Below are 72,089 nucleotides of genomic sequence, written 5' to 3'. Positions count from 1 at the left end.
CCCCACTTCTGTAGGGATCATCGCATCGACCCCATAGGTAAGCCGGAAAGGCGTCTCCCCGATGAAGGATTGTGGCGTCGTCCTGTAGGACCATAGGACCGAAGCAAGTTCGTCTGCCCAGGACCCCTTCTTCTGGTAAAGTCGCTTCCTGAGGCCTTGGACGATGACCTTGTTTGTTGCTTCTACCTGATCGTTGGTCTGTGGATGTTCCACCGACGAGAACCTCTGCTTTATCACCAGGCCGGAAAGAAATTCACCAAATTTCTTATCGGTGAATTGCGTCCCGGTGTCCAATATCACGACCTCCGGGATTCCGAACTTGGAGATAACTTGTCTCCACATGAACTTTAGGCAGTTTGCCGATGAGATACTAGTCAGTAGTTCTGCTTCGACCCACTTGGTGTAATAATCGATGGCCACGATCAGGTGTTTAACATGTCCCAAACCTATTGGAAAGGGTCCCAATAGATCGACTCCCCATTGAGAGAAAGGTCGGGGGGCCATCAGCAGACTTAATTCCACTGCCGGGGACTTGTAAAAATTGGCATTTTCTTGGCATTTCTTGCATCTTTTAACGAATTCCTGGGCATCCGAAATGCGTGGGCTGGTGTTGGGTGGATCTCAAGGACTCCGGCTAAACGGCTGCTCCGGAATGACGGGTTAAGGATGTGGTGGGACCACCTGTAAGGACTCCAACGCCCAAGTCAGTGTCCGTACAAGAAGCGGCTAGTAAGGTTAGGGTAGGTGACGTACCTCTGGGAAGGGATAGGTCCCTCTCCCTTTAAAGTCTGTACTTGGTCGGTACTTCGGGTTAACCCTTGGTGGCCAGGCCCACACATCTGGAAGCTTCTACCAGCTGTCCATGTCCGCGTAGGAGGCGAGATAACGTTCGGGTTACCTCCCGGTTCGAGTTTGGTAAACCGTTGGGTCGACCTGATATTCGGATCTGGGTCTTTAGTTTCTGTTGGGTTGGGCCGGAACAAAATAATACTAATTATAATCGATTTTTATTGTTAGACCAATGTAGTTCGTTAAACTTAATTAACAAAAAGACTTGGATGTGTAGTATTATTCTATTTGTTATAATAAACCTGAAAACTAAGGTAATGTTCCTTCCAACTTCCACGAACATACTTAAAAGCATAAATGCATAAATAATATTAAATAAAGAAAAAAAAACATAAATGCATCTCCTGTGATTTGACATGAAGAATAAATAAAGACATCTGAGTCTCCGATATTTGATATGATACACAAATAATAATAATACTTTGTAATTCTGTGGTACAATTGGAGTAGCCAAGTCAACTTTGCAATTTGGGTCTAATTTCCTTGCGGAGAAAGCCAAATTATTCAAACGCTTCTTGAGCAAGCTAAGGCAACAGCAATTATAAATTATATATAAGAATCTCTTTCCCAAATTCCACTACCTAACTCGTTCACTTTCTTTCTTTTTCTGAAATTTCTCAAAGTCCAGAGCAGTAACAAGTTCCTCACTTGAAAACGATGAGTCTATTCTCAGCGTTACTCTCCTGCTTTAAGGCCAAGTCCAGGGAAGATAAAGGCTCCATGGTTGCTGTGGAAGCTGGTTCTTTATCAAGAAAACCCGAAAAAGATCCGAAGCCATCTTCAGCTCCTATTGTTGTTTCGTATTTTCCAGTGAACTCTCAACCTTCCCGCTTGTAATTGCAAAACTTTTGTTTCGCATGTATTTGTGACACCAATGGTGGATTTATACAATACAAGACCATTGATCATGGTACGGTGAGGCCAACTTTGAGGTACAGGGACAACAACCGGGAAAGACGCCTAAAGTTTTGTTTAGTTGAAATGTTAGATGGTTATCAGAATGAGTTATGCTATCTGTACACTAAAATCAGCTACCAAAGTTAGTTATTAGTATAAAATATATGCTAAAATATAAATACATTATGAAAATAAAATAAACTACACATGTATTTATACATAAATACATTGGTGGCTGATTTTAGTGGTTGATTTTAGTGTGCAAATAGTATTTCTCTATCAGAATTTATTATTTTAGTTCTTAATATGTTACTAACACTTTGTTTGGTCTAGAAGAATTTGGAAGGAAAGAAAATGAAGGAGAAGAAAATGAATGGAAAAATTAGTTTTTCATTGTTTGAATGAAGAAAGAAAATGAATGGAAAATGTAAAAGTACATGTGACACCCATATTAAAATTTTCTCTCCAAGATTGAGAAGGAAACTTAGATTGGAGCAGAAAAATGGGTAAAATTACAAATTTGTCATTATAACATTGGTATATTATAATTTATAAAGGGTATTAATGTAATTTCATTTAGGTATGATTTTCTCTCTTCTTATTTTTCCTTTCATTTAAACAAAAGAAAAATTTCTTTCCATTTTCTTTCTTTCTATTTTCTTTTCTTCTATTTTCTCTTCATCCAAACAACACAAAAAAAATTAACTTTTCCTTCTATTTTCTTTCTTCTCATTTTCTTTCCACTCATTTTCTTTCCATCTATTTTTCATTTTGCATCCAAATAAAGTGTAAGTATAAGATAAAGTATGTTGTTAAATTATTAGACTAAAAAAACTAAGCTAACAGAAGTGAGTTGACAGCTAAATGAAGGTAAAAAATAATAAATTATGACTATCTCTATATTTTTTTGATAATTCAAAATGGATCTTCTTATTTTTTTCAATTAAGAGAGTAAAATGTGATTTCTAATCTTTTAATATTTTTTTAAATATTTTTTTTTAGTTTTATTTTTATATTTTCTTTTAATTCTACTTATAAAATTAATAATGTAAAATCACATTTTATTCTCTCAAAAAAATAAAAATTAAGAAGATCTATTTCTTTTTATAGCCTCTATTCTCAATTTAAACAAGTGTACGAAATCTATAAAAATTTCTATAAAAATTTCTATACTTTGAACACATATATTATCAAGTTTTGTATTTATCTATGTAACTTTTGTCTTATTTTTCTAACTAAAAAGTCGTTTGGAGTTTAAACTCATGGAAAAATAAGGCAAACTTAACTTCAATTATTCCGTTAAGAATGGGATTATGATCTTCTTTCAATTTTTTGAATAATTAACCAATAAAAATTTAATATAATAGGTATTCACATCTACTTAATATATTAAAATTGGGTTTTCCCTCAACTAATGAAGGTGAGGTGTCGATTTCTCGTAAATCCATTTTTTCTCCAAAATGAATACATTTTTTTTATTCTAAATTATTTTATACAAAATATCTTTATTATAATTATATTATAATTAATATTTAATAAATAATAAATAATTATATTAATTTAAGAACATATATATCTTCATTATAATTATATCAAATTAATATTTAATGTATTATTAAACTACTTATCAATTGTCAATTAAAAATACTTTTAATAATTTTAATAATAATAATAATAATAATAATAATAATATATGATAATGATATGATAATGGCACCGGTCGTGGTAATCATGATAAGAATACTTGATTCTAATCATAAAATGATCAAATATTATGATATTAATAACGCACATTGATTTTAAATATTTTTAGTCATTTTAATTATATTAATTTTAAAAATATTGATATAATTTTAATTCTTATTCATTATCCAATAATAATAATAATAATAACTTAAAAAATCCGTATATAATCTATTTTAATTACCCGTGTATTATTATTAAAATTCTATCTACTTAATATACTAAAACTGGGTTTTCCTCCAACTAATGAAAGTGAGGTGTCACTTTCTCGTGAATCTATTTTCCCTCCAAAATGAATACATTTAATGAATAATGCATAATTATACTAATTTAGAAAAATATCTTTATTATAATTATATAAAATCAATATTTAATGCATTATTAAACTACTTATTAATTATTAATTGAAAATATTTTTAATTATTTTAATGAATAATGCATAATTATACTAATTTAGGAAAATATCTTTATTATAATTATATAAAATTAATATTTAATATATTATTAAACTAATTATCAATCAAAAATATTTTTAAACATTTTAATTATATTCATTTTAATTATATTGATACCCTTCTAATTCTTATTCATTATCCAATAATTTTATTAGTGGCAAGTTGTTAACCCATTTATATTGATAATAATAATAATTTTATTAGGATAAATATCAAATTCTATTCCTAATATAAAAATATAAAATTTAATTCCTTCCATTTTTATTTTACCACTATAAAAGACCATGTATATGCTAGAAGAAAATATCGTTAGTTTATCAATTACTCTTTCATTGGATAACTTTTACAACAATTCTTTTTCTTCCTATGAGGCGTCGTTGCAAGAAGGCAACTATCGTGGATACAAACTACCACACTCTCCAACTTCTGTGCTCATCATTCGGAGCTATATATGATATGTTATCCATAAAGTATTTATAGACCATAATGTTATCATGTATGCATAAATAAAAAATGTTTCGTATTTAAATTTAAGTCATTTACCTGTTTGTGGTATATTGTAGTGTGAAATTATTTTCAATTTGTGTTGTATAATGATATTATGCTCTAATTTAAGCTTTTACTTTAGAACTGTATTATGATTTTATCTCATCATTTTTTTCTTAGATATCAAGTTGACGTATTTTTATTTATTATTATTATTATTATTATTATTATTATTGAAACTTATGTGATATGAAATGTACCAAAAAAAAAAACTCTCACACTCAATTTATTTTATTGTAGTCTTCTATCTATTTTATTTCTTTTTATTTTCTTCTTATTTATTTATTTTCTTTTCAAATGTTATATAATTTATTATAATTTATACCAATTAATTAATTATAATTCATTATATCTGTTAGTTTAATTCATTAATTTATAATATGCATAATAAAATAGATTATTTATTACTTATAACATTAATTCTTCTAAAATCTAAATCTGAATGATTATATTTATACTTTTTATTATGAACAAAATATTATTAATAATAAATAATAATTAACATTATTGAAATAGTACCGTTTGATTTTCAAATAAACATAATAAAATCCAACCATCTACTTTTTAGATTGTGAATAGAAAAAAAGGAAAATATACCCTCCAATCTTTCTATTTTACAAAACAAACCTAAATTTGTGTAAAACACTAAAACACAAAAAACACCAATTATTATGTAATATATAGTTTTATACTTGCCCTCCTATATATACAAAGTTAAGCCACTTTTATAATTATATAAATTATTTTTAAAAAAGTTCCAAAAAAATATATCTAATTTATTGTCACTTAAAAAAAAGAAAGAAAATATCACATTTAATAATATCCGGATGAAATAGTTTAAGAGGTGAAGTAATTTTAGAGATTATTTAAAATTTTTATGATAAAATATTGTGTTTGGTATTTAAATGAAAGGATTTTTAGATTAAAAACTTCAATAAGATTTTTAATTACGTTATACAATATTATGTTTTGATTAGATATTTTTAAATTCAAATATTTTATACGCATGATAATTTAAAAAGAAAGTTTCAATTAGATTTTTTTCTATTACATATTTTTTTATTTTGATCAAGTAAATATATATTATTTTTATTTATAAAATTTTTGTATGGGTAAGATAATTATATTACAATAAAGTTATGTGGTCAAATAATTTTATCAATTAAGTCCTAACCAAATCAGATATGCGTGTTTCTTTTATATGTGGTCATTATCATCCTTTTTTTTAACATTGTCATTATTGTTTTTAACTTCTTCTTTTTCATCGTCTTCGAGATTCTTTTTCTGTACGTTTCTTCAATAATATCATCATCGCTATATATAGTGTTTTTTTGTAGTTTGTGAGCCTAGATATAAGAGTCAACTCATTTTTTTAATTTATTATTCTTCCTTGGCTATTTCATAGAATAAGAATGTATTTTTCATTTTTCATCGAAGTTGATCATTTTAAGGTACAATTTATAATTTTTTTATAGTATTTTTTATATATTCATTCTATTATATTATTCTTTTGATAATTTAATGATTGTTCTTACTCCAATTTATTCTTTTCATCTAATGTTCCAATGCGATTGTCTTTTGCCGCAATCGTTTACAATGCACCACATCTATCAAATACCATCTCAAGTTGTATTCACTGATTCGGGTTCTAATTACATGGATGTAAGTGTCCAACGAAAGAATAGTAAACTCTATTTTACCGAAGCATGGTTGAATCTACTCACATATTATGACCAACCTAATAGAATGTGGGTAAAGTTGGTTTTCTTGGGAGGAGCTCGATTTTTATTGAAGAATTGTTTCCACGGAGCTTTATTGTAGGCCAAGTTTAAGTTCCATCCCCTCCATGCTTTCTACGTCTATCTGGAAATCTTCAAAGTGGAGCATATAATGAGATTGAATTCCCTCAATTTAAGTTCATTTTTGGTAAATTCGTGTCAAACTCGGAGATGCAATTTCAATAATTGGTAATATATTCAAATTTTTTCATTTCAAACTTTTCATAATTAAAATAATTTTATAATATATTGTGAATTTTTTTCAGAAATTATCGCCTTCTTTTGCATCAATGCAATGCCATTGAAGGGAATAAATGTAAGTTTAATTTCTCAGTGTAACAATTCTATACCTTGTCGCATTACATGGATAGCGGACGATGAAGCTTATTTAACAAGTGGATGGTCTAAATTTGCAAGAATTCTAAATGTTTGAACTTATGATGTTGTTTCAATTGGTTGTTGTTACAAAAATGACTCTAATCTACACGTGTTTAAGGATTATAATAGATTAAATATTATTTAAGTAATTTAGTTATAATATTGGTATTTGATTAAATTAATTTTAGAAAAATTTAAATTGTTACCTCAATTTATATATTACGACTATTCTTCTTGGATATGTTATTTTTAAAATTTTTAATATACAATTTCTTTTTTTTCGACTTTTAAGTTTATTTTCTTTCTTGGATACATGTATCACTTTTTTTCTTTTTTTTTTTTATATTTCATATTAGTAATGCAATTATTAATAGAGGTGTAATTCATGAATAGATTAGAGTGATTAAAAATTTAATTATATTGTATGGACACAAGATTAATTAATTAATATTAAAGCGTAGTAAAAGAAAAAGAGTCACAATACGTGATTTTATTTTTTTGCTAACATATGAAGATACGTGAAAGAAAAAAAAATTAAACATCACTATTTAATTAAAAAATTGTTAATCTTGATTATTTTTCTATCATATGACATTTATTATTTTATTTTAAATTTAGAGTTTCTTTAATCTAACATTGCGTTGAAAGAATGGCAAGCAAAAAAAATGAAAAAAAGAATATGAAAACATTCCAAACATAATTACAGCTAATCTTTTTTATTTTTAGTTTTCAAATATGTTATTTATTTTATTTATTTAGAGTAATAACTAAATTTATTACAACTGTAGTACAATTATCTTTAAACTATTAGTATTATTAGTATATTTTTAAAACTATTGACATATTATAAATAGAATTTAATTTAGATATACTGGCGTTTTATACAGTTGTGCAAAATTCATCCGTTCTTTTAGATGACTATTCACGTGGTCAATGTAAAAGATATTTATTTTTATTAATATGTCATTACGTAATTGGATGCACGTGTAAAACTACTTTACACTATCAATACATCAAAATTAAATTCTTATAAATATTTGTAGTTCATATTTTAAGTTAATTTTATAAGTACACCATTTCACAAGTCAAAGATAATTCTTTTTAATAACTTTGTAAATGCTAATAGTTTTTATATTTAATTTATTTTGCAATACGATAAAATTCATTGTTCAATCAAGAATTATTTGACAAAAATATTTGAGAATGAATTAGTAGAAAGTAAGGTCTATGTCTTCTCAAATTTTGAAATTGAGAAATCAAGCGGAATATATCTTCTGACTGTACACATGTGCAAAATAACTTTTAAAAAAGAGTCACGTATAATACATACGGTCGACGATCATAAAATTTCGGATAATCATTTTGATTTGCTTGCCCAGGATGATATATTGAAACAAACAAATGAACTATTATACTTATTTGGTACGTAGTTAATTTATATTAACCCACACAAAATTATTTTCGTTTTAATTTTAAGTTTTGCCAAAAAATTGTATAATACCATTATTTTATCGATAACAAAAATTTTAACAGTTTATTTATGAACATATTTAAAATTGTATTGGGACTTTTTTTTAAAGGTATATCCTTTTATTAATATACTATTGTTAGTTTTATCGTTTAACATAAAATAAATCAGTAAATTCTCTTTATTTTATACACGTACAAAGTTATAATTCCTTATGTTATTCACTCATTTGTTCTTAATTTGATACTTTTAATTCATTTTTTTTTGTTCAATTAAATGTTATTGGACTTTTGGCTGACAACGAAAAACTTATATCATAGTTAAAAATAGAGAAAAATGACCAGTATATTGTGATTGATCTTCATGATTTGTAGTATATAAAATTTTAATATTTTAATATGAATATTTTTTTTGGTAATAATTATGTATTGTGGTGCAAATTTTTTTGATGTATTACTACTTACTTCTCTTAATTCTTGCTTTCATTCAGAAATGAGAAAAAAATAAGATACACACTATGAGATCAATTTACAATCCAATTACTTGATCATCTATGTGATTACCAAGCAATCAAATGTATTCTCTAATTTATAAAAGGGTAAAGTATATTTTTTGTCCCTGAAATTTGGTAAAAGTTTTAAAAATACCCCTAAGTTTGATTTTGTTTCAATTTTGTCCTAGAAGATTTTGATTTGCATCAAATATACTCTCGACAGCTAAATTTTCATAAAATTTAAAACCAATCTAACAATAATGCATAAAAATTATGCTTGATTTGCTTGTGTTTGAGGGTTGTTTTTATGAAATTGTTGTTGAATTGGTCTTAAATTTTTGAAAAATTAGTCGTCAGGGGTACATTTGATACAAATTGAAAACTTTTGAGAAAAAATTGAAACAAAATAAAACTTAGGGGTATTTTTGAAACTTTTGTCAAACTTTAGGGACAAAAAGTATACTTTACCCTTTATAAAATTTAACAAAGACATTGGTAAGCATATTGGTTTCGTATTTATTTATATATTTTATTTATTTAAGTTATATTTGTAATTATATTATATCTATTTTTATCAATATATTTTTTTTTAAAAATATCGTTAGTGTTAGCACATGGTATATTAAATAAATTAAATGATAGAAATATATAACTATTTTCTTTTTTAGTCAAGATTCAGTAAAATATTATAATTTAGACTTGCAATATCAATATATTAATAGTAAAGTGAAAAAAAATGTAATACATATCAAAGAAATTTTTTAAAATCATAATTATAATTTATGATTGAAATCATAATTTAAATATTTTAAACAGGATAATTTTATTTGGAGAATTCTTAATTCAAACATAATTCTTATATACTTAATACCTACATTCGAGTTAATACATTTAATATCATATTTAAAAAAATACGAATAATGCACATTATTTATTAATTAAATTATTACAATTCAAATTAATTTTAATAAAATAATTTAAAATTATAATTTTAATCTTATCACGTGCATGGCACGAGTTATTACACTTGTATGTTCCTAAATATAAGTCTTGAAAAACACGACATGGCACGGACTATTAGTGTAGAGTTGTTTAGATTTGTTTAGGAAGATATATATAATAGAATTTATATTTCTAAATCTACTTAATATACTAAAACTGGATTTTCTCCCAACTAATGAAAGTGAGGTGTCGATTTCTCATGAATCTATTTTCCCGCCAAAATGAATGCACTATTTTCGCTTCTAAGTTTATTTTATAAAAATATATTTATTATAGTTATATAAAATTAATATTTAATGTATTATTAAACTACTTATCAATTATCAATCGAAAATATTTTTAATAATAATAATAATAATAATAATAATAATAATAATAATAATAATAATAATAATGGCACCGGTTATTAATAACCAATTTATATTTCTCTAAATAAATTTATTTTAAAAAATATCTTTATTATAATTATATTACAATATTACAATTAATATTTAATGAATAATGTACAATTATACGAATTTAAGAAAATATCTTTATTAAGATTGTGTTTGTTTGTAGAGACTGGAATTAAGATTGAAGGACTTGGACTCAGTATCATATTTGATTATTATAGAAGAGAACTAAAATTTCAATCCCACCAGTACCTTCAGAAAGTGAAACACAGGAAACTGAATTCTAAGGATGGAGAAGGAGAAATTGAAAAGATAGAGGGATAATTGATGCTTACGAAAGAGGTAGAAGGCCTGCAATGAGGACTCCTTGATGTGGTTGGAGAGGAATTTGAAGTAGATAGAGGAGAATTCGGAGGAGGAAAAGATAGAGGAGCAGGTGGTGTCGGGAGTGATGTAGTAGAGAAGGATGATAAAGATGGAAGAATGGCAAAGAGGTACCTCTTTGGAACTTGAAAGAGAGGGTAATAGTGCTAAGGACAATGACAATAGTGCTGGTGACGGAGGAAAAATATCGGTAAAGATTTTCACAAAAATATCGCGTTGCAAGTATAGTCCTAAACCGACAATTAAACCTCAATCAATGTTTAAATTCTTTGTCACTTAAGCAAACCCAATAAAATTAACCGAAGTATTTAAACCTCGGGTCGTCTCTCAAAGAATTGCAGGAAAGTATGTTTATTATTGGCTATGAAAAAGTATATTTTGGGGGTTTTGTAAATAAGGAACAAGAAAGTAAAATGGCGAGAAAATAAACCAATAACTAAGAAAAGTCCTAGCAAGCGTTGAGAATCGAAATTCCTATCCTCATTATCATTGTCAATTGTGATGGTAATTGCAAATTGCTGTCACTTAGTTAACCTCTAACAATTGAAGAAAAGTTAAGTGAGCAAATCAACTTGAGTTCACAAGTCCTAGAAAAAGACTAGAGTTAGTGAAGCTCAAGCCAACTAGCAACATTCAATCACCAATCCACAAGAGACTTTGACAATTCAAGAGTCTCCAAATTACTCAATCCAAGCTAAGAATATAAAAATCTAATTAAAATCTAATCAAGCATTTTATCAAACACTTGGTAGGTATAAAATAAAAGCATGATAAAATTACAATAATAATAAAATCTAACTGTAGGATTACAAGTGTTCATAACACGCAGCGAAAGTAATAAAGTAATCCTATTGATCTATTTTGTGCTTAAAACTTTATTGAAATAAGATGGGTTAGATGCCAATACCTGAGTACCCTAGTGAATGAAAAACTTTCTCCTTCGATAGTACGAAGGTACTATGTGTATCCACACCGAGACTGATCCTTGTTGTCAACTCCTTGACCAATGGATTTAATTGAGAAATTTCTTGCAACTCCTTGCACCAGCAATTCTTCACTAAGAATTGGAATATTTGTGTATGTGGAGGTAAAAGAATAACTTGTTGGTTCTTTCTTTTATCATATACACATATATATATATAGTATGAGATTAGTGACTGATTTGTGAATCAAATTACAATTTAATTTGAAACAGAATCAGTTGGGATCTTATCCATAATTAAAACTCATCATAGAATAAATAATTAATTATTTAATATTCTCAATTATCATATTATTATATTCATGGTGCTAGCAAAGAATATAATAATATTCCATTTGAATTAATATAATTATTTATTTGATCTAATCAAAATAATAATTAAATGATTATTTACCAAGGATTAGAACACTCGTTAGTGTGTGACCCCGTAGGTTCAATACTAAGCGGGTAGTAAATTAGTCATACTAAATTTACTAATCAAGGTTGGCGTCTAGCAACGCTCCTTGACGACCCGATAGTATGAAGTAATAATATTTTTACTAAGAACCCAAGATGAACAAAAAATACAACTCCTTCCATCTTTTCAGCTCTTGGCTAACTTTTAGAGTACGATTTAATTGTCAAACTCTAACTTGTTACCATTATTATAATGAATTATGAATGACTTAAGAAACTCATTTCTTAATTCATTCAAACCCCTTGGCCAAGGCATTGTTTATTTCATTCATTATAATCGTAGAGCTCAAACTCATTACCATAGTTGATGGATTCCATTTTGACTAATCATTAATTCTACAAGTATTTAAATCATACCCAATGTCCATTCAACTAACACCGTAGGGTGTTAGGTGTCCGGAATCAAAGTATAACAAATACATTGTCAATTACTATGATAGTCGTAGGTCAAAGGAAAATTCTAATATTATGTTCATCATAAGAATATCCTATTGACAAATATACGGTAACTATAATCATTAGGAATTCTTAGAGTGAGTCAGTTCAATGGTTATATCTCTATATATACCATTTATATATATAATTTAATAAATGAGATCTATTAATCTTCATCCAATGAAAACTATTATATATATATATTAATCTATCCGAATCACTAATGTCCCATTTTTAGTGATTCTACGATTAAGAACAATTTAAATTAAAAGTACTCAAAAAACGTATATCTCATTATTACGATCCCTATCGTAATTATTCGTTTCTAATTTTAATTAAGGACACTATCATAAATTATAAAAGTTTATTCTTATAAAAAGAAATAATAATAATAATTCACAATAGTATTTTGTTGGACATACACACTTATCTCCAACAATCTCCCACTTGCACTAGAGCCAATGACAGATTGGGTCTAGGGCATACATGTATTTCCAACAAAATCTCCCACTTGCACTAGAGCCAATCAGTCATATATTTCAATCCCAATTCCCACATGTGCTTATCAAACTCTTTTGATCCAAGTGCCTTAGTGAATGGGTCTGCTGCATTATCCTTCCCAGCAACCTTTTGAATTTCAACGTCTCCACGTTCAACGATCTCTCTTATCAAATGATACCTTCTCAAGATATGCTTAGATTTGTGATGTGATCTTGGCTCTTTTGCTTGTGCAATGGCTCCATTATTGTCGCACAGTAATGGAAGTGGTTCTTTAATTGAAGGCACCACATCAAGCTCGTTTATGAACTTCATCCACACAGCTTCTTTAGCAGCCTCACTTGCTGCTATGTACTCAGCTTCAGTTGTTGAATCAGCTACAGTAGCTTGTTTGGAACTTTTCCAACTCACTGCACCACCGTTTAAGGTGAAAACATAACCTGAAGTAGATTTGCTATCATCTTTGTCTGAGGCAAAACTTGCGCCAGTGAACCCTTTTCGTATAAGTTCAGAATCTCCATAGATAAGGAATTGGTCTTTGGTTCTTCTTAAATATTTAAGAATGGATTTAACTACCTTCCAATGTTCCTCACCTGGATTTGCCTGATATCGACTGGCTACTCCTAGCGCATATGCGACATCAGGACGTGTACATGTCATGGTATACATGATAGCTCCCACTGCACTAGCATATGGTATTCTACTCATGCGTACTCTCTCTTCAGAAGTTTTAGGACAATCCTTTCTACTGAGAGTAATTCCAGTGCCTATTGGTAAATAGCCATTTTTGGAGTTTTTCATGTTATACCTTTTCAATATGGTATCAATGTACATAGATTGTGAGAGTCCGAGCAACCTTTTAGATCTATCTCTATAGATCTTTACTCCTAGAATATAGGCTGCTTCTCCCAAATCTTTCATGGAGAATTGTTGAGATAGCCAAGTTTTGGTATTTTGCAATGCTGGTACATCATTTCCTATTAGTAATATGTCATCAACATAGAGTACTAAGAAAATGACTGTACTCCCACTAAATTTTTTGTATATGCAAGGATCCTCTTCACACCGGATAAAATCAAACTTTTCGATTGTCTTATTAAAGCAAATGTTCCAACTTCTAGAAGCTTGCTTTAGCCCATAAATGGCGCGTTGCAGCTTACAAACTTTACTATGATCAGACTGAAGTGTGAAACCTTCAGGTTGTGTCATGTACACTTCCTCTTTGAGTTCTCCATTGAGAAAAGCTGTTTTCACATCCATTTGCCATATTTCATAATCATAGTAAGCTGCTATAGCAAGTAGAATCCGAATAGATTTGAGCATTGCCACAGGAGAAAATGTTTCTTCATAATCTATTCCCTCCTTTTGACGGTATCCCTTGGAAACTAGACGGGCTTTATAGGTCTCTACCTTACCATCTGCTCCAATCTTTTTCTTGTAAACTCATTTGCAACCAATAGGTTTTATGTCTTTTGAGGGTTCAACCAAAGTCCAAACATTGTTGATCCTCATAGATTCTATTTCGGATTCCATGGCACTCTGCCATTTTAGACTTTCGGAACTTTGCATTGCCTCTTCATAAGTCTAGGATCATTATCATCATAATAAGTAGAACAAATGCCATTTTTAATATTAAAATAAAAACCACGTTTGTCCAACATAGAAACAGAAATAACATTTGCAACAAAATTAGGAACATAATGACAATTCTCCAATATTAATGTCTTGTCCGTAGGCATTGCTAAAGAAATAGATCATATAGCTACAGCAGCAACATTTGCTCTGTTCCCGACTTGAAGGTAAGTTTCTCCCTTCTTCAGCCATCTACTTACTCGTAGTCCCTGCAACGAATTGCAAATATTATGAGCACTTCCGGTATCTAATACCCATATAGAAGAATTAATAGTAGCTAAAGAAATCATGAAAACTGTTTTCAAGCATGTCTTACCTTCCTCTTTGGTTTTCAAAGAAGCAAGGTACTCCTTGCAGTTTCTTTTCCAATGACCTTTGCCTTTACAATAAAAGCATTCAGCATCATTTTTGTCAGCCTTTTCTTGTTTGCCCTTGGGTTTGGTCACACCACCTTTAGGTGCCATTGGTTCTCTTTTAAAATTATTCTTTCCATTTTCTTTTGCTTTCCACTTTCCTTTTTTCTTAGAAGAGCTGCCAACTACCATAGCAACTCCTTTCTTTTTCTCAGATGCAATTTGATTCTCATAATCAATTAGCATGTTGAGCATTTCATGAAGATCACAGCTTACTTTAATCATATTAAAGCTAACAATGAATTGTGAAAAGGTTTCTGGAAGAGATTGCAAGATCAAATCTTGTGAAAGTTCTTTGCCCAATTTGCATCCCAACTTCTCAAGTTGTTCAATAAGATCAATCATCTTAAGAACATGGGGTCCAACAGGAGAGTCCACATCAAGTGTAGATCTAAACAAAGTTTTGGACAATTGATATCGGGCCGTCTTACTTTGTGCACCATACATCTTCTTAAGATGTTCAACAATAGTTGGTGGATCCATATCCTGATGTTGCCTTTGAAGATCAGAACCCATGGATGCCAGAATGATGCATTTGGCAGTAAGACAATTTTCCAAGTACTTCTCATAAGCCTTGGTTGCCTCATTATCAATACTTTCATCCTCTTTAGGAACTGGGGCCGTTACAGCAGGCTTATCGATTATATCAATTAGCCTTTCATGCATGAGAATAATTCTCAAATTGCGATACCAATCATCATAACTGGCTCCAGCCAATTTGTTATTTTCAAGTATGCCACGCAGTGATAGAGTAGACATATTATTCATGAATCTAAAAGGAAAAAAAACAAATATAAGTACGTATTCACACATACAAATAACACTTTCTACAATAATTATTATTATAGAAAATTAAGAAATCTTTATTTCTTAAATTAAGTGTTAAAAAAATATTTAAAATCATGAATGAGTATCTTGGTTGTCAAGTCATTACTCATACATTTTTAAACAGATGATTAAATGTATCACATACAATTTTAATCCCAAATAATTACCTGGTTGTCAGGTTATTATTTAATTGAATTATATTTTATACCCCTAGGTTGTCTAGGTTCAAGTAAAAATTAATTCATTCCATGTATCAAATACATATATATAAATTTTATCCTTGAGTACGAATCTCCTGGTTGTCAGGTAACTCCTCGTAAACAAAATATAAAATTTATTTATCTTTTTTTTCCTTTCAGTTTTATTTCATAAATAAATAAAAAAAAATAATAACAGTATGTTCCTAACATACATATAATTTTATCCCATATAAATTTATAATTTTAATAATAGCATCCCATGCCATTATTAGGAATCACATTCACTATAATAACAAAATTTAAATTAATTCTATTAATTCTGTAAATTTTTTTTTTGCAATAAAATTTTAAACACAAAAGGGCCATGGCTCTGATACCACTATAGAATTACAAGTGTTCATAACACGCAGCGAAAGTAATAAAGTAATCCTATTGATCTATTTTGTGCTTAAAATTTTATTGAAATAAGATGGGTTAGATGCCAATACCTGAGTACCCTAGTGAATGAAAAACTTTCTCCTTCGATAGTACGAAGGTACTATGTGTATCCACACCGAGACTGATCCTTGTTGTCAACTCCTTGACCAATGGATTTAATTGAGAAATTTCTTGCAACTCCTTGCACCAGCAATTCTTCACTAAGAATGGAATATTTGTGTATGTGGAGGTAAAAGAATAACTTGTTGGATCTTTCTTTTATCACACACACACACACACACACACACACACACATATATAGTATGAGATTGGTGATTGATTTGTGAATCAAATTACAATTTAATTTGAAACAGAATCAGTTGGGATCTTATCCATAATTAAAACTCATCATAGAATAAATAATTAATTATTTAATATTCTCAATTATCATATTATTATATTCATGGTGCTAGCAAAGAATATAATAATATTTCATTTGAATTAATATAATTATTTATTTGATCTAATCAAAATAATAATTAAATGATTATTTACCAAGGATTAGAACACTCGTTAGTGTGTGACCCTATAGGTTCAATACTAAGCGGGTAGTAAATTAGTCATACTAAATTTACTAATCAAGGTTGGCGTCTAGCAACGCTCCTTGACGACCCGATAGTATGAAGTAATAATATTTTTACTAAGAACCCAAGATGAACAAAAAATATAACTCATTCCATCTTTTCAGCTCTTGGCTAACTTTTAGAGTACGGTTTAATTGTCAAACTCTAACTTGTTACCATTATTATAATGAATTATGAATGACTTAAGAAACTCATTTCTTAATTCATTCAAACCCCTTGGCCAAGGCATTGTTTATTTCATTCATTATAATCGTAGAGCTCAAACTCATTACCATAGTTGATGGATTCCATTTTGACTAATCATTAATTCTACAAGTATTTAAATCATACCCAATATCCATTCAACTAACACCGTAGGGTGTTAGGTGTCCGGAATCAAAGTATAACAAATACATTGTCAATTACTATGATAGTCGCAGGTCAAAGAAAAATTCTAATATTATGTTCATCATAAGAATATCCTATTGACAAATATACGGTAACTATAACCATTAGGAATTCTTAGAGTGAGTCAGTTTAATGGTTATATCTCTATATATACCATTTATATATATAATTTAATAAATGAGATCTATTAATCTTCATCCAATGAAGAGTATTATATATATATATATTAATCTATCCGAATCACTAATGTCCCATTTTTAGTGATTCTACGATTAAGAACAATTTAAATTAAAAGTACTCAAAAAACGTATATCTCATTATTACGATCCCTATCGTAATTATTCGTTTTTAATTTTAATTAAGGACACTATCATAATTATAAAAGTTTATTCTTATAAAAAGAAATAATAATAATAATAATTCACAATAGTATTTTGTTGGACATACACACTTATCTCCAACACTAACAACTACCAATTGAAAGAAATTAACAATGACAACTGAAGAAAGCAATAACAACATGAACATATAAATTGCATTAACAAAGGTCCAAAGTATCAAGAGTGCATAAACATAAGGGTAACAAAGTGAAGGAAATAACATGTAGAATTGAAGAATAAAGGTGCTAGAACAATAAATTGCAAGAAATTGTAAATAAAAACAGAAATTAAATCTAAATCTAAGAAGAAATTGGAGTAGAAATCCTAAAACCTAGAGAGAGGAGAGAGCCTCTCTCTAGAATTTTACATCTAAAACCTAAAATTGTGTGAATGAAAGTTCGTCTCCCTTCAAGCTCCACTCTGCAGCCTCTGATCTGTATTTTCAGGCCTAAAATTGGGTCAAAAGCAGCCTAGAAATTGCCCCCAGCGAATTCTGTTTAATGCAATACGTGACGCTCGTCATGCGCACGCGTCAGCCACGCGTACGCGTCACTTGTCTGTTGCACCAGTCACGCGTACGCGTCGTCCATACGTGCGCGTTGCTTCCAGATTCTGAAATCCTTAATTTCTTGTGTTCCTTCCACTTTTGCATGCTTCCTTTCCATTCTCTAAGCCATTCTGCCCTAGAAAACCTGAAAACACTTAACAAATATATCACGATATCGATGGTAATAAAAGAGGATTAAAAATTTGCAAATTTAAGGCCAAAGAAGCATGTTTTCAATCATAACACAAAATTAGGAAGGATTTGTAAAACCATGCAATTTATATGAATAAGTGTATGAATAATTGATAAAATCCACTCAATTCAATACAAAATAAACCGTAAAATAGTGGTTTATCAATTTCTCCACACTTAAACATTAGCATGTCCTCATGCGAAGCTCAAGAGAAGCTATAAAGGAGGTGAAGAGGAATGGTAGAATTTATGAAATGCAACCTATCTATATGAATGCAACTAAACGCAAAATGCTTTTACCTACTTGGTTAAAAGTAAATCAACCTTCCAAAACAAATATGAACTGAATTCCACTAATTCAAATTACAAAATAAAGTACAAGTAGACGTGCAAGAAGAAAGCTCGTGAAAGCCGGGAACAAAGAATCGAGCATCGAACCCTCACCGGAAGTGTATACACTCTAATCACTCTAGTGTTTAAGGTTCGATTCTCTCAACTCTCTACTAAGCTTGCTTTCTAAGGCTTGCTCTTCTCCTACCAATCAACAAAAATTTAATGTACGAATACACATATCAAGAGGTCTTTTAAGGGTTGTAATGGGGTTAGGGTCAAGGTAGGATTGTATTTGGTCAAGTGGACTAAAATCTGAATCCTTGATTAACCTAAACTTCCCACCTAACTTAAGACAATCCATGTAATCAGAATATAAAATCTAACTACCCATTAACTATGTTTACCTCATATTCATGCATCCAAATTTTGAGTACAGTACATATGCATTTACTTTGGGATATTTTGTCCCCTTTTATTATTTGCTCTTTTTCTTTGCTTTTTCTCTTTTTTTTTCTTTTTTTTTCTTTTTTTTTTTCCAATGCATATGATTAAGGTATTGAATGCAAGAATATGTGCTCAACTATTTTTTTTATATTTTCACCAAAAATATACAATACCCAATTTTCAAACCAAATGTTTCTAAACCCAATTTTTTCACACTTAAATCATGAACACTTTCACTAGTCTAAGCTAACCAAGGATTCAAATTAAGGACATTCATTGTTTTTCGCTTAGAGTTAATGATGTGCTAAAGTAAAGAACAAATGGGGTAAAATAGGCTCAACATTGGTTTGCAAAGGATAATGAAAGGGTAAGGCCATATGGGTATGTGAGCTATAGTGAAACAAAGGCTTCAATCACGTAGGTGCATGCATACATTAAACAATAGAAATATAGAATCAAGTAAGACAGAGATCGCAATTTTAGAGAGAACAACACACACCATAATAAAACATTGGTTGATAAGATGCAACAAATCAAATAGGTTCAAAATTTCACTGATTTTGTGTGTTCGAGCTCTAAACCATATTCCAAAATAAATTTCTTCAAGCAAGTTCAACAAAAATTTTAATCCAAATTAGTGAAATGTTATACAACAGTTTCTTGGAAGAGAATTCATCACTTCAACCAAGTAGTACATACATGCAAGCAACTAACTACACATGCAATCTATTATGCAATGCAACAACTAACTAAAAAAGAAAATTAAAAATTGGTGTTGGAAAAAAGAATTGTTACCCACGGATGTCGGTATCGACCTCCCCACACTTAAAGATTGCACCGTCCTCGGTGCATGCAAAGATGTGCAAGTGAACGGGTGGTGACAACTGATGCGCTTTCTCCCAAAGATTGTGCATAGAAACTTGTTTGTCCGCCCCATTTAGAAGTTTTCTGTTTTCCTTCTTGGTGGTCATCCTGAAAGAAGAGAAAAAGGAAGAAGAATAACTCACAAACAAAGATATGTAAGCAAATAAAATATGGGTGGGCTAATGCCATATAATAATGAGGTTCTCAACTACATGTCTACATGGTAGCTATGACATGCAAGTGAGAAAATAATATAGGCGAATGGCATATCAATATGCAAGAATTTCAATAATGAGGGAGAGAGAGTGGGCATGAAAGACAATATAAGTTCATATCAATGCACAAGGAATACAAGTGTCATAGAAGATTAGCATTGACCTATAAATAATATCGCCCAACAATATAATGGAAGAAATATTCGACAGATGAGTAAGAGAATTCAAAACCAATGAAAAAATATCAAACTTAGAAAAAGAAATAAAAACATGCACAAAGTTAAAATGCAATGAATGAAAGTATGCAAATGCAATAAGTAAAAGAGAATGAAAGAGAATAAGGATGAGAAAGGGGGAGAAGAAAGTGAGAAGGGAAGAGGAAAGAAGAAGAAAGGAGAGAAAAAAGAAGAAGAAAGGAAAAGAGGACGCGACGCGTAAGCGTCGTCCACGCGCACACGTGGATTGCAGAATAAGGAGGTGACGCGTACGCGTCAGTCATGCGTATGCATGAAAAGCAGAAAAGAGAAGGTGACGCGTACGCGTCATTCACGCGTACGCGTGGAGGGGAATTGTGCTTCTCGCACAACACTCGCATAGTTCTCGCACAACTCTCGGGTGTTTATACTGGAGGTGGTATCATTAACATACGACGCGTGTGCGTCGGCCACGCTCACGCGTGGGAAGCTAAAATTGCAAATGACGCGTACGCGTCAGCGACGTGCACGCGTGGGTTGGGTTGTGCACTGATAAACCCCAATTTTGTGGTTTATCTTGTGCTTAATTTAGGGGATTTTATCAACTTATCTCACATTTATTCAATGAAATAGCATGGTTTTGTAATTCTCCCTAAATTTGTGCTTAAGTGTGAAAATATGCTTTTTAGGCCTTAAAATAGCTAAATTTAATTCACTTTAATTCCATTCGATACCTTGATGTGTTTGTTGAGTGATTTCAGGTTCATAAGGCAAGTATTGGATAGAAGAAGTGAAGAGAAAAGCATGCAAAGTGGAGAATTCATGGAAAAACAAGGATTTGGAGTGTTTAGAGCGACGCGCACGCGTGACAGATGCACACGCGTGAAGAGGTGCATCGTCGAAGGCGACGCATACGCATGACAAGAAAAAGGTAGAAGACACGTACGCGTGACCCATGCGTACGTGTCACAGCCAGCACGTGACCTCATTAAAGTGAAAATGCTGGGGGCGATTTCTGAGCTTCCCAGGCCCAAATCCAACTCATTCCTGGGGCTATTTCCTACAGAATTCAAGATTTAACAAAGGGGGAGTACTTAGTTTTAGTATAGGAAGCATGCCTTAGTTAGTTTCTAGAGAGAGAAACTCCATCTTCTCTCTAGAATTAGGTTAGGATTAGGTTAATAATCTCTTAGATCTAGGTTAAATTCTTGTTTTCATCTTGTTTTCTTTACAATTTCTTGTTCTTATAGCTTTATTCTTCTTAGTTCTCTTTCTTAATTCTCCTTTTATGTCATTTTTATGTTGATGAACTCTTTGTTGGATTTGGTTTTTCTTTAATGCAATTTGATGTTTTATGTTCCTTTATTGTTTAATTGAGTTGTTGTTATTGTTTCCTTGCAATTGGTAGTTATAGAATTTATCTTTCCTTGTAATTTATTGTGCTTTCCTTTTATGCCTTCTAAGTGTTTGACAAAATGCTGGTTGGATGTTAGAGTAGCTTTTTGAGCATTCCTGGCTTGGAAAGAGAAATTAGGTAATCTTGAGTCATTAATACCCAACTTATGTTAGTGATCTAGAGTTGTTAGTTAATATTGCTTCCATTGACGCTAGTCTTTTACTAATTCAATTAGTAAGTTGACTAGGACTTTTGGTTTGAGATTAACTAGTCTTATTTGACTTTCTCTCATGTGAAGTTAACATTGTATCTTCTTCCAATATTGGAGTTGACTAAATAGGATAAGCTCTTGTTAATCATTGTATGACTAGGATAGAAAGCCTATAATCTCAATCCTTGTCATGAATGTCTCTCTTTATTAATTGCTTTCTTTAATTGTTTGCTTTATTTTCTTGCCATTTACTTTCTTGCCCTTTTATCAATCAAACCCCCTCCCGTGTTCCTTCATAGCCAATAATTGATCACTTCATTGCAATTTTTTGTTAGACGACCCGAGGTTTGAATACTTCGGTTAATTTTCATTGGGATTTGTACTTGTGACAACCAAAACATTAAAATTTGATTAAGAGTTATTAGTTGGTTTGGAACTATGCTTACAATGAAGTTCTTATTTCTATTGAGAAAATTCTAGACCGACAATAATTCTTACTATCAAATTTTTGGCGCCGTTGCCGGGGAATTACAATGGTGTTATGTTATTGGCTATTGTTCATATGTGAATATTGTGAATAGTTTGATTTTTGCTTTATTTGCTAGTTGTAGAATTTTGTTTCTCTTGTTTCCTATTAGTTTTTGTGTTATTTTCTTTTGCTATTATGAATTCTCATTACTTTGGCTATGAGTTTGATTACAATTATGTTGTAGGGAATAAAAGCTTTGGAACCACATTGTGGGAATGGATATCAAATTAGGGAGGAGCTAAATATTTATAGTCAACCTTCATGGCAACAACCTCCTCCAATCTCTCATGGCTACAATTCACCCCATAATGTACACAATTATGAACCAAACCCTCAAGATTGTTGTCAATCATACTCACAAGCCTCATACCACCATTCACCTCCATATGACCATAATCCATATCCACCATACCAACCACCATATGAACCATACCTAGAGCTACCACCATTCCAACACCAATACTCCTAAGAACCACAATTTCCCTATACAACACCTCAAGACTTTCACCAATATGAACTATCTTCCAACTACGATACCTTTCCCTTAAACAATGAACCCTCTCTTCCCACGCCGCCCCCAACGGATGAAGATCTCCATGCCCTCATGCTAGAAAAAAGAGATCTTAGCTCTTATATCCAAAGGCAACAAGAGGAGACGCAAAAGGAGTTCAAGAAGCTAGAAACCAAGTTCGCTATCATGGCGGAAGCCATTAGCAACATGGTCTCATCCCACCTAAGCTTACGCGATCAAGGCACTCCCATTGTTGAATGTGGAGAAGCAACCAAAAATCATAGTGAGGGAGTGAACTTGAAGCTTCAAGGTGAAGAGGAGGAGTTAAAGCAAGAAGTGCAACAAGAGGAGGAAGCCGATATTGTTGAACAAGAGGGAGGAGTGGTTGAGGATTTAGAAGATGTTTAGTGCAAAGAGGAATCTCAAGTTGAAGAGCCTTCTTCCATGGAGTATGAAATTGGTGTTGAGGAGGATAGTGCACAACCTCCAAGGCATAATGTGATTGAAGAAATGGAAGAAGTGGAGCAAGCAATAAATCCTCCTATCTATGATGATTCCGCATCAACATATGATCCTTTTGAGCTTGATAGATCCTTCCCCATTGAATTTGGAATTGATGATGAGGTAGATTTCACTCAACCTCCTATTTATGATTTGAGTGATGGGGAAGAGCTTGAAGAGATTGGTGAAGAAGAATGTGAACTTGAGGAAGATTGGCAAGAGGTAGAGGTTGAAGAACCTTGCCAAGTGGCGGAAGCCCCTAGAAGGGGATGGACGGGAGTGGAACGTGCTTTGTCAAGATCATTGGAAACTTCTCTACCTAAGTCACCATCCAATCCTTCATTTGAGTGGGTAAAACTCATAACTCTAAGCTTTATTATCCCACTTGAATATGGTATATATATGCTTGAAACGGATGGCCAACTTAGGGTACTTTGTGGAATGAAGCGTAAGAGAAGGATGTTTAGTGGTTGGCATTGTAAGTCTAAGCTCATTATGGTTGGAAGCTCAAGATTGAGGAGCAAGGGATGGACTAGTGCTCAATTGGATGGGTCTAGGAGGATCGTTTGGTGCCTAAATGAGAATTCGGCTTTCTTACCACCCAGAGGGAACAATCATGATCAATTAGAAGACGGGTGTGAAAACAAAGTGTGGGATCCCGGATTATAAGAGGAGGATCAACTTTGGGAGCTCATGACTTGTGAAGAACTTCACCAAGGTTTAGTGCACTTGGTTGGGAATTCTGACAACCAATGGAAGTCCAAGCAATGGTGGAAGTTCCAAGAAGAATTCAAGTACAAGCCACCTTGATGAGAACTCCCCATAAGTCCAACTTAAGGACAATAAAGAGAAGTGTTAGGTGGGAAACACCCCACCATGGTAACACCTTTTTATTTTTCTCTTTTGTAAATATTGGTAAAATTAGTTTAATTTCATGATTAGTTTAGTTTGTTGAGTTTATTTGGGAGTCTAGTAGGTTGAATAAGGTTTTATGGTGTTTTGGTAGCTGTTTGGAGGTTTGGAATGCTTGGTTTGGTGCAAGAACTTGGAAAAATTTTGAAAAATAGAGCACCATGCCACGCGTACGCATGACCCCAAGAAATTCAACCACCCACGCGTACGCCTCGCCTTCGCATACGCGTGGCCCCAAAATTTTCACCTCCCATACAAATTCCAGAGAGTTGTGGGAGTTTTGGGCTGGAGTTGTGCCTCTAGCACAAAATCCACCCACGCGCACGTGTCACCGCACTCTTAAGCGTCGCCTCTCTGATTTGTCCATCACGCATACACGTAACCCATGCGTACGCGTTGCACCCATTTCATCCCACCACGCTTACGCGTTACACCATGCGTACGCGTGGACTGCCCTGTTTCACCCACTTCTTTTCTTCTCTCTTTTTCATTTCTTTCATTCTTCTTCTCTCTTCTTTTCTTTCCCTTCTTTAACCATCATCCAACACTAATCACCATATATCACCATTTTTTTTAGTTAGTTGGTTATTTAGTTAGTTTGATTTATGTTTATTTTTCTATTTTTCATTATAAGTGTTGGATTATTAATATTGTTCACAGTTTTTGCTGCTGATTATTGATAGGATGTTAGTTTAACATCATTGTTGTTAATTTTCATTGTTGGACTTATTTTATTGAGGTTATAATTTGTTACTTGGTTTGGAATTTTTCATGCTTAACATTTGTGAATACCAAGTACATGTTACATTGCCTTCAAACTTTCTAATTCTTTTGAATTGCATGTTTTGGCCACCATGTGATTTGATTTCTTTATCTATTATGAGACAATTGTACACAATCAATGCATTTTTTTGTTAGGTGATACTTGTTTATGATTGTCCTTTATTCACATCACCTATTTCATGCATTGAGATTTTGGAATTGTGAATTGGATCGCAAGCTTACCTAGTGACATATTTTTGAGCTTTCTGAGCTTTGTGGACCATGCTTGCTATGTGATTGGTTTTCACTTCTATCTTCTTTTACCTAAGTTCCATAGCACCCATGTGTTCCACCTCTATGTCACTTAGGTGTTACAAATAAATTTCAATATGTGTCATTACTTGATGTGTGAGCTTTATATTTAAATTGATTCACTAAGTTCACTTACACATCAATCAATGTCCATCCATTATATAATTCACAATTGCTTGATTATTTTTTTGAGTGCTTCCATGCTTCTTTATCACTTGTTTGCTTATCTTAACTTACAAGTTACTTTGAAGTATTTCAAGCACACTAGAATAAGTGAAGTGCATAATTTCTTTTGTGTAATTGTGACATAACTTTCTATGCTAGTGCGTGTTCTTAACCGCATGCAACTTAGAACTCACACACCTATTTTTCATCAATGTTACACTAACTCGCTCACTTCATCTTAGTGATCATCACCTCATTCCAACAATATATGCTTCCTTACTTTTGCATTTACTTGTCTCACTATATCCTATTCCTTATTACTTAGGATAAGTTACCATAAGCAAAAAACGGAAGCGGGAGAAAGAACACGCAGCAGCCGATTGATCTACCAACTGAAGGTGGCAACTCGGAATGTCGCCGTACCCCCTTGCTCATCTTTGAATGCACTGAGGACGGTGCAAACTTTTAAGTGTGAGGAGGTCGTCCGACCACTTGGCATTTTTGGGTGACGATTTTCTAATCCCAACACTTTTGCATTTCATTTTTAGGTATTTTAGGATTTTTTGTTGCATTTTCTTATTTTGCATATATATATATATAATAAGCTTAGTCAAAATAATAAAATTTTCTAAGAAATTTATCTATAGGGCACCCCAATTGATTGAAAAAAAATTTTTAGAACTTGCTTGAATTATATATATTGTGGAACATATTTTTGAGCTAAGAACACAAGCATGTGAGATTTGAGCCTACTTGTGTGGTTACATCATATAACCACTTATTTTTATTCTCGTGTGTATTATTCTCTTTCTATGATTGTAATCTTTGACTTGTTTGATTCTTTATGTCCAATATTTTGTGTATGAATGCACTTATATGATTGAGGTCGTTGTTTCAATTAGCTCACTTACCCAAATAGCCTCACCTTTTATCTTCCATTGTTAGCCAATTTTGAGCCTATGCTAAACCCATTTGTTCTTAATTTTAGCACATTACAAGCCCTAAGTAAAAAAATAATAAATGTCTCTTGTTTGGATCTTTGATTAGTTTAGGCTAGTGAGAGTGTTTATCATTTGATTGTGGGAGAGTTGGGAACATTGGTAGGGATAAAAGGGTGTTTTTGTATTTTTATTGAAAATATTGAGAATTTGGTACATACTCATGCATTAAATGTTAAACCATATACATTGATACTTTTGTATATACTTTATTTCAAAAAAAAATATATACAAAATAAAGAAAAATAAAAGAAATATATATATATATATATATATATATATATATATATATATATAAAGAAAAAAATATAGAAAAAGAAAAGCAATAAAAAGGGACAAAATGCCCTAAAAGAAAAGTTCAATAAAAATCAATGCATATGTGTGGCGATCAAAAAAGAATGCACGAGTGTGTGAAAAGTGAAGAATGGGTAGTTAGGTTAGCTTTGAAATTGTATAGGTTGTCATAGGTCAGGTGAGAAGTTTAAGTTAATCAAATATTCAAATTCTAAGTCCACTTAACTAAATACAATCTTACCTTGACTCTAACCCCATTACAACCTATGAATAAGTCCTCATGATATTTGTATGCATTCATGAAATGATTGTTGATTGTTAGATGAAAAAAAATATTAGAAAGTATGATTAGAGGAGAATTGAGTGAATCAACCCTATACACTTGAGCGACTAGAGTGGATACACATCCGGTGAGGGTTCAATTGCTCAATTACATGCTTTCACCTATAATCATCGCTTTTCTTGCAAGTTTGTAAATTCTTTTTAATAACTCAATTCAATTGTGGATTTGACTTGGTTGTTAATACCTTGAGCCCACATGTTCATATATGCTTTCTTGGAAGTTGATTTATTTTGACAAAGTAATCGCATGCATTTAGCTAGAATCCATATAGATAGATTGCAAATAGATAGTTTGCATTGAATAAATGTTGATACCCTTTGTTTATTTCTTGAGTTTAGCATGAGGACATGCTTAGTTTAAGTGTCGAGAGGTTTGATAAACCCCAATTTTGTAGTTTATCTTATGCATAATTTAGGGGATTTTATCAACTTATCTCACATTTATTCATTGAAATAGCATGGTTTTGTAATTCTCCCTAAATTTGTGCTTAAGTGTGAAAACATGCTTTTTAGGCCTCAAAATAGCTAAATTTAATTCACTTTAATTCCATTCGATACCTTGATGTGTTTGTTGAGTGATTTCAGGTTCATAAGGCAAGTTTTGGATGGAAGACGTGAAGAGAAAAAAGCATGCAAAGTGGAGAATTCATGGAAAAACAAGGATTTGGAGTGTTTAGAGAGACGCGCACATGTGACAGACGCGCATGCGTGAAGAGGTGCATCGTCGAAGGCGACGCGTACGCGTGACATGACGCGTACGCGTGACAAGAAAAAGTTAGACGACGCGTACGCGTGACCCATGCGTACGCGTCACAGCCAGCACGTGATCTCATTAAAGTGAAAATACTGGGGGTGATTTTTTGAGCTTTCCAGTCCCAAATCCAACTCATTCCTGAGGCTATTTCATGCAGAATTCAAGCTTGGACAAAGGGGGAGCAATTAGTTTTAGTGTAGGAAGCATGCCTTAGTTAGTTTCTAGAGAGAGAAGCTCCCTCTTCTCTCTAGAATTAGGTTAGGATTAGGTTAATAATCTCTTAGATCTAGGTTAAATTCTTGTTTTCATATTATTTTCTTTACAATTTCTTGTTCTTATAGCTTTATTCTTCTTAGTTCTCTTGTTAATTCTCCTTTTATGTCATTTTTATGTTGATGAACTATTTATTGGATTTGGTTTTTCTTTAATGTAATTTGATGCTTTATGTTCCTTTATTGTTTAATTTAGTTGTTATTATTGTTTTCTTGCAATTGGTAGTTGTAGAATTTATCTTTTCTTGCAATTTATTGTGCTTTCCTTTTATGCCTTCCAAGTGTTTGACAAAATGCTTGGTTGAATGTTAGAGTAGCTTTTTGTGCATTCTTGGCTTGGAAAGAGAAATTAGGTAATCTTGAGTCATTAATACCCAACTTATGTTGGTGATCTAGAGTTGTTAGTTAATATTGCTTCCATTGACGCTAGTCTTTTACTAATTCAATTAGTAAATTGACTAAGACTTTTGGATTGAGATTAACTAGTCTTATTTGACTTTCTCTCGTGTGAAGTTAACATTGTACCTTCTTCCATTGTTGGAGTTGACTAAATAGGATAAGCTCTTGTTAATCATTGTATGACTAGGATAGAAAGCCTATAATCTCAATCTTTGCCATGAATGTCTTTTTTTATTAATTGTTTTCTTTAATTGTTTGCTTTATTTTCTTGCCATTTACTTTCTTGACCTTTTTATCAATCAAACCCCCCTCTCATGTTCCTTCATAGCCAATAATTGATCACTTCATTGCAATTCCTTGTGAGACGACCCGAGGTTTGAATACTTCGGTTAATTTTCATTGGGGTTTGTACTTGTGACAACCAAAACATTAAAATTTGATTAAGAGTTATTAATTGGTTTGAAACTATGCTTACAACGAAGTTCTTATTTCTATTGAGAAAATTCTAGACTGACAATAATTCTTACTATCATGTGCCTAGCACCCCAACCGCACAGTTCCAGCACAACTCTCTGGTTTCTAAACCAGAGAGCAACATTCAATATGACACAATGCGTGGAACACTTTTTTTTATTTCAAAAAACCAACAATCTATCAAATTAATGCCAAACATTAGTAAACAGGTGAAACCACAGCGTAAACTAAATAATCTTAACTAAAAATAAAAATTCAATTTATTACCAATATAAATAAAAGAGAAAATAGGAAGAATTTACCATGGTGGGGTGTCTCCCACCTAGCACTTTTAGTTAAAGTCCTTAAGTTGGACATTTGGTGAGCTCCTTGTCATGGTGGCTTGTGCTTGAACTCATCTTGAAACTTCCACCAATGCTTGAACTTCCAATAAGCTCCAACATTTCCAAGTGAATTCACCAAGACTTGATGAAGTTCTTCACAAGCTTTGAGCTCCCAAAGTTGATCCTGTTATATATCGAGATCCCAAATCTTATTTCTACACCCGTCTTTAAGTGGATCATCATTGTTCTAACCCGGCGGTAAGAAATCCGAATTCTCAATGAAGTACCAAACTCTTCTCTTAGATCCAACCAATTGATCACTAGTCCAACCCTTGCATCTAGATCTTGAAATCTCAACCTTGATGAGTATTGATTTACAATTCCAACCACTAAACATCCTTCTCTTACGCTTCATTCCACAAAGCCTCCTAAGTTGGCCATCTATTTCAAGTATACCATACTCAAATGGGATAATAAAGCTAATAGAGATGAGTTTTACCCACTCAAATGAAGGAGTAGACGGAAACCTAGGTAGAGAAGTCTCCAATGATCTTGACAAAGCATATTCAACTCCCGTCCATCCTTTTCGAAATACTTCCATCTCCACATCATTCTCCAACTCAATTGGGGAGGGTCCTTCAAACTCAAGGAATTCATTTGCGGATACAAATTCATCACTAGGAGGACTTGATTCATGATCATTATCACTAAGGGAACTTGCCTCTTCATCTATTCCGTCCAATTCTTCATAGGGAACATGCCTTGGAGGTTGTACACTATCCTCCTCAACATCAATTTCAAGCTTCTTGGAGGAATACTCTACAACTTTAGATTTCCATGGAGGTTCAGCATCTCCTAAGTCTTCAACCACTTCTTCCTCTTCAACAATTACGGCTTCCTCCAATTGTTCCAATACAAAGTCACATCATTTTTCACCGGAGTTTCTAGTTTCTCCTTCATGCTACGCTCCTCACTAGATTCTCCACATACGACCATGGGGGTACTTTGAGTGTTGAAGCACAGTGAAGCTAAATTATCTATTACTTCGGTCAAGGTAGCTATGAACTCTAGTGTCGTCCTTTGCATCTCTCTTTGCCCTTGAAGAAGAACGCCAAGGGTATCATCCATTGGAGATTAGAGTGGATATGAGGGTTCATTGCTTGGGAAGAAGGGTTCATGATAGGAAGGTGGTTCATCTTGATAAGGATGTGGCGGTTCAACATTCTCCATCTTTTCCACTTGTTGCACAACACATTCCAGTCCCTTGTTCTCAAGTTGAGATTCCAAGATCTTGTTCATGCTCCGCTCTTCGGTTGACTTTCCACATTCATTCGTAGAAATGCTTTTTTTGTTGCATGAGTCCCAGATGGTGGCTCTCGTTTTGGCAATGTTAGCCATGAGAGCTTCGTGTGCTTTTCGGCCTTCCTCTCGTTCCATTTGATTGATGATTGCTTGAAGTCGATCCATTGCCTCCTTAAAATGATCACATGGCTCTTGTTCTGCTTGGCTAACATAATTAAGACCATATTGCTCTTGAATTGATGGATATGGACATTCTCCTATGGAGGGTTGTGGTGGAAAGAAAAATTCATCTTGTAGTTGAAAGTTTGCATACATTGGAGGTGGTGTATATTAAAGTGGTGTATGTGAGAATGGTGGTTCTTGGGAGTAATTGTGTTAGAATTGGGTTGGCTCTATGTATGGTCCATTTGGCTCATAAAGTGGTTGGTATGGGGGATAAGAATTAGGGTCAAATGGAAGTGTTTGGTAGGATGAGTCTTGTGAGTATGGTTGAGGGCTATATTGAGGAGGGGATTCATAGGCATATGGTGGTAGTTGTTGGTAGTCACAAGGAGGTCCACCATAGCCATCGGATTGATATGCATCTTGGAATGGCTCTTGCTCGTAGTACATTGAAGAGGGTTGTTGCCACGGAGGTTGTCCGTAAGCTTGAGGCTCCTTGATGAGCGGATAATTTATACGCTTTTTGGCATTGTTTTTAGTATGTTTTTAGTAGAATCTAGTTACTTTTAGGGATGTTTTCATTAGTTTTTATGTTAAATTCACATTTCTGGACTTTACTATGAGTTTGTGTATTTTTCTGTGATTTCAGGTATTTTCTGGCTGAAATTGAGGGACTTGAGCAAAAATCAGATTCAGAGGTTGAAGAAGGACTGCTGATGCTGTTGGATTCTGACCTCTCTGCACTCAAAGTGGATTTTCTGGAGCTACAGAACTCAAAATGGCGCTCTTCCAATTGCGTTGGAAAGTAGACATCCAGGGCTTTCCAGCAATATATAATAGTTCATACTTTGGCCAAGTTTAGATGATGTAAAAGGGCGTTGAATGCCAGTTCTACGCTGCTGTCTGGAGTTAAATGCCAGAAACACGTTACAAACCAGAGTTGAACGCCAGAAATACGTTACAACCTGGCGTTCAACTCCAGAAAGAGCCTCTGCACGTGTAACACTCAAGCTCAGCCCAAGAACATACCAAGTGGGCCCCGGAAGTGGATTTATGCATCAATTACTTACTTTTGTAAACCCTAGTAGCTAGTTTATTATAAATAGGACTTTTTACTATTGTATTAGACATCCTGGATTGTAATTTTGGATCCTGTGATCACGTTTTGGGGGCTGGCCTCTCGGCCATGCCTGAACCTTTCACTTATGTATTTTCAACGGTAGAGTTTCTACACTCCATAGATTAAGGTGTGGAGCTCTGCTGTTCCTCATGAATTAATGCAAAGTACTACTATTTTTCTATTTAATTCAACTTATTCTGCTTCTAAGATATTCATTCGCACTTCAACATGAATGTGATGAACGTGACAATCTTCATCATTCCCCCACGAACGCGTGCCTGACAACCACTTCCATTCCACCTTAGATTGAATGATTATCTCTTGGATCTCTTAATCAGAATCTTCGTGGTATAAGCTAGATTGATGGCGGCATTCATGAGAGTCCGGAAAGTCTAAACCTTGTCTGTGGTATTCTGAGTAGGATTCACAGATTGAATGACTGTGATGAACTTCAAACTTGCGAGTGCTGGGCGTAGTGATAGCTGCAAAAGGATAGTAAATTCTATTCCAGTATGATCGGGAAGCAGCCATTGACAACGGTGATGCCTCCAGATGATTAGCCATGCAGTGACAGTGCATCGGACCATTTTCACAGAGAGGATGAAAAGTAGCCATTGACAACGGTGATGTCCTTACATAAAGCCAGCCATGAAAAGGAGTAAGACTGATTGGATGAAGACAGCAGAAAAGCAGAAGTTCAGAAGAACGAAGGCATCTCTATACGCTTATCTGAAATTCTTACCAATGACTTACATAAGTATTTCTATCCTTATTTTCTGTTTATTTATTATTAAATTTCGAAAACTCCATAATCATTTGATATCCGCCTGATTGAGATTAACAAGATGACCATAGCTTGCTTCATACCAACAATCTCCGTGGGATCGACCCTTACTCACGTAAGGTTTTATTACTTGGACGATCCAGTGCACTTGCTGGTTAGTTGTGCGAAGTTGTGAATTTATGCTTGGACCATGGTATTGTGCACCAGTTATTGGCACCATTGCCAGGGAGAGAACGAACAACAAATTTTACAACCTCAGAGTAACAATTTTGCATACCAAGTTTTTGGCGCCGTTGCCAGGGATTGTTTGAGTTTGGACAACTGACGGTTCATCGTGTTGCTCAGATTAGGTAATTTCCTTTTCAAAAATTTTTCAAAAAAAAAAAATTTTTTCCTTTATTTTCGAAAAAATAAAAATACTATTTTCAAAAATATATTCTTCTTCAGAATTTTTAAGAGTGAATTCTAGTGTTTCATGAAGCATGTTGAAGCCTGGCTGGCTGTAAAGCCATGTCTAAATTTATTTGGACTGGGGCTTCCAACCCAACATTATCAAGAGCAAGCTAGTTGTTGCTAATCCACCTGCTGTTGTTCCTGATCCACCTGATTTACATGCTAAAGCTTGACTGGCTATTAAGCCATGTCTAACCCTCATATTGGAGCTTTAGACTAAAGAGTACAAGATTCCTGGAATTCATATTAAAAATTTTAGAATCCTTATTTTCCTTTTTCAAATTAATTTTCGAAAAATACCAAAAAAAAATTTAGAAAATCATAAAAATCAAAAAAATATTTTGTGTTTCTTGTTTGAATCTTGAGTCAATTTTTAAGTTTGGTGTCAATTGCATGTTCATCTTGCATTTTTCGAAAATTCATGCATTCATAGTGTTCTTCATGATCTTCAAGTTGTTCTTGGCCAGTCTTCTTGTTTGATCTTGATATTTTCTTGTTTTGTGTCTTTTCTTGTTTTTCATGTGCATTTTTGCATTCATAGTGTCTGAACATGAAAGATTTCTAAGTTTGGTGTCTTGCATGTTTTCTTTGCATATAAAATTTTTCAAAAATATGTTCTTGATTTTCATCATGATCTTCAAAGTGTTCTTGGTGTTCATCTTGACATTCATAGCATTCTTGCATGCATTCATTGTTTTGATCCATAATTTCCATGAATTGAGTCTTTTTCATATTTTTCTCTCTCATCATAAAAATTTAAAAAAAAATAAAAAAAAATATCTTTCCCTTTTTTCTCTCATAAAATTCGAAAATTTGGATTGAATTTTTCAAAAAAATTTTAAAATTCAATTGTTTCTTATGAGTCAAATCAAATTTTCAATTTAAAAATCTTATCTTTTTCAAAATCTTTTTCAAAAATCAAATCTTTTTCATTTTTCTTATTTATTTTCAAAAATTATAAAAATATTTTTCAAAAATCTTTTTCTTTATTTTATATCATATTTTCGAAAATAACATCATCAATTAATGTTTTGATTCAAAAATTTCGAGTTTGTTACTTACTTGTTAAGAAAGATTCAAACTTTAAGTTCTAGAATCATATCTTGTGATTTCTTGTGAGTCAAGTCATTAATTATGATTTTAAAAATCAAATCTTTTTCAAAACTAATTCTAATCATATCTTCCTATCATATCTTTTTTTTTTTTAAATCTTATCTTTTTCAAAAATTTGATTTTCAAATATCTTTTCTAACTTCTTAACTTCTTATCTTTTCAAAATTGATTTTCAAATTTGTTTCAACTAACTAACTAACTTTTTGTTTGTTTCTTATCTTTTTCAAAACTACCTAACTAAATCTCTCTCTCTAATTTTCGAAAATATCTTCCCTCTTTTTTCAAAAATTCTTTTTAATTAACTAATTGTTTCAATTTTTAATTTTAATTTGATTTTATTCCTAATTTTCGAAAATCACTAACCCTTTTTCAAAAATAATTTTCGAAAATCTTTCTCTCTCATCTCCTTCTATTTATTTATTCATCTACTAACATCTCTCCCTCACTCACCAAAAATCCGAACCCCCTCTCTCTCTGAGTTCAGATTTTCTCTTCTTCTTTTCTTATACTCACATAAGGGAACCTCTATACTTGGACAAAAAGGATCTCTATTATTATTATTTTTCTGTTCCCTTCTTTTTCATATGAGCAGGAGCAAGAACATTCTTGTTGAAGCAGACCCTAAACCTGAAAGGACTCTAAAAAGGAAACTAAGAGAAGTTAAAATACAGCAATCCAGAGACAACCTTATAGAAATTTTTGAAAAAGAAGAAGACAATATGGCCGAAAATAATAATAATGCAAGGAGGATGCTTGGTGACTTTACTGTACCTAATTCCAATTTACATGGAAGAAGTATCTCCATCCCTACCATTGGAGCAAACAATTTTGAGCTGAAACCTCAATTGGTTTCTCTGATGCAACAAAACTGCAAGTTTTATGGACTTCCATCTGAAGATCCTTTTCAGTTCTTAACTGAATTCTTGCAGATCTGTGATACTGTTAAGACTAATGGAGTAGATCCTGAAGTCTACAGGCTCATGCTTTTCTCTTTTGCTGTAAGAGACAGAGCTAGAATATGGTTGGATTCTCAACCCAAAGATAGCCTGAACTCTTGGGATAAGCTGGTCACGGCTTTCTTAGCCAAGTTCTTTCCTCCTCAAAAGCTGAGCAAGCTTAGAGTGGATGTTCAAACCTTCAGACAGAAAGAAGGTGAATCCCTCTATGAAGCTTGGGAGAGATACAAGCAATTGACCAAAAAGTGTCCTTCTGACATGCTTTCAGAATGGACCATCCTGGATATATTCTATGATGGTCTGTCTGAATTAGCTAAGATGTCATTGGATACTTCTGCAGGTGGATCCATTCACCTAAATAAAACGCCTGTAGAAGCTCAAGAACTCATTGACATGGTTGCTAATAACCAGTTCATATACACTTCTGAGAGGAATCCTGTGAGTAATGGGACGCCTCAAAAGAAGAGAGTTCTTGAAATTGATGCTCTGAATGCCATATTAGCTCAGAATAAAATATTGACTCAGCAAGTCAATATGATTTCTCAGAGTCTGAATGGAATGCAAGCTACATCCAATAGTACTCAAGAAGCATCTTCTGAAGAAGAAGCTTATGATCCTGAAAACCCTGCAAATGCAGAGGTAAATTACATGGGTGAACCTTATGGAAACACCTATAATTCATCATGGAGAAATCATCCAAATTTCTCATGGAAGGATCAACAAAAGCCTCAACAAGGCTTTAATAATGGTGGAAGAAACAGGTTTAGCAATAGCAAGTCTTTTCCATCATCCACTCAGCATCAAACAGAGAATTCTGAACAAAATACCTCTAATTTAGCAAATTTAGTCTCTGATCTATCTAAGGCCACTGTGAGTTTCATGAATGAAACAAGGTCCTCCATTAGAAATTTGGAGGCACAAGTGGGCCAGCTGAGTAAAAGGGTCACTGAAATCCCTCCTAGTACTCTCCCAAACAATACAGAAGAAAATCCAAAAGGAGAGTGCAAGGTCATTGAATTGACCATCATGGCCGAATCCAAGGAGGAAGGGGAGGACGTGAATTCCAAGGAGGAAGACCTCCTAGGACGTCCAGTGATCAATAAGGAGTTCCCCTCTGAGGAACCAGAGGAGTCTGAGGCTCATCTAGAGAGCATAGAGATTCCATTAAACCTCCTTATGCCCTTCATGAGCTCTGATGAATATTCTTCTTCTGAAGAGAATGAGGATGTTACTGAAGAGCAAGTTGCCAAGTTCCTTGGTGCAATCATGAAGCTGAATGCCAATTTATTTGGTAATGAGACTTGGGGAGATGAACCTCCCCTGTTCACCAATGAACTAAATGCATTGGATCAACTGAGATTGCCTCAGAAGAAACAGGATCCTGGAAAGTTCTTGATACCTTGCACCATAGGCACCATGACCTTTGAGAAGGCTCTATGTGACCTTGGGTCAGGAATAAACCTCATGCCACTCTCTGTAATGGAGAAATTGGGAATCTTTGAGGTACAAGCTACTAAAATCTCATTAGAGATGGCAGACAATTCCAGAAAACAGGCTTATGGACAAGTAGAGGACATGTTAGTAAAGGTTGAAGGCCTTTACATCCCTGCTGATTTCATAATCCTAGATACTGGGAAGGATGAGGATGAATCCATTATCCTTGGAAGACCCTTCCTAGCCACAGCAAGAGCTGTGATTGATGTTGACAGAGGTAAATTAGTCCTTCAATTGAATGAGGACTCCCTTATGTTTACAACTCAAGGTTATCCTTCTGTAAACATGGAAAAGAGGCACAGTAAGCTTCTCTCAAAATAGAGTCAACCAGAGCCCCACAGTCAAACTCTAAGTTTGGTGTTGGGAGGCCACAACCAAAACTCTAAGTTTGGTGTTGAACTCCCATATCCAAACTCTAAGTTTGGTGTTGGGAAGTCTCAACAATGCTCTGAACATCTGTGAGGCTCCATGAGAGCCCACTGTCAAGCTATTGACATTAAAGAAGCGCTTGTTGGGAGGCAACCCAATTTTTATTTATCTAATTTATTTTCATTTTTGTTGTTCTTTCATGTTTTATTAGGTTCATGATCATGTGGAGTCACAAAATAAATATAAAAATTGAAAATGGAATCAAAAACAGCAGAAGAAAAATCACACCCTGGAGGAGGATCTTACTGGCGTTTAAACGCCAGTAAGGAGCATCTGTCTGGCGTTCAACGCCAGAAACAAGCAGCATCCTGGCGTTCAGGCGCCAGAAATGCACAGTGAGGAAAGCTGGCACTGAACGCCAGAAACAAGCATGGAACTGGTGTTCAACGCCAGAAATATGCTGCATCAGGGCGCTGAACGCCCAGAACAAGCACCAATTCGGCGTTTAAATGCCAGAATTGCCTGCAAAGGCATTTTACATGCCTAATGGGTGCAGGAATGCAAATCCTTGACACCTCAGGATCTGTGGACCCCACAGGATCAACTCAGCATCTGTGGACCCCACAGGATCCCCACCTACCATCACTCACTCTCTTCCCTCTTCTCAATGTTCATCCTCTCTTCCCAATAAACACTCTTCCCCAAAACCACTTCACCACTCACATCCATCCACTCTTCCCCATAAACCTACCTCATAAACTCCACCTACCTTCAAAATTCAAAATCAATTTCCCACCCAAAACCCACCCTTATGGCCGAACTTTACCCCCTCCCTTCCCTATATAAAGCCCTCCATTCTTCCTCATTTTCACACAACACAACCCTCTCTTCTCTTCTTGGCCGAATACACCTGTCCCTCCTCTCCTCCATATCTTCTTCTTCTTCTTCATCTATTCTTTCTTCTCCTGCTCGAGGGCGAGCAATATTCTAAGTTTGGTGTGGTAAAAGCATAAGCTTTTTTTTTTGTTTTTCCATTACCATTGATGGCACTCAAGACCGGAGAATCCTCTAAGAAAGGGTAAAGGAAGACAAAAGCTTCCACCTCCGAGTCATGGGAGATGGAAAGATTCATCTCCAAAGCTCATCAAGACCACTTCTATGATGTTGTGGCCAAGAAGAAGGTGATCCCCGAGGTCCCTTTCAAACTCAAGAGAAATGAGTATCCGGAGATCCGACATGAAATCCAAAGAAGAGGTTGGGAAGTTCTAACAAACCCCATCTAACAAGTCGGCATCTTAATGGTTCAAGAGTTCTATGCCAATGCATGGATCACCAAGAACCATGATCAAAGTAAGAACCCGAATCCAAAGAATTATATTACAATGGTTCGGGGGAAATACTTAGATTTTAGTCCGAAAAATGTGAGGTTGGCGTTCAACTTGCCTATGATGCAAGGAGATGCACGCCCCTACACTAGAAGGGTCAACTTTAATCAAAGGTTGGACCAAGTCCTCATGGACATATGTGTGGAAGGAGCTCAATGGAAGATTGACTCCAAAGGTAAACCGGTTCAATTAAGAAGACTGGACCTCAAGCCTGTTGCTAGAGGATGGTTGGAGTTCATCCAACGCTCCATCATCCCCACTAGCAACCGATCTGAAGTTACTGTGGATCGGGCCATCATGATCCATAGCATCATGATTGGAGAGGAAGTAGAAGTTCATGAAGTCATCTCCCTTGAACTCTACAAAATAGCCGAAAAGCCCTCTCCTTGGGCAAGACTAGCTTTTCCTCATCTTATTTGCCATCTATGTTACTCAGTTGGAGCTTTCATAGAAGGAGACATTCCCATTGAGGAAGAGAAGCCCATCACTAAGAAAAGGATGGAGCAAGCAAGAGAGCCCATTCATGGATCTCAAGAGACGCATGAAGCTCATCACCATGAGATTCCGGAGATGCCTCAAATGCATCTTCCTCCACAAAACTATTGGGAGCAAATCAACACCTCCCTAGGAGAATTAAGTTCCAACATGGGACAACTAAGGGTGGAACATCAAGAGCACTCCATCATCCTTCATGAAATTAGAGAAGATCAAAAAGCAATGAGGGAGGAGCAACAAAGACAAGGAAGAGACATAGAAGAGATCAAGGACATCATTGGTTCCTCAAGAAGGAAACGCCACCATCACTAAGGTGGACTCATTCCTTGTTCTTACATTCTCTGTTTTTCGTTTTCTATGTTAAATGTTTATCCATGTTTATGTCTTCATTACATGATCATTAGTATTTAAGCGTCTATGCCTTAAAGTAGTGGATATGAATCCATCACCTCTCTTAAATGAAAAATGTTTTAATTCAAAAGAACAAGAAGTACATGAGTTTCGAATTTATCCCTGAACTTAGTTTAATTATATTGATGTGGTGACAATACCTTTTGTTCTCTGAATGAATGCTTGAACAGTGCATATGTCTTTTGAAGTTGTTGTTTAAGAATGTTAAATATGTTGGCTCTTGAAAGAATGATGACAAGGAGACATGTTATTTGATAATCTGAAAAATCATAGAATTGATTCTTGAAGCAAGAAAAAGCAGCAAAGAACAAAGCTTGCAGAAAAAAAATAATAGCGAAAAAAATAGAAAGAAAAAGAAAAAGCCAAAGCTCTTAAAACCAAGAGGCAAGAGAAAAAAGCTAATAACCCTTAAAACCAAAAGGCAATGGTAAATAAAAAGGATCCCAAGGCTTTGAGCATCAGTGGATAGGAGGGCCTAAAGGAATAAAATACTGGCCTAAGCGGCTAAAACAAGCTGTCCCTAACCATGTGCTTGTGGCGTGAAGGTGTCAAGTAAAAACTTGAGACTGAGCGGTTAAAGTCAAGGTCCAAAGCAAAAGAAGAGTGTGCTTAAGAACCTTGGACACCTCTAATTGGGGACTTTAGCAAAGCTGAGTCACAATCTGAAAAGGTTCACCCAATTATGTGTCTGTGGCATTTATGTATCCGGTGGTAATATTGGAAAACAAAGTTCTTAGGGCCACGGCCAAGACTCATAAAGTAGCTGTGTTCAAGAATCATCATATTGAACTAGGATAATCAATAACACTATCTGAACTCTGAGTTCCTATAGATGCCAATCATTCTGAACCTCAATGGATAAAGTGAGATGCCAAAACTATTCAAGGGGCAAAAAGCTACAAGTCCCGCTCATCTGATTAGAGCTATGTTTCATTGATAGTTTGAAATTTATAGTATATTCTCTTCTTTTTATCCTATTTGATTTTCAGTTGCTTGGGGACAAGCAACAATTTAAGTTTGGTGTTGTGATGAGCGGATAATTTATACGCTTTTTGGCATTGTTTTTAGTATGTTTTTAGTAGAATCTAGTTACTTTTAGGGACGTTTTCATTAGTTTTTATGTTAAATTCACATTTCTGGACTTTACTATGAGTTTGTGTGTTTTTCTGTGATTTCAGGTATTTTCTGGCTGAAATTGAGGGACTTGAGCAAAAATCAGATTCAGAGGTTGAAGAAGGACTGCTGATGCTGTTGGATTCTGACCTTCCTGCACTCAAACTAGATTTTCTGGAGCTACAGAACTCAAAATGGCGCGCTTTTAATTGCGTTGGAAAGTAGACATCCAGCGCTTTCCAGTAATATATAATAGTTCATACTTTGGCCGAGTTTAGATGACGCAAAAGGGTGTTGAACGCCAGTTCTACGCTGCAGTCTGGAGTTAAACGCCAGAAACACGTCACGAACCAGAGTTGAACGCCAAAAACACGTTACAACTTGGCGTTCAACTCCAAAAGAAGCCTCTGCACGTGGAAAGCTAAAGCTCAGCCCAAGCACACACCAATTACTTATTTCTATAAACCCTAGTAGCTAGTTTAATATAAATAGGATTTTTTACTATTGTATTAAACATCCTGGATTGTAATTTTGGATCCTGTGATCACGTTTTGGGGGCTGGCCTCTCGGCCATGCCTGAACCTTTCACTTATGTATTTTCAACGGTAGAGTTTCTACACTCCATAGATTAAGGTGTGGAGCTCTGCTGTTCCTCATGAATTAATGCAAAGTACTACTGTTTTTCTATTCAATTCAACTTATTCCGCTTCTAAGATATTCATTCGCACTTCAACATGAATGTGATGAACGTGACAATCATCATCATTCCCCCACGAACGCGTGCCTGACAACCAATTTCGTTCTAACTTAGATTGAATGATTATCTCTTAGATCTCTTAATCAGAATCTTCGTGGTATAAGCTAGATTGATGGCGGCATTCATGAGAGTCCGAAAAGTCTAAACCTTATCTGTGGTATTCCGAGTAGGATTCAGGGATTGAATGACTGTGACAAACTTCAAACTCGCGAGTGTTGGGCGTAGTAACAGTCGCAAAAGGATAGTAAATCCTATTCCAGTATGATCGGAAAGCAGCCATTGACAACGGTGATGCCTCCAGATGATTAGCCATGCAGTGACAGCGCATCGGACCATTTTCACAGAGAGGATGAAAAGTAGCCATTGACAACGGTGATGTCCTTACATAAAGCCAGCCATGGAAAGGAGTAGGACTGATTGGATGAAGACAGCAGGAAAGCAAAAGTTCAGAAGAACGAAGGCATCTCTATACGCTTATCTGAAATTCTTACCAATGACTTACATAAGTATTTCTATCCTTATTTTCTGTTTATTTATTATTAAATTTTGAAAACTCCATAACCATTTGATATCTGCCTGACTGAGATTAACAAGATGACCATAGCTTGCTTCATACCAACAATCTCTGTGGGATCGACCCTTACTCACGTAAGGTTTTATTACTTGGACGACCCAGTGCACTTGCTGGTTAGTTGTGCGAAGTTGTGAAGTTATGCTTGGTCCATGGTATTGTGCACCAGTTATTGGCGCCATTGCCAGGGAGAGAACGAACAACAAATTTTACAACCTCAGAGTAACAATTTCGCATACCACTCCTCCCACCTTTGATTGCCCTAACCTTGATGCATGTTATCATTGTAGCTTCCATTCCCTACAATGTAATTTGAACCAAACTCATAGTCAAAGGGGTGAGAATTCATAGTAATAAGAGAAAATAAAAACAAAAACTAATAAGAAATAATGAAAATAAACTCCTAAAACTAGAAACAACTAACAAAGAAACGAAATGGCAAACATATTCACAATATTCACAATAACTAGTAATAAGGCACACATTTGCAATTCCCCGGCAACGGCGCCCAAAATTTGACGGAGGAAAAATGTCGGTAAAGATTTTCACAAAAATATCACGTTGCAAGCATAGTCCTAAACTGACAATTAAACCTCAATCAACGTTTAAATTGTTTGTCACTTAAGCAAACACAATAAAATTAACCGAAGTATTTAAACCTCGGGTCATCTCTCAAGGAATTGCAGGGAAGTATGTATGTTATTGGCTATGGAAAAGTATATTTTTTGGATTTTTTAAATAAGGAACAAGAAAGTAAAATAACGAGAAAATAAACTAATAACTAAGAAAAGTCCTAGCAATGGTTGAGAATTGGAATTCCTATCCTCATTACCATTGTCAATTGTGATGGTAATTACAAATTGCTCTCACTTATTTAACCTCTAACAATTGAAGAAAAGTTAACTGAGCAAATCAACTTGAGTTCAAAGTCCTAATCAAAGACTAGAGTTAGTGAAGCTCAAGCCAACTAGCAACATTCAATCAGTAACCCAGAAGAGACTTTGACAATTCAAGAGTCTCCAAATTACTCAATCCAAGCTAAGAATACAAAAATCTAATTTAAAATCCAACCAAGCATTTTATCAAACACTTGGTAGGTATAAAATAAAAGCATGGTAAAATTGCAACAACAATAAAATCTAACAACTACCAATTGAAAGAAATTAACAATGACAACTGAAGAAAGTAATAACAATATGAACATATAAATTGCATTAACAAAGGTCCAAAGTATCAAGAGTGTATAAACATAAGAGTGTATAAACATGTCGAATTGAAGAACAAAGGTGCTAGAACAATAAATTGCAAGGAATTGTAAATAAAAACATAAATTAAATCTAAATCTAAGAAGAAATTGGAGTAGAAACCCTAAAACCTAAAGAGAGAAGAGAGTCTCTCTCTCTAGAATTCTACATCTAAAACCTAAAATTGTGTGAATGAAAGTTTGTCTCCATTCCAAATCCACTCTGCAGCCTCTAATCTGTATTTTTGGGCCTGAAACTAGGTCAAAAGCAGCCCAGAAATTGCCTCCAGTGAATTCTGTTTAATGCAGCACGTGTCGATCATCACGCGTACGCGTCGTCCATGCATGCGCGTCACTTCCAGATTCTGAAATCCTTAATTTTTTGTGTTCCTACCACTTTTGCATGCTTCCTTTCCATCCTCTAAGCCATTCCTGCCCTAGAAAACCTGAAAACACTTAACAAACATATCACGACATCGATGGTAATAAAAGAGGATTAAAAATTAGCAAATTTAAGGCCAAAGAAGCATGTTTTCAATCATAGCACAAAATTAGGAAGGATTTGTAAAACCATGCAATTTATATGAATAAGTGTATGAATAATTGATAAAATTCACTCAATTCAATACAAAATAAACCGTAAAATAGTGGTTTATCAGCTGGATATGAGCATCGACCTTCTAAGAAAGTTTTAATCACTCCAAGTCCAAGGCTTCTCCCTGAAAAATCCACTTCTTCCAAACAACCATCAAACAATGATTCTAAAGTTACAATACGATTAGGCCTACAAATAAATCAAACTCTTTGAATGTTAGTTTGGGTAGAAATAAAATAGATGGTAGCAAAGAAAGGAAAGCCGAGAACATCGTCGAGATTAAAAGGTCTAACGTGGAGGAGAAAAAGGTATACAAGAATAATGATATTGATGATGCTTTTTCTGATGCGCTTGAAGAGGGCAAGAAGAATAAGAAGAAATAAGATGGTGAAAAAGGTAAAAGAATAGAGTTATTATTATTTTTAATAAATAAGAATATTTTAGTAATTTCTCTTATTTTAGTCTCTATATTTGTCCTCCAGTCTTTATCTCTCAATTTTAGTTTTTCTTCCAAATACAACTGTAGGTAAGGGTGTAATCGGGTAGGGATGTAATCGGGTCGGGTTGGGTCGAGTTTGAAAGAAAGATAGTATCGAACCAATTAAAATGTGTGTCGGGTCAATTTGGATCGGATAAGACATTTTTTGGTGTTGTATCCTAACCAATCCAAACTGAATACTTTTAGATTGGATTGGTTCGGGTAATCAGGTTACTCAATTGAATATTTCATTTGAAATAAAAATAAAAAATAAAAAATGAAAAAGATTGGGAAAAAAATTATACAGTACATATATCATGAAATTAAGAAAACAAAATAAATCACATTGAATTTTTAAATATCAAAATTCAAAAGACAACCAAATATCCATAGTAGACATACTTTATATCCTTAAAGTTTAAAAAACATCAGTATTCACAAAATAGTAACAGCAACATACATGAGTCTTTAAAACATAAATTAGCACATTAACAAATCAAAGTCAATAAAATAAAAATATTATAGCCTTCATCTCCTTCCATAAACCCACATTAAGATGAATCCATCACCAACAAGTTCACCATCAAAAAAGGAGTTGTGACCTTTAAAAATAATATAAATGATTAAAGTAGTTAGTTAAAAGAAAATATAAAACTGAATGTGTAACAATAAACTAATAACTAATATAGTGTTTACCTCAAATTGTTGTAAACATAGGCAACTCCAACAACTTCATTAGAAATTAATAATGCAGATAACTCTAAAATAATAAAATACATTTAACACATGAGTGTTTCACCTTTTTCAAACTTGTTTGTGGTATTTTGTTATTCCTTTAAGTTTCTAGAGATGATTTCATAAGCAAAAGAATCAAGAATATGAAATTTTCTCTATATACATATGATGGACAAATCTTAAAAAAGCTCAAAAGAGAGTTATACCTCAATTTACCTTAGAGAAATTAGTATGAGGATGAAGAGGATAATGAAAAGAACACTTTAATCGGTTTAGAATTTTAATGAGAGGTCTCCTTCTTCAACTAGCCGAACCTGAAGCTCTCTTAATGGACTTGATGAATTGAAAGAAATGGCTCCGAGCCAACTGCATACAGGAATCAATGACTCGACAAAAAATAAATAAAGCTGACTTGATATGGGATTGATAAACTGAAAGAAATAGATTTGTGCCAACTGGATATAGGGGTCAATGACCCCACAAAAAATAAATGAAGCCAATTGGATATGAGGTTGATGAATTAAAAGAAATGAGTTTAAGCCAACTAGATACGGGTGTCAGCAACCCGACAGAAAATAAATAAAGCCATCAGATATGGGACTTAATGAATTGAAAGAAATGGATCTCAGCCAACTGGATATGGGTGTCAATGACATGAAAAAAAAATAAATAAAGCCGACTAGATATGGGATGATGAATTGAAAGAATGGGTCTGAGCCAAGGATCAATGACTCAACAGAAAATAAATGAGCCTTGTGGTTATGGGCTTGATGAATTGGAAGAAATGGGTCTGAGCTAACTTAATACGGGTGTCAAAAACCCGATAGAAAATAAATGAAGCTGGCTAGATATGGGATTAAAGAATTAGAAGAAATGGGTATGAGATAAGTGGATATGTGTGTCTACGACCCAACAAAAAATAAATAAGGTCGACTAATTATGGGTTTGATGAATTGAAAGAAATGAGTTTGAGCTAGTTGGATTTGGTCGTTAACTATTGGACCAAAAATATACAAGCCGACTAGATGTGGGTTCGATGAATTGAAAGAAATGGATTTGAGCCAACTAGATATATGTGCCAACAACCCGATAAAAAATAAATGAAGCCAACTGGATATAGTCTTAATGTATATAGGAATAAATGACATGATAGAAAACAAATGAAGCTGATTTGATATGGGCTCGATGAATTGAAAGAAATAGGTCTAAGTAAACTAGATTTGGGCACCAACAACCCAATAAAAATAATGATCCGACTAGATATGGGTGTGATGAATTGAAAGAAATATGTCTGAAATAGTTGGATTTGAGCGTCAATGACTCGATAGAAAATAAATGAGCCGTGTGGTTATGGGCTTGATGAATTGGAAGAAATAGGTCTGTGCCAACTTGATACATGCGTTACTCAGTGTTTTGAAAACTAAATCGGACCAGACCAGTCGATTCGACCAGGTCAACCAAATTGAAAGATTGTTGATTGTTGTTTTTGTTGAGTTAATTATTATTGATTTTGATCAAATTTCGGAGTTAATTTTGTACTGTTTTTTTTGAATTTCTGATTTTGAGTTTATTTTTGTAAGTTTTCTATTAATATATTTTTTGTTTATTCCATTTCTGAATTTCTACAATGCATACATGATAAATCTTTTGTTTATTAAATCTATGGGACTTGTAGCCGAAGATGTGTTTCATTTAATTGAAGGAGTGTGCTTTGATGAATATATTTATGCTAGTGATAGAATAGAAGTATTTTCATTTTTGAAATCTCACTCTTTTGATTGGATTGTTCAACATCTCAGACCTCAGATATAGTTATTTAGTTCTAGACTCCATTTTTCTTAAGCTTTTCTGTTACTGGAACAATGAAAAGAATTTTTCAAAATACATGTATTTGTATCACTATATGTAACTATTGAAATGTCTAAGTTAATTTCTTAGTCATTAGCTTGTTGATTAGAAATTTTTATTTTAAAGATGGAACATTAGATGTATTTTGAATTTTTGATATATATTAAATTTTTAGTAATTTATTTAAACTGGTTCAACTACGGTTCAATTTTAATTGGACCAGTTACTAACGGTTTATTATCTAATTAAGGTTTTACTAACCTAATTCTTTTATTATCGGTTTGACTTCGATTGAACCAATCACTAAATCAGTTTATTTTTATTTAAACCATTGAACCGGTCACTAAATCGGTTTATTGACTGGTTCAATTCTCGCAACCTTAGTATTAACGACCCGACATAATATTCATGAAGCTGACTGGATATGGGATTGAATAATTGAAAGAAATGGTCCAAGTCAACTGGATATGGGAATGTAAGACCCAACAAAAAATAAATGAAACAGACTGAATATGGGGAGTGATAAATTGAAAGAAATGGGTCTGAGCCAACTCAATATGAGCCTTAATGACCCGATAGAAAATAAATGAAGCCGACTTGATATAGGTTTGATGAATTGAAAGAAATGAGTCTAAGCTGTAATGACCCAATTTTTAGTACGTCATGATCGTACCAAAAGTAAGGTGTTACTAACCTAATTCCTTTATTATCTAATTAATATTGAGCCTTTACGTGTTAATATGTTGACAATTTTATTAAAAAGTTAAAACTTTAACAAGAACAAAATAACACATATTCATATTCTTAATATTAATAATACATTATAGTATTACAAACAAAACCAATTGCAAAAACTATCCTTTTAAATAAAATTTCAACTAACAAGGTGAGTGGAAAATAAATTCTAGCAACAACTCAACTCGTACAAATTCTTCTATGCTTCCACAACTTCACAATAAGCTTTCGTACCTGTAGCTGAAAGGGTTGGAAAGAGGGGTAAAAATTGGGGAGTCCTTAGTAGGGTCAGAGTTAGAAGTTAAGTTCATTTTATTACCATAGCCAACAATAACGAGCAATAGAATACATTTAAACTTAATAAATAAAGAACACAGAAGTCAAACAATTATATAGTACACACAAAGCATCCACACATATACACAAAAACACATCACAGAGAGATATGTGCAAACAAGGATAATGCATGTTTAGCCCTATGCAGGCCACGAACTCATGTGTCGGTTTGTTGCTTGCTTCCCGATAGTAGTCCTGAGATAAGTGTTACGTATCACCGTTCCTATCCCATCCAGCATTCCCTCCATGAACGTTACATACTGCCATCCTCATGGAAAAACCCTCTTCCCGGTCACAAGTAGGTGTTACATATCGCCATCTCTATCTCAACCAATGTCCCTTACATGAGCATTACGTATCGGCGTCTTCACGTGGAACCTTCCCCCCAATCTCAAGTGAACATTACGTATCGCTGTCCTTACTGAACCGTACTCACAGTCTCCGTCTCCAGTGTACGTTATGTATCATCGTCCCTTTTGGCACTAAAGCTAAATCAACATTCATTCATTTCATATCAATCCGGTGAGACATTATTTTCGGTATCCCTTTTCCTACTCTCTGTGGCAAATATTCTTTTAGATTCTTTTAGTCTCTGCTCTCTACTCTACTATGATAGAGATCCCTTTAATCTTTTTCTTTTCTTTTCTTTCTTCTTCTTTTTTTCTTGTTATTCAACAATATAAATTATCTTCGCATTCTTCCTTCGTCTCTCCCTAGATGTTTTATGAAGAATGAATCATAAGATTCTCAACTTAGGTTCGTCTTTCTACAACTTTTAAGTAAATTATTTTTTAACTCTCTTATTCTGTTATAATACAAATTACTAATATATAATATTTTATAAATACATAGATAATAATTACAATACCAGAATAATATTATTATTCTTTATTACCCAAAACTTATTAATTTGAACTTTCAATAATCTTACTACTTAAGCCTCGACAAAAAAGTTCCACAGTTCAAAACAACATTCAAGCATTCCCAAGACTCAACATTTTCTTTAACCAACTTACGAAATTTCTCAAAAGTCTCGAGATTCATTTCATTTTCACCAAATTAAGTTCAAAAATTCAATTCAGTTCTATTAGTTTTGTTTCCTCTAAAACTCTTTAAAACATAGTCCTTAAACCCAAGTTAATCACACAAAAGTCCATTTCCCTTCAATCAAATTTAAACGATTTAAATTCACTTAAATACTTATAAAAAATTTTGGCAACAACTCCTCTAAAACTCGGACTATTGCCACCCTTTAAGGGTCCAATCTAAACCATTTCTCAACCTTTTCCAATGGGTTCAAAACCAAATCATTTTCAATGTTAAACCATTTCAAAATCAAACCAATTCAAAAATCAAATTATTTCCATATCTCAAATCATTCCAGCAACTACCAATTTAACAAAATAAATCAATAAATCAGAATTCTCTGTGACTCCAACACAATCAAGAAACTAAATATAACCATCAAGCGACCACTTCAACAACAACCAACCAGAAAAGCAATTATATTTATTCAAAACAACTTAGTTCAGTCCGTAAGACTTACAAAATCATAAAAATATATTTTTCACACTAATATAAACTTATAACAATCCTTAGAAGTAAAATAAGTCTAATAAAAAGCCCCTACCTTGATCACGACTTAACTACGCGACAAACTCCATTTTTTCTCGGCCCGCAATAGCGGCAGCTGCAACCACAGCTCCGTATCGCTTCCACAACAACAACGGCAACTCCAAACGTGACATGCAAGAACTGAAACTCAACCCTATGACAATAACGCCGCAAAAACCTTAGTAATATATAATAGAATAGCGACAAAGAGGGGTTTTCGGAGCAAAACGACTTACTATACCAAGAAAGAACCAAGAACCAAGTAGCCACAGCTCCAACGGTTGACTCCAGCGACTAGAGCAGTAGTGAGGAGCTCTGGCGGCGACGTAGCAACAACCACAGCGGCGCTGCTTTCCCTCCTTCCATCAATCTCTCCTCTTCATCGTCCTTCCTCTTCTCCTCTGCTTAGATCGGCGTCGACGGAGGTGCGGGTAGCTTTGGCGGCATCGCGTGTGACGGCGGGCAGCAGCAGCTTGAACGGTGACGGTAGCAAGCTCCACAAACAGCGACGGTGTGCGAAGACAACTCCTCAGCTCGCGTTTTGTTCTCACTCTGCCTCCATCCCTAGATCACGTTGGAATCCCTCTCTCTCGGCAATCGACGGTGGCGACAAGCAAGGCGACAGCTGGACGCGACGGAGCTGTCAGTAGGGTAGCGTCTTCTCCCTCAAGGTTTCTTCCTCTGCGTGTGTAAGCTTGTGTGTGCGTGTGTGGTGAGCTGCATTTGTGTATGTGTGTTTTGGGGAAGAAGAGGGTGCGGTGCGGTGCTAGGTTAGATGGAGTGGGTGAGTGTGTGGGTCTATTAGGGTTAGGTTTTAATTTGGGAAAAAAGAGGTAAGGATAGGTCGGTAATTTCAAATAAAAATAAGAATAATATAGTACTTGAAAATTAATTTTAATTCAATAATAATTATTTATAAAAATATTATTTATTTATTAATTTATAAATTATTTTTAAATAAATATTTTAAAATTAGAGATAATCAAATTAATTTTTTTTATTTATAAAATAAAGTTTAACTATTTAAATTAAAACGTATAAAATTTTTAGTATTTTTTATTTACTAAAATTTTAAATTATAATAAAAAAAAATTTAATATAATATAAAATTTTTTAAAAATATAAAAATAAATATAATAAATCATAAATAATTTATTATTTAATTTTAAAAAACCTAAGGCCTTGGAATACATATCACTTTTATTGTAGATAACTAGTTACTCCTCTTCTATATTTAATTGGTAAGTTTATTGAGCTTATGGTTCTCGCAGATGTTGATCTTTTCATTTCAGAACTAGCTGTTGCAAAGGCCTCATGGGGATTTGTGGTCACGCACTTATTAGCTCCAAAGCACGATAAGTGTTGTAACAAAAGTTGATCACGATCTCAAGGAAACCGACTTAATACACTACTCTTCACAATTATATTCGATATTGTACCCTAGAAGAGCAATAGAGAGAGAAAAAAAAGATTGTAGAGAGTTCTATTGATGAATCTGTCATTCATATCACGTGATATATAGTAATTTGTAAAAATCTTCTAATCAAGATTTTCTTATTATGTACCATCATTACTTTCTATATAACAAATCAAATCTATTTATTATTATTATTTTTTATTCTTTTAAAGGAATAATCTAAGTGTTCAACTTATATATAGTACCTCCTATGATGTATAGAGAGTGACATGGATATAAAATACTACACGATATAAGATCATTGAAATACGAATTTTAAAATTTTATAAAATACAGATATATATATATATACATAAAATATAAAGTTTTTATAGATAAATCATAATGATGTTTTAATATTTTATTGATATTAAAATATATATATTATTTTTTAATTAATTTTAATGTCTTATTTTAATTATATACAGTATTTAAAATATTTTTTTGTTTTAATAAATAATAATATATACTATTTTTAAATTTATTTTAAAAATATATGTTAAGAATAAGATTGGACATGTTGACACGTAATACTATTTAGATATGTCCAAACATGTTTAGAAAAAAAATTTATTTTTTATGACATACTTAAATACGACAGGCACACGTATCAAACGAGTCTCGATAAATATTATGTCTAAAATGTATTCAACACACAGACATAATAACTCAACAAAGTATTCATTTTTTATAGGACACCTCAATTACAATTACAAACTTTGTGAATATGAGATATACCTTAAGTTTTATTTGATAAATAATGTCACTACCATCATGTGATTATTAAACCAACCCTAATTCCAAATTTCTGAAGTCAAACCCTAAAATGTTCAAGAGAAGTGGTTCCATCAAGGCCTTTGGCATTATAGTATTTTACATATTCCTCAATCGTGATTTCTCTATATTTTGCAGGAGTGTCTTCTGATAACAATTCTTTTATAGGGCCATAAAGTTTTGACGATGATTTGACACCTGAGCAGAAAAAACTTGCAACAGATATTCTTGGACCAATAAAATTTGCCAGCACTCTGTGTTGAACACTATTGAATTTATCATTTGTTATAAGCTGCATTTCAAGAAAAAGAAAAAAACATTGTAGAATTATGGATTTTCAAATGGGCATGTGTTAGACAAAATATAATTTTTATAAGAAAATTATAAAAAAAAATAATTAGTTATTTGGTAATGTTCCTATATATAATATTTATATCTATTTTAAATTAAATTAGATCATTTGATAGTTGGTTATTTATTTAAAATTTGAAATTAACAGCAAGTAAGAAGTGCGGGAACAGCTACAAGAAATTCAAATTTTCTGCAAGTGGTGTACAAAGAGTAACTGCCCATTGAGATTAGGCTAGTCTATAAATAGAGTTTTAGGAACACGTTGTAATCAGTTCAGTTCTTCTTGGAAAACACTTAGAGACCCAAAACGCTCTCAGCCCCTTGGCATCACAGAGTAAAATTGGGAATCTTAAGTAATTCCTCTGAACTCAAACACTTGTACTTTGCTTTCTTTCAGTTTTTATTAATAAAATTTCTTTACTTTTACGTCTTTTTCTCTTTTACGTTCATGTTTCTTCTTTCATCTTCTTTTTAATTTCCTGTTTGTTTTAATTTCTGCATTTTACTTTGCCTCCGGCACCTTGTATGTTTTCCTTTTTATCTTTAATTTTACTTTCGAAACTACAATTGAGACTTTGAGACACCCACAAAAGGAGTCGTTTCCGCTCCTTGAATTAAGATTGTGAAACAAAACTCGAAAATTGTTGATTTATTTGTTGTTAACAATGGAACAAAATTTTGAGTAAAACAAATTGGCACGCCCGGTGGGACATTGTCAATAGATTGTAGTTTGTCAAAAGAAAAATCAAGAGTTTTGAATTTGCATGTGGTTGCGTAGTGGTAAATTCGTGCGTCCAGAGCCAAGGAAATCAGCGTCAGTTGACATGTCAAATACTTCTGCAGCATCTTCTTCTACTTCTAGTGATGAGATTAGAGGAAATGAATTCGGGAATTCTCCTGTGATTTCAAATGCAGAGCCTACCTTGATGTCAGTGAGGTATGATGGCGTTGGCCATGCCCATACAGGGTTAAATGCAACTCACATAAATACCATGGGGTGGCCGCCATATGGCTTGCCACCGGGGTATGTCCCCTCCATGGTGACACAAGGATTGCCTGTGCCTCTCTACTCAACTTTTTAAAATCCTCTTTATCAAAATCCATATGGCATGTCAAATGTACCTGTTTCTGGGGTGTCAGGTTCACACGTATCACAACAAAATTTTTCACATGCTATTAATACAGGAAATAACGGTGCATCTAATTCTACTACGTCCACTGTCACTAGGGTAGAAAATTCCAGACCTGTATTTCTTGACATGTCAAGAGCAATGCCTGTTAATCAACCTAGTCAAACTGTGGGATCTTTAGCAAATATTAGGCAGCAGATGGATGAAAGCCACCATGATCTAGTAAACATGTTAACTCATCAAATGGTGACAGTTTTAAATCCTCTTCTAGAAAACACAAACACTAGAATTGAACAATTAAATAGGCAAGTCAATAGGATTGCTACTGTGGTGAATTTAGATGAAAATGATAACTTGGGTTTAAGATTTGATAATGTCAATCAGAACGGTGGAGTAATTCCTAATTATGATGTTCATATGCCTAGACAGGGTCAAAATGCTGATGATATGTTAGAAAGACTTAGACAAAATAACTTAGGGGGCATTATAATCTAGCAAGAAATGTTGAACAAGTTTTAAACCGTTTGGGATTTAATGTTGGTTGCTTGAATAGGCCATATTTTGTGTCTGCTTTTCCTGAGTGTGTCCAACAAGCAGAGCTCCCAAGGGGTTGGAAAATTCCAAAATCCCTTACAAAATTTTCTGGAGAAGAAAATGAATCTACAGTAGAGCATATTGCTCGATATACGGTTGAAATTGGGGAAGCAGCTTCTAATGAATATCTCAAGATGAGATACTTTCCTTCTTCTTTAACAAAAAATGCATTTACATGGTTCTCTAACTTGAGACCAAATTCTATTCATTCTTGGGCGCAATTAGAGAGAAATTTTCATGATCAGTTTTTTCGAGGTGAATTGAAAGTTAGTCTTACGGATTTATTCTCTGTCAAACGTGCAGAAGGAGAATCCATTGATACGTATTTGGCGCGGTTTAAAAACATGAGGAATAAATGTTTTACTCCGATTTCAGAATCTGAAGTTGTCAAAATAGCTACTAATGGGCTAGAATTCGGAGTTAGGAAGAAACTTGTTAATCAACATACTTTAGATCTTTCCCAATTAGCTGAGAGAATAAGACAGATAGAACAAATTAAGAAAGAAAAAGAAATTTTTAAAAGGGATTCAAAAAAGGTTGCATATGTTGATTGTTTTTTCGATAGTAGTGATTCAGATGAAAAAGAGATTTATATTGCCGAATTACGTGGGGGTCCTCCTTATGTATGCAAATCTTTGAAGCCGGTTAAAGGAAAGGAAAAAGTTTCTTCTTATTCTAAAGTTGAAAATAAGACTTATTCTTTTGATATTTCTAAGGCAGATCAAATATTTGAAGTTTTATTAAAAGATAAGCAGCTTATTTTACTTGAAGGAAAAAAGATGCCTACAACTGATGAAATAAAGAATAAGAAATTTTGTAAGTTTCATCAAGTATTTTCGCATACCACTAACAATTGCGTCCGTTTCAGGGATTTGATACAAAAAGCAATTGAGGAGGGAAGAGTGAAGTTTGAAGATAAAACTACTATGAAGGTGGACACTGAACCATTTGCTGCTGACTCAAATTATGTTGAGCCATTCGATTTGTCAATCAACATGGTAGAAGTTGATGCCACGATGGTTAGTGCTAAAAATGAAAATAAAGACCTGAGAGTCTTTGAACAAGATAAGAAGCCAGTTTATCCGCGTCCTGGTGAGGATTTGTTAGATTTTTTGTTAAGAATTAAAGAATCTGACAGCACCATTGCCATGTGCCCAAAGTGCAACGCTGTTTTTGACAAGGAAGCTGCAAAAGAGTTTGAAAAGTACAAAGTTGAAGAGAAAGAAAAGGCTGAGTTGAGAAAGAAGATTGCTGAAAAAGAGAATGAAACTAACGAGCTAAAGCGGAAGATAGCCGAGGGAAAACAAAAGTTGGGTGGTCAAACTCCTTTGAACAAGTGCGTCAACAACACTGGAGTACAACCTGTCAACCAGAAGATGAAGACTGTGGTCATGATTGATGGAAGACCTGATGGATTTTCTCAAAAGACAAGAGTTCCTCCCACCAAAATCTCAAATAATAAATGGGTCCAGAATGTGAGAAATGTGCAGAATCAACCTACTGCTTTTGCAAGAGGAAAAAACAAATGGGTGAAGCCTAGACCTTTCAAGCCTAGGTACTATGAGTCTCAGTTATGGAACATGAACCATGCACGAGACGGAGGTAGTATATATATTCCAAAAAATGCGCCTATTCCCTCTAAGCCAATTTATTCTTGTTATAGTCCTAACATGCAGCAGGTTCCTAATTATTCTCCTTGGCCAAATTGTCAAAACATTCCCAAATATTCTCCTTTTACAACTTTTGAGCAGAAAGAGAATATGCCTGAGTATGTTCCTTTGGATCCATACCAGGGACATGGAGTAGATTTTCCTCTTTTGCCAACCATGGCCAAGTCTGTAGAAACAGGCAATTCTTCTAATCACCCTAAGTGCAATAAAAATGTCAAGAAGAATCTTGTTGGGAGGAGGGTGATGGTTGAAAACAAGGGAGAAAAGGATGAAGATTTAATTACTGATAATTTTGACACTGATTTTGATGACAGCTTAGAAGCAATATTTGGTGTTAAGCAACCTATAGCTGTGGTGTCAATACTGCCTGAGGAGTATAGTCAAGTCCAGGAAGTAGAGTCATTAAAAGATGATTGTTATGATGTCTTTCCTGGAAGCGAATGTTTATTGCTAGACGACAATATGTGTGGTGGAGGATTATTTGAGAAGCCTACTGAAAATGATAAGGAACACTTGCGTCCACTGCATATCAAGGCTCGTGTTGACGGAAGGATAGTCAATAAGATTTTGGTTGACGGGGGAGCTGCTGTTAATCTCATGCCTGAAAGAATGATGGGAAGGCTTGGAAAGACTGAAAAAGATCTTATTAAAAGTAGCATTGGGGTGACAGATTTTAATGGAAAGACTTCTTCTGTTAGAGGTGTGGTTCTGCTGTCAATTGAGATTGGTTCTGTCAATAGGCCAACTCTATTTGTGGTGGTTCCTTCAAAGGCTGGTTTTAACTTGCTTTTGGGACGAGATTGGATTCATGGAATGAGTGCTATTCCATCAACTTTACATCAAAAATTGATTTTCTGGAATGAAGATGGAGGAGTGGAAGAAGTTCTTGCTAATAATAGTACATGTTACTATGATGAGATGCATATGGAGTTCAGGATGTATAATCTTGGAGTCAAGCCACTGACAGTTGACACCAAGGCATTTAATCCTAAAAGTATTGAGATGTGTAAAATACATATGAATGGTTTTATTTAAAAAAAAAATGCATCAAGTTTAAGATCTTGGACAAAAATAATCTCTCATTGACATTTGGGTATGTACTTCATAAATACAAAAGCCTAATTGACTTAGAAATTCTGTTGAGTCTCTTAGCGCTTGGAGTCAAAACTATTAGAATGTTAGTGTGGAGATTTTATAGGATTAGAAATTTTATCAAATTTAATTGACACCTGGAGTTTAACATATGAAAGAAACGACTTCACGAAGTTAAGATTTTGTTACTTCTGAAGTTAGGAAAATTGTGTCAATTAAAACAATGAAAGTGTGTGTCAAAAAAAAAAAACTCTTAATTGAAATATTAAAGGTCAAAACAAAGGTCAATTGATACACATTTAATGTGCCGAAATTAGAACAGATATCATTTGACACACTTAAAAATTTCATACAAAAGAATAGACCCCATTGACAGTTCAACTATTAATGTAAAAAATTTTATAGACTTAGAAATTCTGTTAAGTCTATTACTAGTAGGCATTTAATCTGTCAAGCGGATGTGTCTAAAATGTCAATTGACTCACAATATCAAAAATAAAAAAAATGTCAATAAACAACTAAGTTTTCTCACTTTCAATCATTGCATATCTTCAAGTGAGAAATCTTGGGGGCATCTTGTTAGACAAAATATAATTTTTATAAAAAAATTATAAAAAGAAATAATTAGTTATTTGGTAATGTTCCTATATATAATATTTATATCTATTTTAAATTAAATTAGATCATTTGATAGTTGGTTATTTATTTAAAATTTAAAATTAACAGCAAGTAAGAAGTGCGGGAACAGCTACAAGAAATTCTAATTTCCTGCAAGTGGTGTACAAAGAGTAACTGCCCATTGAGATTAGGTTAGTCTATAAATAGAGTTTTAGGAACACGTTGTAATCAGTTCAGTTCTTCTTGGAAAACACTTAGAGACCCAAAACGCTCTCAGCCCCTTGGCATCACAGAGTAAAATTGGGAATCTTAAGTAATTCCTCTGAACTCAAACACTTGTACTTTGCTTTCTTTCAGTTTTTATTAATAAAATTTCTTTACTTTTACGTCTTTTTCTCTTTTACGTTCATGTTTCTTCTTTCATCTTCTTTTTAATTTTCTGTTTGTTTTAATTTCTGCATTTTACTTTGCCTCCGGCACCTTGTATGTTTTCCTTTTTATCTTTAATTTTACTTTTGAAACTACAATTGAGACTTTGAGACACCCACAAAAGGAGTCGTTTCCGCTCCTTGAATTAAGATTGTGAAACAAAACTCGAAAATTGTTGATTTATTTGTTGTTAACAATAGAACAAAAATTTGAGTAAAACAGCATGTTTATGGTATGGAGGATGGCATAAAGCATCCACACTAATAAATCTTGTGTGTGCAACTCCATTGTTGGCATGTTATAGAAAATACATTTAGACAGATTCAGGTGATGGAACAAGTAGCCTGATAGCAACAATGGCTTCGTTATAGGTTTGTCTCATTTAAGGATGATTACAATGTTAATGAGATCTAGCTAATACAATTGTTAGTTTAATTTATTTTTGGCAAATGGGCTTAATGGGCAACTTGTAATATTTGGGCATAGTAGATTTTAATGGTTTTTTTCAATACCACTAAGTAAATTATACTTTTTTTTTATCAAACTTAGAGCCCCTCAGATCAATTTAACATATACGATTAAGAGCCCCTCTTTTTTGTTTTTTTGTTTTTGTTTTTTTTTTTCATTAATCGCATGGTGTATGTTGCATTGTAACATAATATACGATACTTTTAAACTTAGTATGAAAATTTAGTAGGAGCAATTATAAATTGGAATATTAGTGCTAGCCATTCTACATTAGATAAAGTATTATTAGTATGTATTAGTTAACCAATTAATTCTTTTTTTCCCTCAAAAATACCTCAGTTATCAATGAAACTATAGATATAGAAAGCATTCACATTAGGTTTTAAAAAAGAATAAGAAAAAGTTACCTGCAGAAGATCACCAATATTGACAACTAGAGCCCCTGATAGCGGCGGTATATCGATCCACTTATCTTGATGAAGTACTTGAAGGCCGCCGATATGGTCTTGGAGAAGCACTGTGATAAAGTTGTTATCGGAATGCTTAGTGATTCCCAAAGTTAGTTCTGGTTCAGGACATGCAGGATAGTAATGGCAAAGTGAAATAAGTCCATCAGTGCAACCTATGTCTCTTAAATAGTTTGGATGCAAACCAAGACCTTCTGATAGTAATTCAAAGAGTGCAATCCCTAGTTTCATAACATGGTTCCCATATTTGAGAAGGATATCCCTACAAGAAGTTGCAAATTAGTATAAGCAAGTATCTCATCTAATAAAAAATCCAGGGTTTAAGTTTGTGTCTTTGTTCATTGTGCATCGTAACTATGTTTATTTGCATTGGTTTTTATTGCATTTTTTTAGAATAGTGTTAGGAAACTAATTTTTTTTCAGCCAACATCAGTCAACTTTATAAAATTATTTTGTTTATACTAATTTCTAAATCATAAATTCTTAACTCTAAATACTAACTTATAAACCTAAACCCTAAAATAGGTTAATGTTAACTAATCTAAAAATTGATTCCGTATATATATATATTTTTAAATACTTTATTCTCTTAAACTCGATCCATAATTCATGTAAAATAATTGGAGTCAAAATTTATACCCTATTCTTCTTAATTTGGGAGAGAGGTTTGATTGGCACTAGATATCCTTGTTATTAGTGTTAATTGGCTCAATCACAAGTAAAATGACCAAATAAAAGTGAAGCTGTCAAATTAAATATTTTGACCGAAATTATGACCACTTGTAATTAGTTGATATAAAATCTCTTTTCTCTTTTGTAAAATATAAGGCTAATAAATAGTCAAACACTCCCAATAAACAAAATTAAAACATTAAGATTATGTTTGATTTATATTTATATTTTTATTTTTAGAAATCTTTATTTCAAAATTTTGAAAAAAAAAAATTTATTATTTCAATTATTTTTTATTCGCAAAATTTTTAAAATAAAATTTAAAACATTAAAAATAAAAAATATATATAAATAAATGAACCAAACGGATTCTAACTTCTTCAAAAGAAGACTCACCACCAAAATAAAGACGGTCTCGTTAAGAGTGTTTCAAAAGCATAAATACATAATAAACATATTATGTGTAAATAAAAAATTAGTTAAAAATTAATTATTTATTTAAAATATATGTTAAAATATAAAATATACATTAAGAATGAATTAAATGCTATATATATTTATACATAGTACATTATAATTGATTTAATAACTGATTTTTTTATTTACATACATAATTTTTTAATCAACTATATTAGGTATATAATAAAATTATCTATTAATATAAAATATATGTTAAAATACAAAATACACATTAAAGATAAGTTAAAAAATATATTTATTTATACATAAATACATAATAATTAATTTTAATATACACATTATATTTTTGTTTTTCAATATAAAAATACAAAAATATGAAAAAAAAATGTTTGATAACACTGAAATAAAGATAAAGGGAAAAAAAAAAAAAGAAGATATGATGTAAGACAGAGTTAGTGTAATTAGAACATACTTCTTGAAACTAAGCCAAACAGAACAAATTAAGGAAGTCGTGATTAATTTAATAATTTAATTGAAAGTTAGTGTAATAAGAAGATACCTGCATACGACTGGTAATTCTTCTGGCTTAGGAGGATTAGGAGCAAGATAGCACACAAATGTATCTCTCCAATTAAGTGCTGGTGAACTATACATATCAAAATTACTGTTATAAATGAACGTCCTATTTTGGTCACATGTATAAAACTCTTTCTTCACCTCATCATCTTGCTCGAAGAACCTTCTTACTCCATCTTTCATCTCCTCAAGAACACACTCATGGATCCCATGATTCACCACTTGGAAGAAACCCCATGTCTCACATGCTTCCCTTATTCTTGAAACAACTCCTTGTCGTTTGATTGGATCCTTGCTAACAACATCTTCAAGATCTATAACTGGAATTGTGTGTTCTGAGTGAGATTTCTTATTATTATCAGGTTGGTGATGGAACAGCAATGGAATCTTTGTAAGGCCTTTGTCAACAAGACCCTTGACGCCGGTTTTTGTTTCATCGAATGCTTTGAGGTCGTTGAGTCTGTTAGAACTGACCTTCACTGTTTCTACTGCAACTTCTTGATCAGTGCAAGAAACCTCCATAGATACTCTTATTAGTGTTTCCTTACTCTCCTTATAGAGTATAAACTATAAACTATAATATCTTACAAAAGAAATTAACAGAGGAATGAGCAATATATGTTGGATGATGGGCCTCGCGCTTAGAGGCTTTCAATTTTAAAAAATCATTTCATGGCAATTAGTTGGTAGTCATATGAAGGGAAATATTTGATAATAAAAATATTAGATAAAATAATTAAAATTTATCTTATTTAATATTTATTAATTATTATAATAATTAATAAATATTAAATAAGATAAATTTAATTTTTTTTAACATTATTGTCACATGAATAGTATGTATTATACAGAGAACGGTAATATTAGAAAAGCAAAAAATAGATAAAATTTATCTTATTTAATAATTATTAATTATTATAATAATTAATAAATATTAAATAAAATAAATTTTAAATATTTTTATTTAATTTATTTTAATTACTAAATTTTTTTTACAGATAAATATAGGGAATAAATTCTCTCTATTGTTAAAAAAATTGAGAATATAAAGTGTAATTTTTAATTTTTAATTTTTTTTATATTTATTTTTAATCTTATTTATAAAATTAATAATAAAAAAATTGCATTTTATTTTTTCAATTATTAAAAAAAATTAAGAAAATCTATTTTCACAAATACATTGTACCAAAGCATTGACATTAACAGAAGTGACAAAAGTTCCATATTAAACCAACCTAAATTTAAGAAGAAAACCCGCCCAACTACACGGCCGTCCCTCGGCGGGGTAAGATTTGTTGCTCCACTTTATAATTAATATCATTATGAAAAAGGTCAAGACTAACATCTATCTATTTATATTACATAAAAGTTAATATTAATATTGTCACATAATAAAAAATTAACGACTTAATATTTTATTATTCTATAATTTTGTCATATAATATAAGTACTATTATATATGGGTCTATCTTTTCTTACATTACCATCCAAGTTTGTTTTAAATTTATAATATTTCTAAAAATGATTATAATTGTATTTATTTTTTTATTAATTATAATCATTAACTCTCATTAATTACGGTTATTAACTACACATAATATATTTTCTCTCATTCTCTTATTCATTAACTAGTGTATGAACCCAATGTTTAATTTTTTATTTATATCTAAAATATTTTTAATAAAAAATATTTTTTAATATATTTAACTTTAAATTAAACTCAATTTATTAATTTTTAATTCATACAAATACTAAGAAAAAGTACATAATAAAAAAACTCACAAATAAAAGATTAATTAAAAAAAAAGATATAATATACAATAAATCAACGTCTTAATTTCTATGAAAAAATGTGCGCACACATTTTTATTGTAAACAAATAAAACTTTAGTTTATATCTCTATTTCTATATCAAAGTATCTTAACATTAAGTTTTCAAACTTTATATCCAGATATTGACTTGAGATTCTTAATAAGATCATACCTATAAATTAAAAAAATTAAAATAAAATAAAAAGACAAAAGAATTTAAGTAAAAAAACTTTAAAAATTACATTTAACAATATATTAAACTCAAAATTAGTATATAACCTAATAGTCACAACAATAGTTAAGAAAAATATAAGTTTCAAATATGAAAGTTTACAATCATGTAATATATTAAGAGTCATATATATAATGTAAGATTGATCTACTTTAAATTAATAAAATAAAAATATTCAATTAATACAAAATTAATTTGATTATCTATCTATTTTCAAAACAAATCATTTTACTTATATGTGATTGATTTGTAAAATTAAAAATTTATGATATTTTTTTAATTAATAATTTTTTATTTATGTATACGTATATATTAATTATTTAATTAATAGTTTTAATGCTCTCAAGATATATTTATTTTTTAAAATAATTTAATTTTTTTATTTATATATGCGTATATATTAATTTTAAGTCATATATATTAATTATTTATTATATATATGATTATTTTTGAGCCTACAGTTATTCATTGATTTTTTTATTTTTTATTATTAATATTATTGTACATGTAATCTTCATAAATCACGGTAATCATTGTTAATTACCGTAATCTTCATGAATCACTACTAAAGATATGAACATATATGCTAATTAATTATGTCTAATAAAACATAGGTTAATTAATTATCATTTTAAAAGTGTATAATAAAACAAATAATTATGATTATGCATATTAATGAATAATTTAATTAATATAATAATTTTCTTTTAATAATACATTCATATAAATAGTGGTATAATAGGAATAATATAATTATGGATAGTATTATAATTGTGAAAAATAATATTAATTATATTTGTGCATTAATCTAATAATAATAATAGGATTGATTTGTTTTAAAATAAAAAATTAATTAATGCTAAATTAATCTGATATATATTAATTATAATCATTAATTATAGTTATTAATTTTTTTATACCTATAATTATTTTTTATATATCTAAATAATCCTATTCATTATAGGTTAAATTTTTTAGTGTATGTAAAGTAGATTCTCTAAATATATTTATTTTGTTTAAATCATTCTTAATATTTTTATTTATGTACATATATATTAATTATACGTAAAAATATTTAAGCCAATATCATTATATATTTTCTGATTATGATTATTTTTTAATTTACCATCATTAAATGATATTTTTTATTCTTTATTATTAATATTATTGTACACGTAAATTTGTAATCTTTATAAATTATGGTAATCTTCATTAATAACGGTAATCTTTATAAATCACAATTAAAGACATAATTTGTATGCTAATAGATTGTATCTAATAAAAAATTAGATTAATTAATTTTCTGTTTGTATAAATAATTTTTTATACCGATGAATATTTTTTTATATATCTAAATATATATTATTCCACAACTAAATTTTAACCCAATAATCCTATTAATTATACGTAAATGAAATTTTAATCCAACTAAATATATCACATCGGATAACTAAAATTTTTAACCTTATAGTTATTGATAAATTTTAACTCAATTATTAACTATTTTATACAACGTCAATAAACTTTTTTAATACAACTAATAATGTAACATCCTACCACATAGAATTTTACGTTTAAGTTCGTAAAACAGAGGTGATAGAGTATTACAACTTCTAAAAAATAAAATATATATAAATATAGTCGAAAAAAGTTGTATCTAAGAGTCTTGAAGAAAAGTTTAAACAATAACCGCAAAAGAAAAACGCATTTAATATGTTAATGAATCGAGTTTTTGTGTGGCAAACAAATGCTGTTAATAATGCATGCCACCTAATTGGGATATTCTCAGCTGTTTGATGTCTTGATTTATGTCATTTATTCTTTTACTTTAGCTAATTGTTCCTTTCGCCAATTGTTCCTGTTGCTTCTTGTGAGAATATTATTTTATATTTTGTAATGAGAATCATGAATATTTTAGAGCTTATTCTATTTGAATTATTGGGAAAGGATGAAAATTTGTTGGTATTTTGTAATCATTGTGCAATAGGAGAAGTTTATAAAAAAGTTAGCAGAAGTTCAGGCCCAACATGTCGAGGCTCAAGTACAAGGAATGTAGCTACCACCAATTGATGAAGACTTGATTTGTGAGGAAGTGTATGGTGGGCAAAAGAAGAATCGAGTTTATGGAAAAGGAGCATTCTTTTCTAGATTTATTAAGTCTAGAACCACTTCTGCTAACTCTGTATCTGGAAGAGCATCTACAAATCAAAATTATGTTTTTGATTTGCGAAAACAGATTCATAATCTCAATGAAGAGCTTTTTCAACGTGTTACTCAACAGACAGATGAGCGTATTAGTAAGTTGTTAGATACACGCTTGGCTCCTTTGGAAAAGACTCAAAAGAAGTTAGAAAAGTTAGAACGGGCAATTGGAAAGGCCAAGAAGGAAAAGCTGAAACACAAGAGATGGAATGAGGCTTATGTTAGCTATTACAAGAAGGTTAGAGCGTCAAGTAGTTCCACTACTGCTCCACTGCCACCGCCACCGCCACCGCCGCCACCTTCAATCTCTTCGGATGAAGACTATGATGATGATGGGGATGAAGATGACACTGAGGACTATAGTTGATAAATTTAGCATGGTTGAACAATATACTGAGGATTATAGTTGATAAAACACTTTGTTTATGTCTTGAATTATATTGACTTGCTTGTTTATAATACTTTTCTTTTAGCTTTATAATATGATGGAATTTGTTTATTTTTTGTAATATTATAAATATTTGAATACTAATTAGATAAAAAATTGTAATTATTAAATTTATATTATTTTGTATAAAACAAGTTTATTTTACAATGAAAAAATCTAAAAAAAATTCTATTTTATCTTACCGACAGATTTACAGACGGATTTTCTGTCTGTATTCAGAGTTTGGAATGGTATTCCAAGGCTCAAATTATCGACGGAAAATCTGTCGAAAAATCCGTCTGTAATTACCGAGGAAAAATTCGTCGGAAAATTCATCTGTAATTATCGACGGAAAATCTGTCAGAAAATCTATCTGTAATTACAGACGGAAAATCTGTCTGAAAATTCGTCAGAAAGTTCATCGTCTTCAGGAAATGAGTGGAGAATTTACAGAGGGAAAATCCGTCGGTAACTGGTAAAAATCTGTCGGTAAATTTCCGACGGAAAAAAATCTGTCAGTAAATAATTTCCGACGAGGCTTTTACAGAGGGACAAAATCCATCGGTAATTCCGTCGGTAACCAAAAATCCGTCTGTAATATAGACCAAATCTGTCTGTAAATCTGTCTTTATTAAGCCATTTTCTAGTAGTGGCATCACACTCGAATCATGTAAACCAGTAAACAGATAAGGATAAGACATGAAATATATATAAATAATAGAGTACCAAAATACAGAATATCAAGCTTCAGATTCGACCTGCAGAGCCAAGGTCGGCCAGAGTATAAGTACATATACATATACCCAAAACACAACTGACACCTGTTTTCTCCAAAGTATCCTTTAAAAGGTACGATATCCAACAAAAATACATAAAAGGAGAGTCTAACACATACACACACACAAAAATACATAAAAGGAGAGTCTATAACACACACACACACACAGAGAATCCCATAAGAACCAACTCCACACACACACACACACACACAGAATCCCCATAAGAACCAATTCCGCTTGCTCCAAAGACTCCAGACGCCTAGGGAGGTGCCTTTCGACCTGCATCTGAAAACAACAACATTTGTATGGAATGAGAACTGTGGGTTCTCAGCATGGTAATGGTGCCAACATACATAATTTATAAGGTCTCAAAAAAGCCAGAGGTTGTAACACCCTACCACACAAAGTCTTATGCTTAAGTCATAAAACAAAGGTGGTGAGGTATTACGACTTCTAAAAGTATATATATATATATATATATATATATATATATATATATATATATATATATATATATATATATATATATATATATATATATATATATACTAGAAAATTTTCAAGGATACAGATAGCAAAGCTCTTGACTCGGCTCGCGAAGTTTAAACTGGCCAGAGCATATATATACATATATACAAATAAACCCAAAAGTAAGCCAAAACAGAAAATTGACAACCTATTTCTCCGAGCCAACCTCTAAGAGAGACAAACATAAAATACAAGGTGGAGAATCTAAATACATATATAAATATAAGTAAAAATACAACCCTGAGTCCCAAGAGTTCTTCACCTCATCAGTCTCTAGAATACAGAGTGGTGCTTCTCAACCTGTATTTGAAAAACAATAATATTGTATGGGATGAGGGTTCTCATTATGGTTAAGGTACCCACATAAATAGTAAATAAGGTCCCGGGAAAACCAGAGGCAATCCTAGAACGCCGACACTCAGATTATAAAACCTAAAGGAATAAACTAAACCATAAATTTGGTAAAACTTTCTAAGGTACCTAAGTCACAATATAACTCTAACTCTACTGTTTACTTTCTATCTCATCAAACTCTAACCCTTACATTCACTTTTATGCCTCATAACATTCTATACATTTCACCACTTACTCATAAATCATTGTTAACCAACTCTTAACACTGATCCAACTAATCACAGCCTCTGGCCCAAATCAAACCAGCTCGGCCTCCGGCCCAAATAAAACTCAACCCGGCCTCTGACCCAAATTAAATTACCTCAGCCTCTGCCCCAAATCACAACAATTCATCATCAAAGCTCAACCCAAAATAGAATCACTCACAAACACAAATAAATTCAAGACAAACACATTTAAAGAACAGTTACAGCAAGAAAATCATATAGCAAGTAAGCATAGATATTCAAATAAGCAAACCCACGAAATACGAACCCAAATAATTCATACAAATGCATATGATGAATGTCTATCCTACTGGCCGTGAGCTCACATGTCGGTTTAACTTCCAGAATCCAACACATCCGGTAGCTAACCCGGACATTCATCTCTAGGTTGCGCATCTCCAGGAGGATCATAAATGAAGGAGAGTGCCTTTCCACATCGAAGGAGTGTGCCTTTCCACCTTGCAACCAGAGAAGAATGTGAGGAAAATAATACGAAGGAGAGTGCCTTTCCACTTTTCCCACACCCTCATCACGACAAGAGAGGGAACTTCCATCCTCAACTTGCCATCCGAATATATTTTCAAGTTAACAAGCAATTGCACCCAAACCTTGCCCTCTCGACCATTCCGGCCACACACATCTCGACCGTTCCAGCCACACACACATCTCGACTATTCTGGCCACACACAGTCATCCCTAATCTCATCATTAACATTCAAAACTATATAAACCATTCAACACGTTCCTTTTGAATTTCAGTTCAATTTCAACCACAAATCATCAATCTTTTTCCTTTAAATACATATACATACACATATCACAACTTCTCATCCCAGCCAACCAATTCATTTTAATTCATTAACAACCACATTAACTTCAATATTTACGTCATATATCCATTAACATGCACTATACACCAATTCAACTTATCCTACTATCAACTAGCCTAAGTTTTTATGTTATATTATATATTATATACGAGAAACCAAAACCATATATTGGCCGATTTCCTCCCTAAGCTAGAAACACCACAAATGACCACCGTTCCATAAAACCCAAAGCTCCAAATCTCTCCAAACAGAAAATTCAGCTTCTAACTCCACAAATTTGCCACCAATACATATAATTTCATCTAATATCATATAGACACCACTAAATCAATATAGGGTTTGCTATATATACAATTTCATAAGGTTTAAAGATTCCTCACTTTTCCAACGGGAAATTGGGATAAGGCCAAGTGATTCCGCACTACTTGAGCACACCTAACATCATTAAATCACAAAATCTCAAAGCCCAAGAATCTAATATTTTTTAATTTAAGGAGAGAGATACTGGGAGAGAAATAGCTAATTTCTTACCAAATTGTTGGGTGGGTATCGTAGAGTATTTCGAGACAAACGCGTGGCCTCTGACGGCTCATCAATCGGAGCTCCAAATCAAAAGTTATGTGGGATTGAAGATTAAAATTGAAATTGTAACCTCACTCTTCACCTCTCTTCCATTTCAGCGTGAATCACATATGGGAAGGGTTTGTGGCTGAATTGCTTATCTTGAGGTTTATATATATTGGGCTATTGGGCCCGGTTTAGGCCCAGTCCAATCGGTTTTGCCCGTTCAGCCCAATCTTGGGCCAAACTTTTTAAAAATAGTGTCAAAATTTCTATTTTAATTTTCTCTATACCATTAAACTAAAAGAAAAATTCCATTTTCTAATTTATTGATTAATAACTAATTTATTAACTAATTATTCACTAATTACTCGGAATTTACAGAGGCGATCCTAAAACTCCGACACTCAAAATTTAATACTTAAAACTATAATTGAAAACCATAAGCAGGGTGAGTTATCTAAGGCTCTTAATTCTAACTCATTTCTAACTTAACCCTTCAAATCCTGCTTCCTCCAGTCCTTCAAAACACCAATGGAACTACCCTCATCACTCCTCCGTCAGACGAGAGATCTCTCAGTTGCACAGATATACAATATAGACAAAGAAAATACAGATAAAAATGTAGTTACAACAAGTAGTACATATAGCAAATAGGCATAGATATTCAAATAAGCAAACCCAAATAATGCAAACTCAAACAAGACAAATAAATACATATAATGTATGCCTTTACTACTGGCCGTGAGCTCACGTGTCGGTTACTTTGCCAAAACCTGACACACCTGGTAGCTAACCTGGATATCATCTCTCTAACATGCTCCACACTCTTGGGATATAGTACCCGCCACACTCATGGGATATAGTACCCGCCGTATTTTCTAGGATAAAGTGTTCCCACATTCTTGGGATGTAGCGTCCGCCACGCTCTTGGGATATAGTGCACGACACACTCATGGGATATAGTGCCTGTAACACCCTAACTATCAAAATGTCACGCTTCCGACTGCGCCACTTTGATAGCTCGGGTATTACAACGACTCTTAAAATATTTAATACTAAAATATGAGCATGTTTAAAACTTAAACCTTATTTTTCAAAAGACTGTTTAAAACAAAACATAAATCCATACTTTCAACCATATACATAGTATTAACTTACAAGATTTACATAAAACAAATCGTATCCCTCTTACAGATTGTGAAAGATAAAGGCGAGGGAAATAATAAATAATAACTAAAGCAATACAAAACATCACGATAACAACTAGGTAAACTCTTCATGACTTCTGCGTCCATATCCTGAAAAGGGAAATCTGTAGGGGGTGAGAACATCATCCTCGAAAGGGTTCTCAGTAGAGGATTTTTGGAAATTACTATAATAGGATACATGAAAATAAAACTCTTTTTAAAGCATAGTGATTAATAACTGTCTCGTGCATCCTTTTAAAACCCAAAGATTTACCGTTAAAAATCTAAAATCTTTTCTGAAAGAGGAAACTGTTTATTTCTTTAAAATTCAAAAGTCGTTCAAAAGGTTTTTCCTAACAGCATGAATGACCAACCTGTTCCAAGCATAAGTTCATTAAGTCTATGCTGAACCAGTTTAGTTTTTCATACTTTTCTAAACCAAAAAACACAAACCAAACATGGCCTTCGGCCTACCTCATGATCAACCACGACCCTAGGCCCAAACAATCCAAACAACAACCAATCCACTATAATCCAACAAAGTTTCAGTCGCAAACACAAGTAAGAAAGTTCAAGCACAAACAAACAGTTACTTCAAGTAGAGCAAATAGCAATTAAACATAATTAATCACATAGGCAAACCAAGTACAATATGCATATGATGAATGCCTGTCCTAGTGGCTGATGAGTCTCATCTGTCAGTTACAAAGCTAACCTGACAAGTCCTGGTAGCTAACTGGTATGCGAAATTGTTACTCTAAGGTTGTAAAATTTGTTGTTCGTTCTCTCCCTGGCAATGGTGCCAATAACTGGTGCACAATACCATGGTCCAAGCATAACTTCACAACTTCGCACAACTAACCAGCAAGTGCACTGGGTCGTCCAAGTAATAAAACCTTACGTGAGTAAGGGCCGATCCCACGGAGATTGTTGGTATGAAGCAAGCTATGGTCACCTTGTAAATCTCAGTCAGGCGGATATCAAATGGTTATGGAGTTTTCGAATTATAATAAATAAATAGAAAATAAAGATAGAAATACTTATGTAATTCATTGGTGAGAATTTCATATAAGCGTATAGAGATACTTTCGTTCCTCTGAATCTCTGCTTTCCTGCTGTCTTCATCCAATCAGTCCTACTCCTTTCCATGGCAAGCTTTCTGTAAGGGCATCACCGTTATCAATGGCTACATCCCATCCTCTCTGTGAAAATGGTCCAAATGCTCTGTCACGGTATGGCTAATCATCTGGAGGTTCTCGATCATACTGAAATAGGATTTACTATCCTTTTGCGTCTGTCACTACGCCCAGCACTCGCGAGTTTGAAGTTTGTCACAGCCATCCCTTCCCAGATCCTACTCAGAATACCATAGACAAGGTTTAGAATTTCCGGATCTCAGGAATGGCCATCCATGGGTTCTAACTTATACCACGAAGACACTGATAACTCGGACTCGGTCCCCTGTATTAGATATCCAAGAGATATTCATTCTAGCTTGTTTGTATGTAGAACAAAAGTGTTTGTCAGGCACGCGTTCATAAGTGAGAATGATGATGAGCGTCACATAATCATCACATTCATCATGTTCTTGGGTGCGAATGGATATCTTAGAAGCGGAATAAGTTAAATTGAATAGAAAACAGTAGTACTTTGCATTAATTCATGAGGAACAGCAGAGCTCCACACCTTAATCTATGGAGTGTAGAAACTCTACCGTTGAAAATACATAAGTGAAAGGTTCAGGCATGGCCGAGAGGCCAGCCCCCAAAACGTGATCACAGGATCAAAAATACAATCCAGGATGATCCGAAGATGTCTAATACAATAGTAAAAAGTCCTATTTATACTAAACTAGTTACTAGGGTTTACAGAAGTAAGTAATTGATGCATAAATCCACTTCCGGGGCCCACTTGGTGTGTGCTTGGGCTGAGCTTGAATGTTACACGTACAGAGGCTCTTTTTGGAGTTGAACGCCAGGTTGTAACGTGTTTCTGGCGTTCAACTCTGGTTCGTGACGTGTTTCTGGCGTTTAACTCCATACTGTAGCGTAGAACTAGCGTTCAACACCCTTTTGCTTTGTCTAAACTCGGCCAAAGTATGAACTATTATATATTTCTAGAAAGCCCTGGATGTCTACTTTCCAACGCAATTGGAAGCGCGCCATTTTGAATTCTGTAGCTCCAGAAAATCCACTTTGAGTGCAGGGAGGTCAGAATCCAACAGCATCAGCAGTCCTTCTTCAACCTCTGAATCTGATTTTTGCTCAAGTCCCTCAATTTCAGCCAGAAAATACCTGAAATCACAGAAAAATACAAAAACTCATAGTAAAGTCGAGAAATATGAATTTAACATAAAAACTAATAAAAACATCCCTAAAAGTAACTAGATCCTACTAAAAACATACTAAAAATAATGCCAAAAAGCGTATAAATTATCTGCTCATCACAACACCAAACTTAAATTTTTGCTTGTCCCCAAGCAACTGAAAATCAAATAGGATAAAAAGAAGAGAATATACTA

General features: G+C 32.9%; 2 protein-coding genes, 2 long non-coding RNA genes, 1 other non-coding gene and 1 pseudogene across 5 annotated transcripts; 1 reads left to right on the top strand and 5 right to left on the bottom strand.

The window, feature by feature from the left end:
• Positions 1-12,941: 12,941 nt before the first annotated feature.
• On the bottom strand, positions 12,942-13,464 carry LOC148549376 (secreted RxLR effector protein 161 pseudogene; annotated as a pseudogene).
• Positions 13,465-35,647: 22,183 nt separating this feature from the next.
• Positions 35,648-35,755, bottom strand: LOC148549375 (small nucleolar RNA R71). Its single transcript, XR_015898953.1, has one exon. It is a non-coding gene; the product is annotated as a small nucleolar RNA R71 (small nucleolar RNA).
• Positions 35,756-43,272: 7,517 nt separating this feature from the next.
• LOC107612207 (uncharacterized) lies at positions 43,273-45,652 on the bottom strand. Its single transcript, XR_015896096.1, has 2 exons — positions 45,099-45,652; positions 43,273-45,004 (listed from the first exon to the last, which is right to left on the bottom strand). It is a non-coding gene; the product is annotated as an uncharacterized LOC107612207 (long non-coding RNA).
• A 2,066-nt stretch (positions 45,653-47,718) lies between these two features.
• LOC107614239 (uncharacterized) lies at positions 47,719-50,456 on the bottom strand. Its single transcript, XR_001614342.3, has 3 exons — positions 49,907-50,456; positions 49,687-49,824; positions 47,719-47,960 (listed from the first exon to the last, which is right to left on the bottom strand). It is a non-coding gene; the product is annotated as an uncharacterized LOC107614239 (long non-coding RNA).
• Positions 50,457-51,940: 1,484 nt separating this feature from the next.
• LOC107612289 (1-aminocyclopropane-1-carboxylate oxidase homolog 12-like) lies at positions 51,941-60,925 on the bottom strand. Its single transcript, XM_016314071.3, has 3 exons — positions 60,371-60,925; positions 58,660-58,981; positions 51,941-52,192 (listed from the first exon to the last, which is right to left on the bottom strand). Exons 1-3 carry the CDS (start codon positions 60,907-60,909, stop codon positions 51,941-51,943), a joined length of 1,113 nt encoding a protein of 370 aa, XP_016169557.1. The 5' UTR covers positions 60,910-60,925.
• On the top strand, positions 54,902-56,680 carry LOC148549374 (uncharacterized). The gene has a single exon (XM_088496805.1). It carries the CDS (start codon positions 54,902-54,904, stop codon positions 56,678-56,680), a length of 1,779 nt encoding a protein of 592 aa, XP_088352931.1.
• Positions 60,926-72,089: the final 11,164 nt, after the last annotated feature.

The sequence above is a fragment of the Arachis ipaensis genome, chromosome B8, assembly GCF_059453495.1.
Source record: "Arachis ipaensis isolate K30076 ecotype BB chromosome B8, ASM5945349v1, whole genome shotgun sequence".
Lineage (NCBI taxonomy): Eukaryota > Viridiplantae > Streptophyta > Magnoliopsida > Fabales > Fabaceae > Arachis > Arachis ipaensis.
This window is presented reverse-complemented; position numbering and strand designations above follow the sequence as displayed.

Coding starts and splice junctions, on each gene's coding strand:
- LOC148549374 (XM_088496805.1), top strand. CDS start 54,902: ATGAAGGTGGACACTGAACCATTTGCTGCTGACTCAAATTATGTTGAG.
- LOC107612289 (XM_016314071.3), bottom strand. CDS start 60,909: ATGGAGGTTTCTTGCACTGATCAAGAAGTTGCAGTAGAAACAGTGAAG. Junction 58,982..60,370: donor GAATTACCAGTCGTATGCAG/GTATCTTCTTAT, acceptor AACTTCTTGTAG/GGATATCCTTCTCAAATATG. Junction 52,193..58,659: donor ATATTGGTGATCTTCTGCAG/GTAACTTTTTCT, acceptor CTTGAAATGCAG/CTTATAACAAATGATAAATT.